The following is a 67,133-nucleotide window of genomic DNA, read 5'->3' as shown; positions in this document are numbered from 1 at the left end:
AAGCTACTAGTTAATTTGAATATTATTTTGTTTGAACTCTATTAACCTCAGAAAAATAAGTATTAATAAAATTTTTCAAAATTAATATTTTTATGATTATTTTATTTATATTATTGAAAAATATTAATTTTTATAAAAAATATTATTTAAAAATTTAATTTATATAATACATTAGAATAAAAATATTATATTCACTTTAATATATATATATATATGAAAAAACAATTATATCATTAATGCTAATTTTATATTTTAATAGCAATCACTACTAAAAATTTACCAAATACCAATATTTATCGACTACTTGCTATTAACCACCGGTCATTACATATTAGCAACCACTGTTAACTATTCGCTGGTATGAACAACTAAATCAAATAAGCTCTTTGTTAATAGTTCAAAATAAAAGACGGATTATTCATTCCTTGTGGTTGGAGACTTTAGATCTTCAAGTTCAGATAAGTTTTTTTTTATAAAAAAATTACTCTTCCATAATACTTTAGTGTAGAATTTTTTGCGGCTGCTAGGTAAAGCAAGTTCTCAAAAGGACAAAATTGCAAAAAAAATTTCTTGTCATCCTATTTGGAAAATAATCAGTTTTTACTTGAAGATTAACTTCCTTTACCAAGATAATCTCTAAACAAAAGATCATCTCCAACAAAAATCATAATCTTGGAATATTATGATGCACTCATATTATATTATTTAATAATTATCTACGAATTGTGGCTCAGTTAGCAACGCAGACTGGGCTTGTGGGAAGAGCTCTTGAGTTCGCTCCCCACTAATCGCACTTGCAGGGAGGGGTGAGGAACATTAACTGTGACTAACTCCTAAGCTGAATTAGGTAATCCCTGATAATGTGGTCTGGATAACGGTGGTTTATACCAAAAATAATTAATTGACAATATTCTAAAAGAAAAAAAAATATAGACATAATTTTAAGAATAAGTTTCCTTGTAGATAGATAAATACAAATAATACATCCTTTAATAGCATTACTATATAAGGAACTATCACTATATAGAAAAAATAGAAAAATATTCAAATAATATAGTGATCGTAGTATTTCAGTTTTTCAAAAAAAAATTTTATATTGAATTTGATAAGTCCAAGTTGTAGAGTCTGATTATTTACATTGAATTGGATAAGTCCAAGTTGTAGAGTCTGATTATTTTTTTAAATCACATAAACCTTAATCAGCTTTTGCATTGTTAGTTTCCATTCGACTTTTAGAGTTAACTGTTTCAAATTGCTTTTACGACAAATAAACGTCTCTCGTATGCCTAGTGCATAAGTTCTTCAGTTTGCGTTGTCTAGGGTTTCTGCCATGGAAACTATTTTGACCCAATTATCTCTATCTGATGAGGAGGATGAGGAATTCATCCCTCCACCAGTTCCAGAAACAGGACAATCGATTTATGAGAATTGTTTAGTTGGTATGTTTCTAACCTATAACCGAATCAATTTCACGTCTATGAGGGAAACGATTGCAGACTTATGGCACCCTCTTGCCGGTGTATCGATTATAGACATAGGTGCGAAACAAATACTGTTTCATTTTTACTCAGAGGTGGATGTTGATTGAGTGCTTAGTGGAATGCCATGGTTGTTTAATCCGCACCTTTTACTCCTTAGTCGAATACGACCGGGTGAGGACCCTTTGCATATGCCCCTTATTTTTACCGAAGTGTGGGTGGTGATCTGAAAGCTTAGGCCTGGGTATATGACGGAGGCGGTGGCCGAAGGTTTAGGGGATTTTATTTTTTCTAGATTACGACCCTATGGTACAGAAAGATGCGAACGATGAGATTTTGATGCGAATTAGGTTTCGGTTAGATACCACAAAACCTCTTCGTCAGAAGAAGAAGATTATTGATCGTGATGGGTCTGTTGATAGTGTTATTTTTATAGTATTTTTAATATAGTTCTTAATAGGATTTTTAGCATTTTTATTACTTATTTAGTTTTTATTTCCAGTTTTATCTATGTTTTTGAGTAAAGCTTCCTTGAATCATAATCCACTTGATCTTAAGGAAATTTATAGGGTTTTGGTATAGAAAAGAGCAAAATAAAGCAAAACACTCAGGCTCTAGCACGCACTGCCCGTGCACATTAGCACGCCAGTACTGGACTCAAGGAAAATCAAGCGGAGACTCAGACTCTAGCACGCCCAGACCGTGCTATCTGGCATGCCTGTGCCTAAAGAGGACATCAAGGCGTGCTTGCCTAAGCACGCCTGTGATGCATTTCATCTTGGAGACTCAGAGCCTAGCACGCCTTAGTCGTTCTATGGGGCACGCTCGCGTCATAGATTCTTCTCTAGATGTGCCACTGAGCACAGCCCGTGCTGAACCATCCTTAGAACTCAAGCTCTGGCACGCCCATACCGTGCAGCACAGCACGCCCGTGCTACGAATTAAGTGTTGTCTTAAGTCGAGAACGCTAGCTAGTCTCTATAACTTACATGGGCCCACCTCAGATACTTTCCTGACATACACATCAAGATCTAATCCTATTTAGGCAGATGAAAAAGTCCTAATTGAAAAGAAATCCAAAGCCTAAATAGTTCCTATCTCCAAAAAGATCTCTTACTTAACAAGGATTCTATTTTCTAAACGAAGTCGGATTTTCTCCCAGGAAGCCTATATAAAGAGAAGAGCCATTCATTGTAGAGCATTGCTAGTTTTGATATCTTTCGTTCTATTGTTTCTCTCTCTTTCCAAGACTTCAAGCGTTCAAGATTTGTGCAAGGATTCAAGAAAGCCATCCAGAATTAATTATTGACTAGTTTTTATCTCTAAACTCTTAATCTTGTATTACTTTTTATTATTCACATTGATTATGAAATTTTTATCAAGTATTATTGAGTTTTATTTAATTACTATGTCGAACTAAACTCTTATACTAGGGATTTGATGTAGCTTAATTTCTTTTCCAATTTATAATATTAGATTTGTTTTTCTTTGTTCAAAGTATAATTTGTTATTAAACTTAATGCTTCCAGGCAGAGTTTCTCCCCTGGATTGATTTATTTCATTAATCATTATCGGAAGAAGGGTTTTTGATATGAAAAAGGTAATAAATTACATGAGAATAATAACTTGATGCGAAAGCTATATGGTTTGGCTCATGGGGGGTTTTCATAAGTTAATGACCGTAGGTTATGAATTCACAAAATAGACCATGAAACTTATTGATTTAATTCATGTTTGATTGCGCTATTGGAAGATAGGTAATTAGACCGAGTTAAAATAGCTAACAATACATCGGGAGAGCTTGTTAGTGAATTTAGGGTTGTTTTCCCTACTTGAAAAATTAAAAATTGATTAACGAACTAATAAAATAAATTGGATAGAATTAAGTGAAGTCAAAATCCCTAGTAGTTTTTAATCCTTGATTCTTTTAATCAAAAATTGCCTTGCTTGATTTCTTCTTATTCTCTTTATTTTACTGAAGTTAGTTCTTAAATATAATTCCCCTTATTGCCGTTTAAATAATAATATTTTAACATAATTGTGGTACTTGGTATACAATTCCTGTGGATACGATACTCTTCTCATTCTATATTACTTGTTGCGATTTCGTATACTTGCGAAAATCACTATCATCTATCTTTCATGCATTTTTTGCATATGAACGGATCTATGTTTTATGTTTTCTCTGTGGAAAACTGGGTCATATAAACATCTTTTGTGATTTGCTTCTACAACATAAGAAAGGAGAATTGAAGCCAATGTCGGATGAGAACTTACGGGCGGCTGGACGGAGAACTCAACGTTTGACGCGTTTTTGGTTAAGATCAGAAACTATGGGGGACACCGTTGTGGGAAGTCTGAATTAGGGGGTTTAGTTGGCACGGAATCAGAATTGTTGCCATCCCAAATGTTTCAAAAGTCCTTCCTCGGCATGGATATGAGCTGTGCCGATACGGCTTCTTCTGCAGGTGACATGGAGACAGATGGGCGAAGCATTGGTCAGGATTATATTGGGCATGATAAGGAGGCTCCCATGACTAGACCAGATGATTTGAAAAAACGTCTTCGCACCCATAATAATGATCAGACTGCCACTTTTATTTCTGCATCCAAGGATTTAGGAGTGGGTACATCTAATAACATAACCATCGAACCTTCTAAGTTGAAGGTCGACCTACACCAATGAAGCTTCTAGTGTGGAACTGTCGAGGAGCAGGTAATCCTTGAGTAGTTATTGCATTGAAGGACTTGGTTTCATGGTATAGGCCAGCAGTGGTTTTTCTATCTGAAACAAAAGTTCATGGTGTCAGAATGGAAGTTGTACGTTCTTTATTACGGTTCGATTACTGCTTTTCAATTGACAGTATTGGAATTGGGGGGTGGACTTTCTATTTTGTGGAATAATTCTGTCCGATTGTCAATTCAGAACTATTCTCGTAATTTCATTGATTGGGAAATACAGGGTCAGAATGGTATGTGGAGATTCACGGGGTTTTATGGGTATCCTGAAAGTACAAGACGATGGGACTCGTGGAATTTATTACGTTCTCTTGCAGCTCGTAGTAGTTTGCCTTAGCTATGTGTAGGAGACTATAATGATGTTGCAGTAGATTCTGAGAAAGATGGTGGGCTGCCTCGTGCATCTGGTTTGATCAATGGGTTCCGGGAGGCTTTGATGGATGTTAACTTGTCTGATATCCTTAAAACTAGATCTTTGTTTACTTATGTGTACAGGGAGAACTTTACGGATCGTGTGCGAGAGAAGTTTGATAAGGCCTGTGCTATGCCATCATGGGTGGATATGTTCCAGAATGCGGTTTGTAATACTTTGGTGGCTCCTGTATCTGATCATTCCCCACTTTTGGTTGATACGGTTGGTTCATTGGGCTACACAAATCGTAACTTTAGGTTTGATAATGCTTGGTTGTTGGATGATTGACTTTATGGTGTGGTCTTACATTCTTGGCGAGGTTCGGCTAATGAGGATTTTGTGGTGCGGAGGGATAAATTAATTGAGTACATTCGGCTTTGGGTAAAGGAGAGAAATCGAACCAGGTGGGGACAGAAGCATTTTGTACAGTAGAAGCTTGAACGGGAGATTGACACATTGGATTCGCTAACTATTAAACGATTAAAGGCAGAGTGGAATCGATTGTTGGCAGAAGATTAAGTCCATCTGAAGCAGCAAGCTAAAGTGTTCTGGTTGAGAAATGGGGACAAGAATTCGAAATTTTTTCACAATAGTATCAGGCGTCAACGTCGTTGTAATCGCATTGAAAGGTTATAGGATGTTTCGGGTGCATGGGTCTGCAATGAGGATGGTATTCAAGCTCAGGTGAAGGATTACTTTGATGCTCTTTTCCAAGGAGCTGCCGCTCCAAATCGCCACCAAAGTATTAGACTGGTTCAGCCTTTGGTCGACCATAATGATAATGCAGAGCTTACTAAGCCTTTTCTAGATAAGGAATTTCAGACTGTTCTTTTTCAAATGAACCCAGATAAAGCGCCTGGACCGGATGGATTGAACCCGGCTTTCTTTCAGAAGAATTGGAGTTTATTGGGCGGGGATATCTTAAATAGCTATCGATCTTGGCTTGCCCAAGGTACTCTTCCTTAATCTTTAACTGAAACGTTAATTATTTTAATCCCGAAGTGTGAAAATCTAGTGTCAGTTAAAGATTTTCGACCAATAGCTCTTTGCAATGTGTTGTATAAAATTGTGTCGAAAACATTAGCTAACAGACTGAATCACATTCTGCATAAATTGATTTCTAAAAATCAGTCTGCTTTTATTCTGGGTCGTTTGATTACGGATAACTTTATAGTGGCTTATGAGACTATCCACAGTTTACGGGGTAGAGTTAGGGGTCAGAATGGTGCTTGTGCCCTTAAAATTGACATTGCAAAGGCTTATGATCAGGTTAATTGGGAATATTTGTGTGATATGATTACTGCTTTAGGGTTTAATGCTCTGTGTTTGAACTGGATGAAAATGTGTTTCATGGATATTGAGTACAAAGTGTGTGTGAATGATAAGCAAGTGGGCCCCATCATTCCTTCTAGGGGGCTGCGGCAAGGGGATCCAATTTCCCCATATCTGTTTTTGTTTGTAGCAGAAGGCTTCTCATTACTGCTTAAAGATGCGAAACATCGTGGTCTAATTCATGGGGTTCAGGCAGGATTTGGGTGTCCTAGGATATACCATTTATTCTTTGCATATGACTCTTTGCCTTTTTTTGGGGGTAATGTTCAGGAGGCTACGGAAATCAAGGCTATTCTGGGTACTTGTGAAGCTGCTTCAAGTCAATCTGTTAATCTTAATAAATCTGGCATTCTCTTTAGTCCTGTTGTTTTTGGAAATGTTAGTCGAGCTATTTCTTGGTTTCTGAATGATAGTAATTATATAAGGTTGCCATCGTTGATAGGGCGGAATAAAAAATAGATTTTTTCTTTTCTTAAGGATAGGGTGTGGAAGAGAATGAATAACTGGTATAGCTGTCACACCTTACCCTACTGTAAGACATGGCATGTCGCCCGTAATATAATTAATAAGCACTTAATTCTTATAAATGCTTACTAAGTATACTACAAGGGACTTAATCCTTTTAATTCCTTCATTTTTATATCTTGTAGCAAAATAATTTAGTTATTAAATATATATAACTTCTTTTGGTAGATATTAATCTCAATATAATTTCTTAAACATATTATAAAAAAAAACATAAAATAAAATGGTTCCATAACCCATAAGTCCATGGATGATTTAATTACATATTGGAGTCCTGTTCAAATCTTAGATACATAATAGAAATTAATTACTTTAATAGACTATAAATTTTCAAATTCATACAATCATAATTTACATGAATCTGCTCAAATATACATAAATGATCTGTTAATGTTTAATACATCATACATATTCCAAAAGAAGTCAAATATACAATAGCTACATCAGTAGCATACTATCTACATCAAATAAAAATGATCCTCTCTTGGTTCTTTTTCCTTTCCTTTACCTGCGATAGTACAAAAGCAACTATCGCTAAGCATATGGCTTAGTGGTGTACTAATAAAAATAATAAGGAATGACAATTCATAAATCCACCATGGTAAAGAAAATAAGAAACAAAATAAATCAATACCATTTAAATCATCAATTCATAATATAGTCTTTACAGCTTTTATAGAGTCAATTCTGAGGGCCATCAGTGTCTAATGTGCACATCTAGACCTGCTATCTACAACCTCAATCTGTGATATGATTTCAACAGAAGAGGGAGCAATCTACAACCTCAACATGGAGGGAGAATTTCATATCAATCATATATCATCTAGTGATGATATCCATGTTCAATCGATCGTAATATCAACTTCAACAAATGAAATGATATTCGGGGTAATAACCATATCTATATCAGCTGTAAGACTTTTAAACCATTCCATTTATGTACTAATATCAAAATCACAATGGACAACATTTCATTTCACAACCACTGCTAAAAACATTCAATCACGGCCACCCCTCATACTACAGATATCAATTGGCCAACGTCCTCCTCTTTCACAGTATAAGAATCATAAAATTCATTTACAAATATCATTCGGTCGTATGCTTTCAAAATAATCTTTTTCCTCTTTAAAAACTTATGAATATAATTATAATTCATAAAGCAAATCCATTGAAAATATTTTGCAAAATCAATTTCATTTTGTTTAAATAAAAGTAGGAAAGGAATAATATACACTAACCTGAACTAGATGGCTCCCCTAGCCCTTTTCCTCTAGTAATCACCCTCTCCTCAACTCCCTTTCTCTCAGCAGCTGTAGCATGATATTAATACTCACATTAAGATCATACTACACAATGTACACACATGCACTTCTATAAGAATGCAAATTAAGCATTAGAATGTAGTCTCATGCTTTTTCTTTCATTTTCACTATACTTGTCCAAGTGTTATATGATCTGAGTTTAAGCATGAAACACTTCATATCCAACACTTAACCACATCCTAGACACAAAATACTAACAATGAAAACAATAGAAGTGAATAGCATGCTAAATTCGTTCAAGGTTTATGAAATGCAGAATTTCAGCATTTGAGTAGCTGGCATTGCGTTGACTATATCTTGAATTCCCCATATTCAATTGCCCTGAAATTTTGACAGCATGTTCCAAACATCTTAGGGTACTGTTCTGGAAAATTTCATAATTTTTAAAGCTCATTTGCATTTTTAAATGACATAATTATAGAGTCTGAAGTTCAGTTTTTCTCATGCTGAGCAGCCTGCAGTGATTTACTTATAACTCCATTTCCTTTTATCCAATGGCCTTTAAATTTTAACACGACCTACCCAACATCTCAGCCTATCTCCATATCAAATTTCATAAATTTTGGAGTTCATTGGCTTAGTCAAATAGGTCAATTACAGAAGCTGAATGTCAGGCAGCATAACTGTAACATGTCCAACAATGATAAGTTTATTTAAGTATTCTCAACTCACTTCCAGCACAAATTCATGCAATCCAACTCTTCTATTACTGAAATAACATCATAATATAAGATATAGCAGAGTCCATAGTTCATAGAATATCAAAACCAAACTCAAAATCATCCATCTTGGTGACTTATGCAACTTAGACTTTGAATTCATGCATAACTACTTTCAATCATCTTAAATCACCTTAAATCACTTCTCATCACTTCATCTTCACCAAATCAGATTACACAAACAAGCACCTCACTTCAAAGTTCATGGAATTCAAAAAGTAATCCATAGAAATGAAGGAGGAAGTGAAAATAACTAACCTTTTCTTAAGAATTACTTGAAAATTCTTTGATTTTCACCTTCTTTTTGCTTGGTTTTGACTCAAAACCCTCCTCCTCTCTTCTTCAACGGTTTGGCCTGCAACAATGAGTGAAGTGTCGTGGTTCTTTCCTCTTCTTCAATAAAATTATATAATAAACTTTATTAAAAATTCCTTCCATGTCCTTTAAATGCAAATTGCACTATAATCCTCCCTTTTGTTTTCCCTTCATCCTTTGGCACTCTAATCTTTTTAATCATTTTACTTTAGTCCTATTAGGTATAAACCAAGTGTATTTAATATTCTAAACTCCACTTGGTAAAAATCGTACGGAAATTACCGTTTTTCAGGCTTTTCAGGTAAAATCGTGCTTTACCGAGAAGTCATTCATCTTTCAACTCATTTTTGATTTCCTTTAAGCTTTCACATGGATTTGTAAAGATCAATTAATGTTTCATTTAATTAATATTAATATCCTCAATCTATAGTGTTTCCCATTATTTTAAGTTTTCCTTTTATTCGGATAACCGAATTCATCGAAAAAGCTAAAATAGAAAGAACTACAAAATTGAGGATATTACAACTCTTCCCTCCTTAAAGAAATTTCGTCTCCAAATTTTACCTGTTATAGATCTCTGAATAATTGTGGATGTTGTCTTCTCATATCTTCTTCACGTTCCCAAGTAGCCTCTTCTCTGGAGTGGCTTCGCCATAACACCTTAACTAGGGGAATCTGTTTATTCCGAAGTTGCTTAATTTCCTTAGCTAGGATAGCCACTGGTTCTTCATCATATGTGACGTCTCGATTAACTTCAATTGATTCTAAAGGCAATATATGTGAAGGGTCCGATCTATATCGCCGAAGCATAGAAACATGGAAAACATTATGAATCTTATCGAGGTCTGGTGGTAAGGCTAACCTATATGCCAATGGACCAATCCTCTCAAGTATTTCATAAGGTCCTATGAAACGAGGACTTAATTTTCCCTTTCTACCAAATCTCATAACACGCTTCCAAGGGGAAACCTTAAGGAATACTTTATCACCCACCTTATACTCTATATCTCTTCTCTTTAGATCCACATATGACTTTTGTCGATCTGTCGCCGCCTTCAATCTTTCTTTAATTACTTTGATCTTTTCTTCTATTTGTTGAATAATTTCAGGACCTAGTAATTGCCTTTCACCAACTTCATCCCAACATAGAGGTGTCCTACATTTTCTACCATATAAAGCTTCATATGGAGGCATTCCGATACTGGTCTGGTAACTGTTATTATAAGCAAATTCTATCAAAGGCAAATAGTTATCCCAACTACCTTCAAACTCAAGAACACAAGCTCGAAGCATATCCTCCAATATTTGAATAATCCTCTCAGATTGACCATCTGTCTGAGGATGGAATGCAGTACTAAAATTCAATCTAGTCCCAGGGCTTTCTGTAAACTAGCCCAAAATCTAGATGTGAATCTTGGATCTCTATCAGAAACAATGGATACTGGCACTCCATGTAGTCTAACTATTTCACCAATATACATTTCTGCCAACTTCTCTAAACTATAGTCTGATCTTACAGGTAGGAAATGAGCACTCTTCGTCAATCTATCTACAATAACCCAAACTGCATCATGTTTCTTCTGGGTAAGTGGAAGTCCCATTAGAAAATCCATAGTCACTCTTTCCCATTTCCATTCTGGAATCTGAAGTGGATGATGTAATCCTGCTGGTACTTGATGTTCTGCCTTGACTTGTTGACACGTTAGGCATTTAGCTACAAATTCAGCAATATCTTTCTTCATACCAGTCCACCAATAGTTCCTCTTCAAATCCCTATACATCTTGGTCCCGCCCGGATGCATAGAAAATGGAGAATTATGTGCTTCCTTCAAGATGAGATGTCTCAAATCTAAATCTGACGGAACATATAACCGGTCCCGAAATAGTAATAACCCATCTCTACTGACAGAAAAATCTGGTCGTTTACCATCTTGTGCCTCTGAAAGAATCTTTTGATAGTCATCATCCGTCAATATTGCTGTTCGAATCTGATCAATCAATAAAGGCTTCACCTGAAGATTAGCTAACACCCAATTGTCAGAAATCTTCTCAAACTTATCATTAATAGACCGTAGATCATGGACTAGAGATAACGCTGTCGTCCTGAGGTTAGCAATAATCTTACGGCTCAATGCATCTGCTACCACATTAGCTTTCCCTGGCTGATAATCGATAATACAGTCATAATCTTTTATCAACTCAAGCCATCGTCTCTGTCGCAAATTCAACTCCCTTTGAGTACCCAGATACTTTAAACTTTTATGATCTGTGAAGATATAGCATTTCTCACCATAAAGATAATGTCTCCATATCTTCAATGCAAATACAATGGCTGCAAGTTCCAAATCATGTGTAGGATAATTCCTCTCATGTGGTTTAAGTTGGCGTGATGCGTGTGTAATCTGATTTGGTGAAGATGAAGTGATGAGAAGTGATTTAAGGTGATTTAAGATGATTGAAAGTAGTTATGCATGAATTCAAAGTCTAAGTTGCATAAGTCACCAAGATGGATGATTTTGAGTTTGGTTTTGATATTCTATGAACTATGGACTCTGCTATATCTTATATTATGATGTTATTTCAGTAATAGAAGAGTTGGATTGCATGAATTTGTGCTGGAAGTGAGTTGAGAATACTTAAATAAACTTATCATTGTTGGACATGTTACAGTTATGCTGCCTGACATTCAGCTTCTGTAATTGACCTATTTGACTAAGCAAATGAACTCCAAAATTTATGAAATTTGATATGGAGATAGGATGAGATGTTGGGTAGGTCGTGTTAAAATTTAAAGGCCATTGGATAAAAGGAAATGGAGTTATAAGTAAATCACTGCAGGCTGCTCAGCATGAGAAAAACTGAACTTCAGACTCTATAATTATGTCATTTAAAAATGCAAATGAGCTTTAAAAATTATGAAATTTTCCAGAACAGTACCCTAAGATGTTTGGAACATGCTGTCAAAATTTCAGGGCAATTGAATATGGGGAATTCAAGATATAGTCAACGCAATGCCAGCTACTCAAATGCTGAAATTCTGCATTTCATAAACCTTGAACGAATTTAGCATGCTATTCACTTCTATTGTTTTCATTGTTAGTATTTTGTGTCTAGGATGTGGTTAAGTGTTGGATATGAAGTGTTTCATGCTTAAACTCAGATCATATAACACTTGGACAAGTATAGTGAAAATGAAAGAAAAAGCATGAGACTACATTCTAATGCTTAATTTGCATTCTTATAGAAGTGCATGTGTGTACATTGTGTAGTATGATCTTAATGTGAGTATTAATATCATGCTACAGCTGCTGAGAGAAAGGGAGTTGAGGAGAGGGTGATTACTAGAGGAAAAGGGCTAGGGGAGCCATCTAGTTCAGGTTAGTGTATATTATTCCTTTCCTACTTTTATTTAAACAAAATGAAATTGATTTTGCAAAATATTTTCAATGGATTTGCTTTATGAATTATAATTATATTCATAAGTTTTTAAAGAGGAAAAAGATTATTTTGAAAGCATACGACCGAATGATATTTGTAAATGAATTTTATGATTCTTATACTGTGAAAGAGGAGGACGTTGGCCAATTGATATCTGTAGTATGAGGGGTGGCCGTGATTGAATGTTTTTAGCAGTGGTTGTGAAATGAAATGTTGTCCATTGTGATTTTGATATTAGTACATAAATGGAATGGTTTAAAAGTCTTACAGCTGATATAGATATGGTTATTACCCCGAATATCATTTCATTTGTTGAAGTTGATATTACGATCGATTGAACATGGATATCATCACTAGATGATATATGATTGATATGAAATTCTCCCTCCATGTTGAGGTTGTAGATTGCTCCCTCTTCTGTTGAAATCATATCACAGATTGAGGTTGTAGATAGCAGGTCTAGATGTGCACATTAGACACTGATGGCCCTCAGAATTGACTCTATAAAAGCTGTAAAGACTATATTATGAATTGATGATTTAAATGGTATTGATTTATTTTGTTTCTTATTTTCTTTACCATGGTGGATTTATGAATTGTCATTCCTTATTATTTTTATTAGTACACCACTAAGCCATATGCTTAGCGATAGTTGCTTTTGTACTATCGCAGGTAAAGGAAAGGAAAAAGAACCAAGAGAGGATCATTTTTATTTGATGTAGATAGTATGCTACTGATGTAGCTATTGTATATTTGACTTCTTTTGGAATATGTATGATGTATTAAACATTAACAGATCATTTATGTGTATTTGAGCAGATTCATGTAAATTATGATTGTATGAATTTGAAAATTTATAGTCTATTAAAGTAATTAATTTCTATTATGTATCTAAGATTTGAACAGGACTCCAATATGTAATTATCATCCATGGACTTATGGGTTATGGAACCATTTTATTTTATGTTTTTTTTTTATAATATGTTTAAGAAATTATATTGAGATTAATATCTACCAAAAGAAGTTATATATATTTAATAACTAAATTATTTTGCTCCAAGATATAAAAATGAAGGAATTAAAAGGATTAAGTCCCTTGTAGTATACTTAGTAAGCATTTATAAGAATTAAGTGCTTATTAATTATATTACGGGCGACATGCCATGTCTTACAGTAGGGTAAGGTGTGACATGTTTATTTTGGTATCAGAGCAGTTTTAATTGCATATTGGATCATATTTTTACTGCATATAAATGTGTGAAATGTAATCTGCTCAAATATGACATGCCTGTTAATTGTTGGATATCTACATCATACAATATTCTAATACGATGCATGGTTTTCTGTGATAATATACAGAGAGCGTGTTATTTTTGATCGATAGTATGGAGGGTGTTAGTCGGGGAGATAATTTTAATCCGCTTGAGGAGCAGTCTGAAGCGAGACAGGAAGAGCGTGGTAATGCTCCCGAGCATGCTGATGTCCCTGTTGCACCAGCTGCTGACCCTATAGCCCAGCAGATGGCTGCGTTATTGAGACAAATGGCGGGTAACTTACAGCAACAGCAGCAGCCAGTTAGACAGTATGATAAGTTGGTTAAGTATGGGGCCACAGAGTTTTCAGGCACCACTGACCCGATGGTAGCTGAGCAGTGGCTAGAGAGGATTGATAGGGTTTTCCTAAAACTCCAGTGTGATGATGCTCAGAAGTACGATTATGCAGTCTCTTTACTTCAGGAAGATGCATATGAGTGGTGGAAGACAGTTCCTAGGAGCAGAGTGCAACCACCAGTTCTGACTTGGACAGACTTCCTGAGGGAGTTTAAGAAAAAGTATGTTCCATCTAGCTATGTGGATGCCAGAATAGAGGAGTTTCTGCAGCTCAAACAGGATCATAGGACTGTAGTTGAGTATGAGAGGGAGTTTACTCGGTTGAGTTATTATGCTGGGAGGATGTTAGTTACAGGTAGGGACAGGTGCAAGAGATTTGAACAGGGATTGAAGCCCAGTATTAAGAGCCATGTGATCGGCTTTGAACATGAGAATTTTTCTGCATTGGTATCACAAGCTCTGAATCAAGAGAAGGTTGATCAAGAAAAGGCTACAGAGGAGAAGAGTGTCAGGAGGACTTTCCCAGTGGCTAGTAGCTCTAGTAATAAAAAGAGGAGATTCTTCAGTCCATTTCCTCCTAGATCTAGCAGTGTGAGGCCACAGAGCCAGAGACAGTTCAGACTACCATTGCCACCTCCACGAGCTCCTCCAGTTACTCGTAGTTGTGTTCATTGTGGTAGATATCATGGCGGAGTGTGTAAGTTGACCACAGGAGCATGTTTTAACTGTGGTGAGGTTGGACACTTTGTGAGGGATTGCCCTAAACCGAGAACGACTACGGCATATACAGCCACAGGGGGATCGATTCAAAGACCAGCTGCTAGTTATGGCTCTTCTCAGTCTTCAGGCAGAGGTAGGGGCAGCGGTAGAGGTAGCATGTCGGGTAGCCAGGGGACAGTGAATCAACCAGAGCCTATTGGTGTGCCAGCTAGAGTTTATGCTATGAGGCAGAGGCAGGATGCTGATGCAGCTGATGTGGTGACTGGTATATTGCCTTTAGTTAATCATGATATAGGTAAACTCTTTAATCATAACATTTCTATCTTGCATCAACACACAACCTAAGCCATTATGAGAAGCATCACTATAAACAGTAAACTCTTTACCTGGAATAGGTAAAGTCAAAACTGGCACTTCAGTCAAGCACTTCTTCAGCTTATCAAAGCTCTCCTGACATTTATCTGTCCATTCAAACCTAACGTTCTTCCGCAATAGTTGAGTTAAGGGCAAAGCAATGATAGAAAATCCCTTAACAAACTTGCGATAATAGCCAGCCAAACCCAAGAAACTACGAATCTCGGAAACATTCTTTGGTGGCTTCCAACTGGAAATAGCCTCAATCTTACCAGGATCCACTGCAATACCCTCTGCAGATACAATATGACCAAGAAAAGCAACTTGTGCTAACCAGAATTCACATTTAGAAAACTTAGCATAAAGTTGTTTTTCTCGAAGAGTTTGAAAAATGATTCTTAGGTGCTTATCATGCTCTTCTATATCTTTGGAATATACCAGAATGTCATCAATAAAAACCACAACAAACTGGTCAAGGTAAGGTCTGAAGATCGTGTTCATCAAAGCCATGAATGCTGCTGGAGCATTAGTTAATCCGAATGGCATAACTAGAAACTCACACAAACAAGCACCTCACTTCAAAGTTCATGGAATTCAAAAAGTAATCCATAGAAATGAAGGAGGAAGTGAAAATAACTAACCTTTTCTTAAGAATTACTTGAAAATTCTTTGATTTTCACCTTCTTTTTGCTTGGTTTTGACTCAAAACCCTCCTCCTCTCTTCTTGAACGGTTTGGCCTGCAACAATGAGTGAAGTGTCGTGGTTCTTTCCTCTTCTTCAATAAAATTATATAATAAACTTTATTAAAAATTCCTTCCATGTCCTTTAAATGCAAATTGCACTATAATCCTCCCTTTTGTTTTCCCTTCATCCTTTGGCACTCTAATCTTTTTAATCATTTTACTTTAGTCCTATTAGGTATAAACCAAGTGTATTTAATATTCTAAACGCCACTTGGTAAAAATCGTACGGAAATTACCGTTTTTCAGGCTTTTCAGGTAAAATCGTGCTTTACCGAGAAGTCATTCATCTTTCAACTCATTTTTGATTTCCTTTAAGCTTTCACATGGATTTGTAAAGATCAATTAATGTTTCATTTAATTAATATTAATATCCTCAATCTATAGTGTTTCCCATTATTTTAAGTTTTCCTTTTATTCGGATAACCGAATTCATCGAAAAAGCTAAAATAGAAAGAACTACAAAATTGAGGATATTACAATAGCTGTTGTCTTTCTAGAGCTGGACATGAAGTTTTAATTAAATCTGTAGCGCAAGCAATACCAGCTTATTGTATGAATGTATTTTTGCTTCCGATATCTATGAGCAATGAGATGCAGGTGATGTTTACTAAATATTGGTGGAATGGTAAGGGGGAACATAGGGGTATTAAGTGGATTGCTTGGGATCGCATGTGTAGTAAGAACTTAGTTGATGGGATGGGGTTCAAGGATTTAAGATGTTTCAACACTGCTTTGCTATGGAAACAATGATGGAGGTTATTAACTGACACCAACACTCTCATGTATAGTGTTTTCAAAGCTAAATATTTCCCTATAGGGGATTTTCTATCTGTTACTCCTAGATCGGGTTGTAGCTTTGTCTGGAAGAGTGTCTTGTTCTCTAAACAGGTGTTGCAGCAGGGAGTGAGATGGAGGGTAGAAGATGGGAGGAGTATATATGTGAATCGAGATCCATGGATTCCCCGTGAGAACAATGCCTTTGTGGAGGATGGTGCTCCTTTTATTCCTGATGCTTTAAGGGTGTGTGATCTCTTTGTTGCAGGCGAGAGGAGATGGGATATCTCAAAGATTATTCATCTTTTTACTGTTAATGATATGAGGAAAATTTTGAGTATCTCATTTAGCCTTTATCCCCATCATGACAAACTCATATGGCATTTTGATCGGAAAGGCTTTTATACGGTCAAAACTGCTTATCATGTAGCTTATCGTTTGGTTAGAAATGGTGGTGGTGGTGAAGATGCATTATAGAAGCAGATATGGAAGCTTGATGTTCCCCCCCAAAGTCTGGGATTTTATATGGCATATGGGTCGTAATGTGCTCCCCACTAGAGAAAATTTATCACAAAGGGGTGTTAATACTTCACTTCAATGTTTATTTTGCCAAGAATATGAGAATGGGGATCATGTGCTAGTCAAGTGTTCTGTTGTAAAAGAGGTGTGGAGGCAGGCTAGTTTTATTTTTGCTAATATAAATTTGTCCTTTCAGGAATTGTTCCTTCATATCATCTCTTCGAAGGGAAACCAACGTGCCGAGTTGATGGCTACAGTTGCATGGAGTTTATGGGCTACTCGGAACGCTATGTTGTGGTCCAATGCCTGGCCGAATCCTTGGCAAATTTCTCATGCGGCTCGCCTGCTTCTAGATGATTATTGGGCTTCATTCGCTTCATCATAAGAAGCAACAGCGGTCCTACATGCTGCATCTGCTCCTTCTTAACCAGCCCATATCGAGCATCAAGCTACTTGGCTCGCCTATGTTGATAGTGCAGTGTTACGGGCAATGGATTTTGTGGGCTTTGTCTTGGCTATTAAGGATGATGAAGGTCATTTTTCGTTAGCTATTTCGAGTTTTGAGGAAGGTGGTGATGATCCGTTGATTGCGGAAGCTCTTACTTTGAGGCGATGTTTGCATTATGCCTCTGTTTCTTTACTTGATCCTGGTTGCATTTTTACTGATTGCCAATCTTTATGTTTGTCTTTGGAATCCATGAGTGAGGATAATTCTGATTTTGGGTTGATTGTGTCTGATTGTAAGGCCTTGCTTCTTACTAGACCAGATATTAAAGTTTTTTGGATTAGATGACAAGAGAATGAGTGGGCCCATCTACTGGCGCGTAATTCTATTCGCCATAGTAGGTTTCAACTATGGGTTGATATTCAGGATGTACTGATTAAGTTTTATTCTCAAAGATAATATATGAGTTCTCTTGTTTTCAAAAAAAAAAAATTTTTGCTTTTAGGACTTTAAAATTTGGATCGGTTGACCATATCTATTAAAATGATTGGCAAAATTAATAATCAAATTGCAGATCAATTCATTTTGACCCAAATCTTCATTAGATTCAATTTACAATGTTTTTTTTTATTACACAGTTCTCTTAAAATTTTTAATTTTTTTTGAGTATTAGAGAAAGGGATTTAAAACTAAATCTATTGTCAGGTTGTATATACACTTATCACTAGACTATGCTTTTATGTGCAAAAAAAAATTAAGTTTTAAAGAAAGAAAAATGAAATTATAATAGCCACCATATTAAGTTTCAAATTATTTTAAAAAATAATTGATTCAATTCATCATTATAAAAGGAAAATAAACAAACATATACTAACAATATAGGAAGGAGGAGGAATTCTACAGATACTGGCTATGATGAGAAGTAAATTTTATAAAATGGGCATGAGACCTACAATATTATACAAGAATGAAAATTGGGACCAAAAGCTTAATATATGTTCACAAAATTAAAATGCAAAAATCACTATGGGCTTGATTTACGGCCATAAGATTACAAATAATTACATTCAATTAAAAGGGTGTAAGATGCACAAGTTGGGATCTTAAAAAAATTGAAAGATTTCTGATATAGTTTGATCATGTCTTATATAGCTTATATGATCTGGTATATAAATGAGATACATTAATTATAAAGGGCCTTAAAAGGAAAAGAGATAATAATAATATTATTGTGTAATGTAGTCTTGCCCTACTACATGTGAGTGTTTTGCCCAGTGTATGTGAAGTTTTCTTGTGAATCATGGTTGTCGCTAACAACGTTTCTGGTAACGATATGAGGATGGTTGTCTTAGACCTGTCAAATGATGAGGATTCGGAGTGGGATTTACAGCAACATAATGGAGTGAATGCCTCCAAGTCGAATTATTCCTTGTGCCTGGTTAGGAGATTGTTGACTGATCATAAGATTAACTATGAGGTGATGAAGTCTTTATTAGCTAAGTTATAGCGGGAAGGATGTGGTATTTATATTAGTGAGGTGCTCCTTAAGGTTTTTTTGTTTCAGTTTTTACATGTTGTCGATTTGAATTGTGTATCGAATGGTGGCCTTGGTCTTTCAATAATCACTTACTTGTCCTTAAGGTGCCTACTTGTGTTGTAAGATGCACAAGTTGGGGATTTTAAAAAAAAATTGAAAGATTTCTGATATAGTTTGATCATGTCTTATATAGCTTATATGATCTGGTATATAAATGCGATACATTAATTATAGAGGGCCTTAAAAGGAAAAGAGATAATAATAATATTATTGTGTAATGTAGTCTTGCCCTACTACATGTGAGTGTTTTGCCCAGTGTATGTGAAGTTTTCTTGTGAATCATGGTTGTCGCTAACAACATTTTTGGTAACGATGTGAGGATGGTTGGCTTAGACCTATCGAATGATGAGGATTCGGAGTGGGATTTACAGCAACATAATGGAGTGAGTGCCTCCAAGTTGAATTATTCCTTGTGCTTGGTTAGGAGATTGTTGACTGATCATAAGATTAACTATGAGGTGATGAAGTCTTTATTAGCTAAGTTATATCGGCAAGGATGTGGTATTTATATTAGTGAGGTGCTCCTTAAGGTGTTTTTATTTCAGTTTTTTCATGTTGTCGATTTGAATCGTGTATGGGATGGTGGCCTTGGTCTTTCAATAACCACCTACTTGTCCTTAATGTCCAAAGTGATTGCAAAGCAATTTAGAAACTTCATTGGGGAGTACATAGAGCATGATACGAGGAACAATAGTAGTAATTTGTGGCACTTCTATATGCAGTGCGGATTGATGTTCGTGGACCCTTGAAGCACCGGGAAAAAGTGCGTAGTAGTGGTGGTGAGGTTAAGACTGTGAATTTTCGATATGAGCAGTTGTTGGTGTTTTGTTTCATTTGTGGCTATCTTGTACATAATGATAGTTACTATGATAGGCTTTTTGACCTACCGGAGGGGCCAGTTAAGCAAGGCTTCGTATGGCAACGCGGCAAAGTCAACCACAGTGCAGTCCATCATGGTGGTTCTAGGTAGTCAATGGTAATTGGTTATGTGAGGAAGCAAATGTCTATGGGCAATCTCCTGCTAGGTGTTTGGCGAGGTAGAGATTGTCTAATGTGAATCTCGGTGTCCATATGGAAACAAACTCCTCTAATGGTTCTATTAGTGGGCGGGAGGATAATTTGAAAAATATTATTGTGGGCCAAATGGGTATTGGAGATACTAAGCCTGTTGAGGTGGATTCTGAGGATATAGAAAGGCTTTGCAAGAAGGGAAGAAAAGGGTACATCGAGACCAAAAACAGGAAACCCAACTTAATGTTTCGGAACAACTTGATGTAAGTCCTAAGGGGGATTCTCAAATTGGCCAAGAAGATGACGTACCTTAGTTGGAACTACAGGGGTCTTGGCAATACCCGTGCAATTCTTGCTTTAAAGTAGCTTGTACGCTCTTATAAGCCGAGTATGATTTTCTTGTGTGAAACGCTTGTGAATGCAAATAAAATGGACGAGGTTCGGAGGAAGGTGAGTTTTTATCATTGTTTATTTGTTGATGCTACTAGGCATTCTAGGGGTTTTGCACTTTCATGGAAAGAAGGCCTGGATGTGCGAGTAGTGAACTATAACACTCACTTTATTGATTCTCATATCTATAAAAATAATGTTGCAGTCTATCGAGTTACAGGTTTTTATGGGCATGCTCAACATATTCACCGTCATGATTCTTGGACTGCTCTTCGATGACTAGCGAGTCTCTCTCCTCTTGCTTGGGTGTGTATAGGGAACTTTAATCAGATTTTGTATGAAGCTGATAAGAAAGGTGGTGTAGTGGTTTCTAGCTCTCCTCTTACTAAGTTTCGTGACACACTGGCAGCTTTTCATCTTTTGGAAATGCCTATGGCGGGTTGCTGCTTTATTTTGTGTAACGCAAGGAAAGTGGGGTGGATTAAGAAAAGGTTGGATTATGTTTTTGTGAACGAGGGATGGCTGGAGAAGTTTTTGAGTACTTGGCTTCAGAACGTTATGGCTGCTATGTCTGATCATGCTCGTATCATTCTTTGGATATCTGATATTTGCAGGAATCAGCGGCAATATATTTTTTGGTTTGAAAACGCTTGGTTGTGTGACCCAAGTATTATTGATGTTGTTTCATAAGGTTGGCAGGATAATGGCAATGTTGATCTGTTGCAGAAAATAAACTTTTATGGTAAAACTCTTACAAGTTGGGGTAGACAATTGAAACACAAATTTCGTAAGGATATTGTAGTCACGAGAAAAGATGTCCCTGATTCGATTTCCAAGTGTTCGCAATTGAAGTTGGACCTTAATTATTTATTACAGCAAGAGGAGATTTTTTGGCAACAGCGAGCGGAACTTTTTTGGCTCTAAAGTGATGATGAAAACACTCAATTCTTTCATGCTGCAACATCGACTCAAAGTTGTATAAATAATATGTCTGGGTTATTTAATCATGATGGCATTTTTTGTGAAGACCAGCAGGAGATGAGTGTTATTATTACTTCTTACTTTTCTAACTTGTTTACTGCCTTTATTACTTATCATGATCCAGTAGTAAATCTTATGAATCCAGCCCTCTCGGCTGAAGATAACTTGCTATTATTAGCCCCCTATTCGGATGAGGAGATTAAGGATGCTCTCTTTCAAATGCATCCTGACAAGGCACAGGTTCTGACGGTATGAATCTATGCTTTTACTAAAAATTTTAGGGTATAGTTAGTGGTGATATTATCAGAAGTTGTAAGGAATGGCTTGTTACTTGTGTTTTTCTGGAATATCTTAATAATACTTCCATTGTTCTTATTCCTAAGATTTCAGGCCTATATCTCTCTGAAATGTTGTCTACAAAATTGTTGTGAAGGTCTTGGCTAATAGGCTCAAAAAAGTTCTTGATAAAATTATTTTTGTTTCACAGTCTGCTTTTGTTCTTGGCAGACTCATCACATATAATATTCTTGTTGCTTTTGTGCTTATTCATTTTATGAAGAGAAAGACCACAGGAAGCAGGGCTTGGCAGCGTTAAAGGTTGATATTAGCAAGGCCTACTATAGAGTTGATTGAGTTTTCTAAATGCAGTTATGTTGAAATTGGATTTTGATAGGCGATGGGTTGATTTGATTATGCTATGCATTTCTTCGAATAGTGATAAGGGTATTTTTAGAGTAATTTTTATATAGTTTTTATTAGGATTTTTTGGTAGTTTTAATTACTTTTATTAGTTTTTATTTAGTATTATTCATGTTTTTGTTCAGAACTTGATCTTAAGGAAATTTGTAGGATTTTGGCAAGAAAAGAGCAAAATAAGGCAAAACACTCAGGCTCTAGCACGCCTGTGCTAGATTCAAGGAAAATCAAGTAGAGACTTAGAGCCGAGCATGCCCCAGCCGTGCTATCTAGCACACCCATGCCAAAAGAGGACATCAATCCAAAGGTGTGCTTGCCTGAGCACAGTCCATGCTGCATTCTATCTTGGAGACTCAGAGCCTAGCACGCCCTAGCCGTGCTATATCGCACGCCCGTGCCACAGATTTCTCTCTAAACGTGCCCCTGAGCACGACTCGTGCTGAACCATCCTTAGAATCAAGCCCCAGCACGCCCATGCCAAAAATCAAGTGCTGTTTTGAGTCGAAAATGCCAGTTAGTCCCCACCACTTGCATAGGCCTACCTGAGATATTTTCCTAATGTACAAATCAAGTTTTAATCCTATTTAGGCACATGAGAGAATCCTAATTGAGAAGAAATCCAAAGCCTAAATGTTTTCCTATTTCCAAAAGATTTCTTACTTAATGAAGACTCTATTTCCTAAACGAAGTTGGATTTTCTCCCAGGAGGTCTATATAAAGAGGGAACAAATTCATTGTAGAGAGATCTCTGGTTCTACCATCTTTTATTCTATTATTTTCTCTCTCTCTAAGACTTCAAGCATTCAAGATTTGTGTGAAGATTCAAGGAAGCCATCCACATTATTTGTTGACTAGTTTTTATCTCTAAATTCTTAATCTTGTTTTTACTTTTCATTATTCACATTGATTATGGAGTTATTTTCAACTTCAATTGAGTTTTATTTCATTACTATGTCAAACTAAACTCTCATACTAGGGTTTTGATGTAGCTTAATTTCTTTTCCAATTTATAATATTAGATTTGTTTTTCTTTGTTCAAGGTATAATTTCTTATTGAACTTAATGCTTTTAGGCAGAATTTCCCTCATGGATTGATTTATTTCATTAATCACTATCGGGAGAGGGTTTTTGATATGAAAAAGGTAATAAATTGCATGATAATAATAACTTGATGCGGAAGCTATATGGTTTTACTTATGGGGGGTTTTCATAAGTTAATGACCTTAGGTTATGAATTCACAAAACAAACCATAAAACTTAATGATTTAATTCATGTTTGATTGCGCTATTGGAAGATAGGTAATTAGACCGGGTTAAAATAACAATACATTGGGAGAGCTTGTTAGTGATGTTAGGGTCGTTTCCCCTACTTGAACAATTAAAATTGATTAACGAACTAATAAAATAAATTGGATAGAATTAAGTGAAGTCAAAATCCCTAATAGTTTTTAATCCTTGATTCTTATAAAAAATTGCCTTGCTTGATTTCTTCTTATTCTCTTTTATTTATTAAAGTTAGTTCTTAAATATAATTCCCTTTATTTCCGTCTAAATAATAGTAGGTTAACATAATTTTGGTACTTGGTATACAATCCCTGTGGAAACGATACTCTTTTCATTTTATATTCCTTGTTGAAATTTCGTACACTTGCGAAAATCACTGTCAAGTTTTTGGCGCCGTTGCTGGGGATTGACGTTACTAATATTAATACTAATTACCCTATTATTAATTTAGACATTTGTTCTTTTTTTTTTAATTTTTCTAGAAAATTATTTCAGGTGTTTATGCAAAGAAGATAAAGTAGAACTGAGCCCTTAATTTTTTATCTAGAAATCGAAAAGACTTGTCGTAGGAACAACGGTGCTAGAAGAGCATGTGAAAGCAAACTTGGATAGCAAGCAAACATGGCTGATGAAGTCAACCTAGAGGACGGACCTCAATCTCATGTCCGCACCTTGCGAGACTACACAACCCCTTCTCTCAATGGAGCTACCTCAAGTATCACTAGGCCTAGGGTGGAGGCTAACAATTTTGAGATTAAACCTGCTATTATCCAAATGCTTTCCACCTCAATTCAATATGGAGGTCTGCCCAGCGAAGATCCTAATGCCCATATTACAAATTTCCTAGAGATTTGTGATACTTTCAAACAAAATGAAGTTTCTGAAGATGCCATAAAATTAAGACTCTTTCCTTTCACTCTAAGGGATAAAGCACATTCTTGGTTACAATCATGCCCTACTGGAAGTTTTACAACATGGGAGGAATTAGCTCAGAAATTTTTGGCAAAATTTTTTCCATCTTTAAAGACCACAAAGTTGCGCAATGAGATAATGACCTTTGTCCACCATGCCTAAGAGAGTTTGTATTAAGCTTGGGAGAGATTCAATGACTTACTTAGAAAGTGCCCACATCATAGTTTGCCCAAGTGGTTACAAGTACAAACTTTTTATAAGGCATTGTCTCCTAACATAAAGATTACTCTAGACGCAGCTGCAGGGGGATCTTTTGAAAGAAAAGAAATTGACGAGGCATATGACTTGATAGAAGAGATGGCAAGCAATACCCATTATCAAAGCAACTTCGAAAGAAAGAAGACTGCAGGAGTTTATGAGACTCAATGCCAAGGTAGATAATATGGTAAGGAAGTTGGACTTATTGACTACTAACCCGGTTAATTCTATTATGCAAGCATGTGATACGTGTAATGGGCAATATAGGATTGGAGAATGCATGTTAGATTCGTTAAATTCGCAAACCTTGGAGCAAGTAAACTATTTGATGAATCAAGGAAGGAAGAATTACCCATATTCTAACTCTCCTTACTGCCCTCTCTAAATCTCATATGGACTTCATGAATGAAACTCGAGAAAACAATAAAATCCAATACGCTGCAATAAGGAACTTGGAGATTCAATTAGGACAGTTTGCAAATATGATGGCTTCCCAACCCCAAGGTACGTTACCTAGTAATACTAAGAAAAATCCTAAGAACAGGTACAAGCTATAACCTTGAGGAGTGGCAAACAATTCGAAGATTCAACCAGAAAGGAGAAAGAGAAGGAAGAGCAGAAAAAGATCCCCATCATTAACCTTGAAGAGATGGAGGAAGTAAAATCGTATGTTCCACCAGTTCCTTTTCCTCAAAGGTTAAAGAAAACAAAAGATGACAAGAGTTTCCTCAAGTTTCTTGATGTCTTCAAAAAGCTTCAAATCAACATCCCTTTTGCTGAAGCCCTTGCTCAAATGCCCAGTTATGCAAAGTTCTTGAAGGAGATCCTGAGCAAGAAAAGGAAGATCGATGATCAAGGAACGGTAATGTTAATAGAGGAGTGTAGTGCAATCATTCAAAATAAATTGCCTCCAAAATTAAAAGATCCAGGAAGTTTTTCTAATCCCTTGTAACATTGGAAATCTTGATTTTGAAAAAGCTTTAGCAGATTTAGGAGCTAGCATTAATCTTATGTATGAAGTTTTTAAGATGCTAGGGATAGGAGAGCTAAAACCAAAAAGAATGTCTCTACAGTCGGCAGATCGATCAATAAAATACCCAAGAGGGATTGTAGAAGATGTGCTCGTCAAGGTAGGTAAATTTATCATTCTTGTTGATTTTGTTATTCTTGACATTGATGAAGATAAAGAAGGATCCTTAATCCTTAGAAGACCTTTCCTTGCAACTGCAAGAGCATTGATTGATGTGTATGAAGTTAAATTAACTTTGAGGGTAGGTCAAGGGGAAGTTGTTTTTGATGTTCTTAAATATTGCACGCTTCCTATGGATTATAATGACTGCTTTAGGATTGATATTATTGATGAATGTGTGAAGGACATTGACAGCTTGAATGTAAAAAATAAATTGGACTCTAACAAAGGTGACATTAACAATCAAAACATCAAAGATGAGAAAGCGAGTGAAGTGCCAAAGCGAGAGTTAAAACAACTTCCATCTCATTTGAAATATGCATTTTTAGGTGAAAATAATTCTTTTCATATTATTATTTCTTCTCACTTAACACTTGATCAAGAGGAAAGGTTGTTACAGGTTCTAGGAAAGCATAAAAAAGCCATAGGATGGTCAATTTCAGATTTGCAGGGAATAAGTCCAAGTGTGTGCATGCACAAGAAGGAAGACTACAAACCTTCAATTGAGCATAAAAAAAGGTTGAACCCAAACATGAAAGAAGTAGTCAAGGCTGAGATCATAAAGCTTTTGGATGCTGGCTTTATCTATCCAATTTCTAATAACAGTTAGGTAAGTCCCGTTCAAGTTATTCCAAAGAAAGGAGGTATGACAATTATTTCTAACAAAAATAATGAGTTAATTCCTACTAGAACTGTCACAGGTTGGTGCGTGTATATTGATTATAGAAAATTGAACAAAGTAATATGCAAATATCACTTCCCTTTACCTTTTATTGATCAAATGCTTGAGAGACTTGCAGGTTACCCATACTATTGCTTTTTAGATGGTTATTCAGGGTATTTTCAAATACCTATAGCTCCTGAGGATCAAGAGAAGACCACTTTCACTTGCCCTTATGACACTTTTGCTTATAGAACAATGCCTTTTGGATTGTGCAATGCTCCTGCGACTTTTCAAAGGTGCATGATGTCCATATTTTCTGACATGGTTGAGAAGTTCATTGAAATATTTATGGATGATTTTTCAATGTTTGGTTCTTCTTTTGATTCTTGTCTATATAACCTCTCTTTAGTAATGCAGCGATGTGAGGACACTAACCTTGTTTTGAATTGGGAAAAATGTCATTTTATGGTTGGTGAAGGTATTGTTTTAGGGCACAAAATCTCAGAAAAGGGGATTGAAGTAGACAAGGCCAAGATAGAGGTGATTGAAAAGCTACCACCTCTAAATACAATAAAGGGAGTAAGGAGTTTTCTTGATCATTCAGTGTTCTATAAGAGATTTATCAAGGATTTCTCCTAAATCACAAAACCTCTTTGTAATTTATTAATTAAGGATGTTCCTTTTGATTTTAACGAAGACTGTTTGAATGCTTTTAACAGATTGAAGAAAGAATTGATTTCAGCTCCTATTATTACCACACCAGATTGGAGCCTACCTTTTGAACTCATGTGTGATGCAAGTGATCATGCTATATGAGCCTGTTCTTAGGCAGAGAAAAGAAAAGAAGTTGCATGTCATTTATTATGCTAGTCGCACATTGAATGATGCACAATTGAATTATGCCACCACTGAAAAAGAGCTTCTAGCTATTGTTTTTGCTTTTGATAAATTTAGAGCATATTTGATTAGAGTTAAAACAATAGTTTACACTGATCACTCAGCTATTAAATATTTGTTAGAAAAGAAAGATGTAAAGCCTAGATTAATTCATTGGATTGTTCTTTTGCAGGAGTTTGATTGGAGATTCGTGACAAAAAGGGGACCAAGAACCTTGTAGCTGATCACTTATCCAGGCTTGAGTTGGGGGAAGAAGAGTAAGTAGAGTTGCAAATTAATGAAGACTTCCCCCATGAACATCTTCTTCTTCTAGCAAATCTCCAAGCTCCATAGTATGCCCACATAGTTAACTACCTTGCTTGCAAGACTAATCCTCCCAATCTTTCTTATCAATAAAAGAAAAATTTTTCCATGATCTTAAATATTACTATTGGGAGGAGCCTTTCTTGTTTAAGTATTGTAGTGACCAACTCTTCAGACAATGTGTGCCGGAAGAAGAGATGCAAAGCATCCTTAGTTTCTGTCATTCAATGGAATGTAGAGGATATTTTGGAGCAAGCAAGACAACAGCACTTATTTTAAAAAGCGATTTGTATTGGCCTAACTTATTCAAAGATGCTTTTAACTTTGTTCGTCTTTGTGATCGTTGTCAAAGGTTAGATAATATTTCTAAGAGACATGAGATGCCATTAAACAATATCTTGAAGTGGAGATCTTTGATGTTTGGGGCTTGGATTTCATGGGACCATTCCCATCTTCTTATTCCAACCAATACATTCTAGTAGCGATGGATTATGTCTCGAAATGGGTGGAAGCTGTTGCCCTTCCCAACAATGATGCCAAAAGTGTGATGAACTTCATCAAGAAATATATTTTCACTCATCATAGTACTCCTAGAGCAATAATCACTGAAAGAGGTAAGCACTTTTGCAACAAATACTTAGATTCTCTTCTTTCGAAATATGGTGTTACGCATCGTGTAGGTACCCCATATCACCCTTAAACAAGTGGACAAGTGGAGGTCACAAATAGGGAAATCAAGAAGATATTGGAGACCACAGTTGGCCAATCAAGGAAGGACTGGTCTAGGAAACTCGATGATGCTCTTTGAGCCTATAGAACTGCATTTAAAACACCAATTGGTATGTCTACATATCGAATGGTCTATGGTAAGGCTTGTCACCTCCCTATTAAGTTAGAACACAAGGCATATTGGGCAATCTAGTTTCTTAACTTTAATGCTAAAGAGGTTGGTCAAAAGAGGTTGCTTCAATTGAATATGATGGATGAAATGAGGATCCATGCTGATGAGAATGCCAAAATCTATAAAGACCGCACCCAACAGTGGCATGATAAGCATATTATTCTGAGGGATCTGAAGGTAGGCCAACAGGTATTACTCTATAACTCTAGACTCCATCTTTTTCCAGGTAAATTGAGATCTAGGTGGTCTGGACCATTCACGATCAAGGAAATCTTTCCATATGGAGCAGTTGAAATAGTGGATGGAAACCGAAGTTTCAAGGTCAATGCTCAATGGTTAAAAGTTTACCAAAGTGGAGATTTTAATCCAATCAAAACCGTTATAAGCCTTGCTTAATCTTGCCTGAATTGGGTCTAGTGCGTCGAGCTTAACGATGTTAAACAAAAGCGCTTATTGGAGACAACCCATATTCTTTTCCTTCACTCTTCTTTTTTGATGTATTTTTGTTATTTTTCTTATCATTCTCCAAAAATTTTCCTCATGTTTGTTCTCCTATTTTCAGTTAAGTTCTTTCAGGTAAAAATTGAGGCACAAGCTCTAGGACGCCCAAGTCGTGCCATTTAGCACGCCCGTGTTTCAAAAAGGTGAAAATTGCTTTGAAGGTTAGAGCCGAGCACGCCCTTCCCATGCTCCTCAATATGTCGACCAGGTAAGACCATTTTATTCTTGTAGGTCAGAGCCTAGCATGCCCAAGCCGTGCCATTTAGCATGCCTGTGTTTCAAAAAGGTGAAAACTACTTTGAAGGTCAGAGCCTAGCACGCCCTTCCCATGCTCATTAGCACACCCGTGCCAGGTAAGACCATTTTATTCTTGCAGGTCAGAGCCTAGCATGCCCAAGCTGTAACATCCTAGTGAGTTGAGTTGAGTCATTTCATAGAGGTAAGTTGAGTTGGGTTGAATCAAACCTTATTGGGGTAGAATGAGAGTATAAGTGGACTTATGTGAATGTAAAGTTAGGACTTGCTTGCATTAAAACATACAGCTTGGGTATGAAGTTGTAGCCTTTGTACACTTGAGGTACCAATTAGATATGTTACACAGCCAACTCACTTCTTCTAGAGACTACCCGTTCTTATCAATTTACTTTCCTATTTTCATGTTTATCATTCTCTTCTTACTTGTCCCGCCCTTTTCCTTTCAATTTTCAACGTAGTTAAGCATTAAGTCAACTCCAAGTAAGTAGAATTCCTTGAAGTTTTATGTTATTCACTCTTTAATTCTGTTATATTGGAGATGAATTATGAGAATTCTTGTGTATAGGAGAAGAAAGTTCAAAAGTAGCAGAAAAGAGAAGCTAAAACAGAGTCCCAGCTTTTTGAAAACAAGGTTTGATATCTCTTGTTATTTCCCATGTTCTTTGCATGAAAAATTGTATGGAGTGTTGTTCATGAGATCATGTGTTGATTATTGTTGAATGAAAGAAGTGGGAAGGATGTGAAAACAGGGGATGAATATATGAAGTGGAAACAGAGTTTGCTGGAAATTTTATCAGCAACTTCATCTTGATTTTGACCTTATTAAATGATGGAATTAGGAAGTGTCATAGAAGAGTTATTTGCTCCTCTATGTGTTAGCTTTACGTGGGCTTTTGAATCACTCAATTTGGAGTTGTATATTGTGAGATATGGCCAAAAGAGTACAGACTGTGCAGGCTGGAAACCGCGCGCGCGCGAATTGCATGAATGAGGTCGCGACTTGTCACTGACTCTCATTTTGCACTCTACGCGGTCGCGACTTTCACATGCGCGGTCATGACTTTGGCCAGAAGCTCTCTAACTCTCAGTTTGCGCATTTCGCGCTCGCGAACTCCACAAGCGCGCTCACGACTTCATCTCGCGCTCGCGACTTGTGTTGCGCGGTCGCGACTTGAGCCAGAAACCTCTCTGACTCTCATTTGACATTCTCGCGCTCGCGACTTTCAAAAGCGCGCTCGCGACTTACCTCTTCAGTGTAACTCGCGCTCGCGACTTGGCATGTCGCGCTCGCGACTGATGCTTTGACATTCTTTTTGTCTTCATTTCCTATGCAATTAACTTCCTTTGCTCATCATGCATGCATCCAATCATTGTAAAGCAAAAATACAACATAAGAACATGGATTAAAACAACATGTAAGCATTTATATGGTGTGAAATCAAATCAACATGATGAACTATGAAGTTATGCAACCATTTATGTATTATGGTGTTATATTATTGACATGTACATAATAAGCTCCATTGAGGTTAGGGAGAAACCATGTAGATAAGGCTATGTCGCGACATAGAATAGCATATCTGCGCCTCATACAGTTTGGAACTCCGGCTACAGGCCGTTGAGTGGATATGATTAAACCGTGCGGTGCAAATCCGGTTAGGGGCACCAAAGCGGACAGTATCTCACTAGATCATACAGTGGCATAGGCGAATCCGGTTCGGGGCCTATAGCCTACAGTATTCATACAGTTTATCTTATCACTTCGGTTTCACTATAACCTTATGGAGCCATACAGATATCTTGACATAACATTGCATGAATCATACAGTATACTATACAGCAAGAAAGATCATCAAGTGAAACATGACAGTATCATGATATGTGTGCTTACATTCCATATGCGAGTAAATGTGTATTTATTTCCACATATGTATGTGCTTATACGTTTCTTCATTCATTGTGATATTCACTGAGTTTAATCAAAGTTGCAGAGTTCATACAGCATAAAGAACATCAGGTAAGATCATGAAAGTATAATGTTATATATGCTCACAAGTTTATTTATTTAATTCTTAAGAAGCCATACAGTCATGAGTTGTTATTAATCATAACTTATATGATGTGACTAAAAGGGCATAAGTCATACAGCATAATGAATAGCAAGTAAGACAATGAACATATACTGTTATGTATTCTTACATATTTATTGATTTCATGCAGACAACACAATGAACAGCAGGTAAGACCATGATGGTACCATAATGTGTAATATAAGGTTCATGTAAAGGAGTTATGAGAGAAGTAGATTAATTATGTTTATGAGTTAGACGTTCATTCGTTGCTATAAAGAGACATTCATGTTAAAATTTACTGATTCTATGAGTATCAATGCTTTATGAAATTGGTATTTGAAGTTAGTTGCCATCGCACTTTGTTTAGTATGTGACGTATAAGAACCACTGAGTTTTATACTCAGCGCGTTGATTTTTATCACGCGCAGGTTGAAGATCGTGGTTGTTACTTGAAGACTTGAGGAGTACTATCAAAGCAGAAGTGCTTAATTTGGTCATAGTAGATTGAGAGATGTAGAATTAAGATTTATGGCATGTATTAAGAGTTATGGCATGTATAATTCTTTTATTGTTAGAGCTTATGTGATTGTAAAGATAAGTGAAACATGTAATTATTTTGGTGTAAGTAGTTGGTGATAAGAATAATATTTATGAAATGATTGAAGATGAAATAGTTTACTATAGTTGATATGATTAGGTCATGAAAACTTGATATAGATTCTGAATGAAATTAATTGCTAGATATTAAATGCTTTTGAGGATTTATATAATTATGTAAAGATATTTATATAAAGGGTTATTGTGTTATGATGATTCTTGGAGATGTTGGAAGTTTAGAGTGTAATTGGGAGTGTTTATATTCATATTTTGCATACAGTATGCTATCAGCATGACAAGATATAAGTGCAACCAGATTGTAGCGTCTCGGCTCGGTTCATTCGGGTTAACGGGTGGACCGGGAAGGGGTGTTACACAAGCCATGCAATTTAGCACGCCCGTGCCAGCCGCCGCCTCAAAAGACTCAGAGGCTAGCACACCTTGACCGTGCTATGTAGCACAGCCGTGCCACGTTTCAGATCTGCGATTTTAAAGGGCGCCTTTTCGGTTACCGCGCATCCCTATCTACTTAAAGCGCACGCCCAAGCCATCCTTCTCATTTTTTTTCGCTTCATCTCAAGCACGCCCCCTCCTCTCTCCTTCTTTTTCATCTTTTTTACACTTTTTCTCTCAACCCACAAGCTTAGCAAAACCCATTTTTCTTCTCTTTTCTCCTTCTTTCCCCATGCCTCCAAGGTACAAATGCAGCAGGTCTGCCTCTTCAGTGGCTGCAAGAACTCAGCCAATCGCCCGTCCTCCAACCACTCCTCCTCCAATTGCTCCTCCTCCAATCGTTCCTCCTCCTGCGCCTCCTCCGTTTGAGATCGACTCACCAGAACAACAGGAAAGGTACAATAAACTCTCTCTTCGCCCTATTTTGCCAAATCATTTTATTGATGAATCTGCGTTAGCACAAGTAAGGCTTAGAGATGCTATTTTAGAACCTCTTAAGCGTATTGGGTGGGAACAGTTTATTGTCATGAAAGACCTTATTTATGCCCCTATGATCTTAGAATTTTTAAGTTCATATTCTACTCTTATTCGTCTGTTGCCTGTTGAATTCCCTAACAAAATTACATTCAGGCTTTTTGGGAGAAATTATGAGCTTTTGGTAAATGAGGTTAATCACATCTTTGGTTTCCACACTGAAAATGCCCTTAATCAAATACCCACAGATTTTATAGATCGAAGCACATGGTACACTCTGACTGGTGATGTTCACTATAATCATAGATTTTCAAAAGCTTCTAAATTGAGAAACCTAGCCTATAGATATATTTATAAATTTTTTGTCAACACTATTTTTGGGCGAAGTGAGAGTGATGGAGTGTTGAGTCAAAATGAATTATATTTTATCTGGGCAATAGATCAGGATATATTACTTAATGTTGGCTATTGGTTGTGCTTACGATGGGCTAGAGTTGCAAGGGTAGATAAAGAAGCTATTATGATGGGATGTTCTGTGACCCGAATTGCATCTTATTTAGAGTTTGGAACCCTACTTGGCCAGTTTATGATAGTGTGGGAGGAGGAAAGGGCACTAGGCTAGACTTAGATGTCATTGTGCATATGAAGTTGGTAGAAAAGACAGGGGATTCATTCCGTATTGTGGGGTCCCGAGAAGAAAGTTCTGATGATGAGGAGGCTAAGGATGATGGTGACACTAATATGGAGGAGGGTAATCTGAATCCTTTCCATGACTTTGGTACTTCTTCTGGTGCATGTACCTCTAGATCTGATCCTTCTTTTTAAAGAGCGTCTGACTTGTCCAACAATGAAGTTCTTGCACGTATGATGTCCCGAATGGACATGTTTGATGCCCGCCTTAATGGAATGGAGACCATGATTGCTGATCGGTTCCAGTCAAAAGAGTTTATGCATGGGAGCCACGACTCTCGTATAGACACCATGCAAGGCCACTATGAGGGAATTGCTAGCCAACTCCAAACAGTGATTCAATTGCTACAGCCACATCCACCTCCACCACCTGAAGATTAATTATTTTTTTTGGTTCTTTTTTCGTCCGCTTTTTATTTTTATTTTTCATACCTTTATATTAAATTTGTACTCAGTATTTTGGATATTATGTTTTTTTGTTTTTAGTGTTTTCTTTCTCAATAGTTTTGGTAATTTCCAACACCCGGCTCTTATTGTATTTTTCCTTCAATCTTATTGTATTTTTCAATACAATGATGGTAATGGTTTCTACACTCTCATACTCTTTTATTACATAATTGATAATATGATAAGTTTGGAGATTTGATTTTAAGCTCATTGGGGACATTGTGCTAGATTAAGTTGGGGGAAGGGAAATTTTAGTTAAAATTTTAATTTTTCTTTTGTTTCATCAGTTTAATATGGTTGGAATAATTGTGAGCAAGCTTGAAAATTATCATAATTCATTAAACTGCGATGAATTAGTTGTTCTTCGAAGCTAGTTGTTATTTAGCTTAAATTTTAATTTTTGACATAACATAATTCTTTGATTTAACCATTTGTTTTTAAGATTATGAACACTGATTTTTATGAATTTTATGATATATAGATATGTTTTAATCAAAATTTTATTTAACCTTGACATTCTTAGAACAAATTAGAATTCCCTTTGAAACAATATTTTTAAATGCTTACATTTAGAAAGAGATGATTTAGGCATTCTTTGTTGAACTTCATACTTAGCCTAGGCCACCTAAGTTAAAGTATGATCTTTGCAACCAATTTGAAGCCTATAGTTAAATTTTATTGTTCACCCTTATTAATCCTAGCCATTAACCCAATTTAATTTCCTACCCTAAGTGCAATGATGTATAATCAAAGGATTTGATTTTTATCAAAACATAGCAACAAAAGGGAGAAAATTTCATTAAATACTAGCAAGTGAAGAAAGTAGAAAACTCAAGGAGAAACACCCCATAAAAGAAGTAATCAATTAAGAATTCAAGTTTGAGGAATTAAAGTAAGGAAGAAATTATGAAAGTATTATGAAAAATACCTTGCCAAAGTAACTCTAATTTTTGAGCTAGTGAAGGACCTTCAAGATTAATCTCCCTTTACAAATGAAAATTTGTTTTGATATAAATGAAAAATCTTGATATTATGCATTCTATGTGCTTTTTGTCTATCTTTTTATCATTTTCCTTTGTTTGGCTAAAATTATTCGTCTAAAACCCCATTACAACCAAAAGTAAAGACCTTTTGATCTTTTTTTAAATGTATGCATTTCAATTATGGAGAAGGGATGAGTAGTTCTGCCTATGGGAATGTTAAACTTATATTAAAACATCTTATTGAAAGGTTAAATAATTTTTTGTGAAAAATCATATTTTATTTGTCATAGGTTGAGTAATTATTGGTGTTGAAAATCTCATTAACTTATGTTTAAATTAAGGAATGTGTTTTATTTAAAATTGAATTTTTGCTAGAATATAATTAGCATAGGAAACACTTGATTTATTCTCATGTTAATGATTTTTGATACTTTTGAAATTGTGAATAATTATCCCCAACCATATTAAACTAGCTTTGTTAGTTTGTGCTTTTCTTTTTAGTTTCTTTTAGTTTTGTTGCTTGAGGACAAGCAATGGTTTAAGTTTGGGGAATTTTGATAAGGGTATTTTTAGAGTAATTTTTATACAGATTAGGATTTTTTAGTAGTTTTAATTACTTTTATTAGTTTTATTTAGTTTTATTTATGTTTTTGTTCAAAGCTTCCTTGAAACATAATTTGCTTGATCTTAAGGAAATTTGTAGGATTTTGGCACAGAAAAGAGCAAAATAAGGCAAAACACTCAGGCTCTAGCACGCTCTGCCCGTGCATATCAAACACGCCCGTGTTGAATTCAAGGAAAATCAAGTAGAGACTCAGAGCCTAGCACGCCCCAGCCATGCTATTTGGCACACCCGTGCCAAAAGAGGACATCAATGCAAAGGCGTGCTTGCTTGAGCAATTAGCTATATGGTACAACTAAATAGTGTAGATGTTGGGCCGATGGTTCCTAGTAGAGGTCTGCGGCAGGGGGACCCTCTTTCCCATAAATTTATTTCTTATTTGTGTAGAGGGGTTGTCAGCCTTATTTCGTCTTGCAGAAGCTGTAGGGGATATCCATGGTTGCAAAATTAATTAAGGCACCCCGAGTATATCACACCTCCTTTTCGCGGATGATAGATTTTTATTTTTTTGCGCCAATGGTAGAGAAGTAGATTGTGTGCAAAATATCTTACAAGTCTATGAACAGGCAGTTAATCTGCAAAAGTCAGGTATTTTCTTTAGTCCGAATGTTTCTGTTGATTTGCGTACTGCTATTTCTGATGTTCTTCTTGTGCATGCTCCCCTAAATCATGGTAGATATCTAGGCCTTCCTTCACTTGTTGCTAGGAATAAAAATGCAATGTTTGGTTTTATTCGAGATAGGTTGTGGAAAAAATTGCAATGTTGGGAGGGGCGTTTTTTATCTAAAGCTGGCAAGGAAGCTCTTCTTAAGTCGGTAGCCCAGTCTTTGCCTGCTTTTTGCATGAGTGTGTTTTTAGTCCCTCTTTAAACTTGTGTGGAATTAGAGAGAATGATGAATTCGTTTTGGCGGGGTGTAAAGAGGGATGCAAGACATAGTTTTCATTGGCTATCATAGGAATGAATTTTGTGCTAGTAAAAAAGAAGGTCATATGGGTTTTCGACATCTCCATAGTTTTAATTTGGCACTCTTGGGCAAACAAGGTTGGCATTTGTTAACTAAACCGTGTACCCTTCTTCACCGGATTCTCAAAGCTAAATATTTTACTAATAATGATTTTTATAATGTTGTTTTAGGGAATAACCCAAGTTTTACATGAAGGAGTCTTTTGTCGGCTCATAGTGTGCTGAAGGAAGGACTTAAATGGAGAATAGGGAATGGTGTGCACATTAATATTTGGTCCCAGCCATGGTTGAATCATGATAACTCTTTTTTTGTCCAATCTCCTACTCTGGTTGGTTTTGAGGATTGTAGAGTCTCTGATTTAATTAATCATGAGTCTAGGAGATGGAATAAGGATCTTGTTAGAGGTTTGTTTCATCCTGGTAAGGCTGAATTAGGTCTCCAGTACCCATTGAGTTTAAGGAATATGGACGACCGCTATGTCTGGCACCTATCTTAAAAAGGTGTTTATAAGTCAGCTTATTTTTGTGCTTTGAGATTGGCTAATATTAATACAAGTGCGTTTTTTAGTGTGTTTTGGCAGACTCTTTGGCAGCTCAAGATTCCACTGAAGGTTCGCAACTTTGTCTAGCGTGTTGTTGGGTCTGGGTTCCCTTCCTATGTGGTAAAAGCCCATATTTTGAAGTCCATTAAACTAATTACTGTTTTACAATTTTGCCCCTCAACTAACAGCCATATTTATGATATTTTTGGGTGCTATTTGATTAATTCACACATCCAAAACCGTGTGAGAAAAACAGAAAAGAAGAGGAGAGGAGAGGGATTTTTTCTGCACAGCCCCATCCAGCACCAGCCATTGTGTTCTGGAGATTGCCGGAGTTCAAACCGTTGGATCTTTGTGATATTTTGGTATGTTGTTCTTTACTCTCTGTTCTTGATTCTCACCGAAGGGATTTTCATTTGGAGGTTCAGAGATTGAGTCATGGCTCTGAATCCGAAGCTGTCCTGTTCTACTTCCAGCTCTACATAGCTTCATCTTCTTCAGCGTTTCGGCAGTCACCCTTTGTCGGATTGAGCTGATTTTTGGTGAGCATGTTCCTAACATCCAATTCTTGATTCTGGCTGATTAGTTTAATTTTTTGATGAGTAGAACATTTTTAAATGTATTTAAAACAACAGCTGTGTTTTGTGATCACTCCATTTTGTTGCTACACATTTGTTTGCGGTATAGCTACATTTTTTGTGGTTGTAGCTTGCTGTAATTTGTAAGACAATATTTGTGATAGTGAACTTTATTTCCTTGGACCGGAGGAGAGGTCCCGCGGTTTTTATCCTTCACACCGGAGGATAAAAACCAGAGAAGAGGTCCCGCGGTTTTTATCCTTCACACCGGAGGAATTTTCCACGTAAAAAGATTTGTGTTCGTGTGGTGAGTGTTATTTTTGATTATGCATGATTCTTGGCAGCTTGTGTTACTTGAATTTGTTACTCATTGTTACTCCTAATAGATTCATTCAAAGTGGGGAAGTTTTTTTTTATTCTGAAGTTATTGTTGTGTTACTTCCCATCATGTGTGTGTCAGAATATTCTGTCCACAAAAGCTGAATTGGTGGAGAGAGGTGTTCCTATGTCAACGACATGCTTGTACTGTCATGGGGTTGATGACATTAGTCATGTCTTGTTTTTGTGTCCCCATGCTATGGTTTGTTGGCAATCTGTTGGGGTTGATACTTCGGAGTTACCAGTGCAAGGTTTACTTCCCTGGTTTGTGAATCTGTTACAACTACATGGGAAGGACCGTTTTTGTCGTTGTGTCATAATTTGGTATATTTGGGCTCATCGTAATGCACTGTTGTGGAGTGGGGAGCATTTTGCTGCTGCTACTACAGTTCTTCTTGCTAAATGTTATCTGCAGGACTGGACATGTGCGAGAGAAGGCGATGCTGGGTTGTTTCGACAGTCTCAGCACGTGGTGCAACATGTTGAACGTTGGTGTCACCCCCCTCTTGGCTAGGTAAAGTGTAACTTGGATGCAGCTCTTTTCCCTAACAGTAACAGGGTTGTCTATGGGGCAATCTTTTGAGATTCTGCTGGTTCTTTGCTTTATGGCATGTCGGGCACGTTTATGGGCAACTGTGATCCTTAGATGGCAGAACTAATGGGATTGCGAGAGATTGTTACATGGATTAAGGCTCATCAGCTTTCTAATGTGCAAGTTGAGATTGATGCTCAGCTGGTTTATAAAGAAATGCAACAGCCCTCTTGTGATTTGTTGGAATGACATGTTATTGTAGCTGATTGTGTTGATTTATGTCATAACAGTAATAATGTTACTGTTAGTTGAGTTAGGAGGTCAGCGAACAAGGCTGCACATGCTTTGGCTAGAGTATCTTATCTAGAACCACATAAGAAGTTGTCCTAAAAAACCTACTATTTTTTGCCATTAGTACCAAAACATAATGAAATGATTCATATGTTACTCCATCTAATTTAGGATTAAAGTTTAGGTATTATGGTTGTACTAATAGATATTCTCTCCGTCCTTAATTTCTGTCTTACTTTTTTGCAATAAAATTTTTTTTAAGTTTTTAATGTGTATTTCCGTCTTTAATTATCGTTGTACCATATTTCTATTACAAAGATATTATTGTTTCTATAAATATAGCGATTCCATAATATGATTTTTTTTTTATTTCAAGAATAATTTAGTATGAGTAATTTATTCATAATAGAAATAAATTAAATTTAAAAAAATTAACTTGAACTTTTTATAATAGAAACAAAACTAAATAAAAATTATAATTTAACTATGTTAACTGAATTTTCTTAACATGTGTAAAAAAGCTAAATTTAAAACCAAAATTATGGAAAGAAGGGAGCACAATATCAAAATTACAACTAGGCTGAAATAAAGAAATCTCCAATCTATACTTAATTTTTTTTTTTTTCAAGCAAAATTGAAACAATAATAACATTGCCAATGTTGATAGCTCAGAACAAGAATCCAACATGGGATATTTGCCCAAAAAGCGAGTGCATTCACCATCCCATTTCTATACATCGCTTAAATGGCTAAGACCAGGAGAGATGCGATGTGGCCAACAATTATGACTGGTGAGTCAAAAGGTACCCATAAATAACGCTAAGTTATGATATATACTACACACTTGATTGTGCTTAAAAAGTCATTATTATGGACAAGACAACACAGAGAATTGATTTATAGGTCGGCAGGGAACCAACAAACATGGCTGTGATCTCCATGATATGGTTCTGTCTTGGTGGCTTCTTGGTTCTATGGCATGGCAATTTGCATCTATGACCATCTTCCTTTAAGAAGCTAATTAGTTTTTCCTTCCCACGCTAAGCTTTGCAATTATCAACATTAAATCATATACTCCATAGTTTTGTTTTTTTTTTTTTTTTTTTTTTTGAAATTGTAACTCATTAATGATAATATGAAGAATTATAAAATATTCATATAGACCAAATATAGAATTTTAATATTTAATAGCTAGTAAAGTCTGCGGATCTTTTAACGAAACAAAGCAATTCATATCCTTTTGAATAATGAAACTAAAACTAAAAAAATATAATATTAATTCTTTTCACTTGGAGTTAATCTTGACAAAAGATATAAATTTTCATAGCAACAACTAGTCTGTTAATTGATTTGGATGACAAAATAATAACTTTTGTAGATTTTCTATACTTGAATTGCTTTTACAAGAATTTGTAACATATGATGAACACATATGAGTTTCAGCCACTATGCATCAATAGTGGAACAAGACACACTTCCACACCTACAAATAAAGATCTAAAGTCTCCTACCAAATGAAGTCAATATCATATTTTTATTTAGTAATAACCCTCACAAAGAATGGACAAACCTCACAAAGAAAGGACAATCCTCAAAAAGAAGGGACAAAAAAAAATTTTCAATTATGGAGACAAAACAATAATAACAAAGACAAATAAAAAAACAAATTTATTATAGAAAAAAATATCTGAGTTTATTAAGGTAACCAAAAGAAAGAGCAAAAGAAAGAGTAGAAGGTAAAGGGCTATCGCTAATAAACAATGGTAACTCCAAACTAAAACTAGAATTAGAAGACTAGAGAGAAAAGAGAAAAATGAGAGCAATTAAAGGTGTGTTCACTTGTAGAAAATTGGAGTAGTTTTATAGAAAAATTTTTCAATAAATCTGAAAAATAAAATTTTGTATTCAAATCAGTCAATTTTCTATTTAAAAAACTAGAAAACAGTTTTTCAACTTTCCAAAATTTAGCTAAAGTTTGGAAAATAGCTTTAAATTATTTTCCACCATTTTCCATTATAACAAAAACATGTTTTCCAACTGTTTTCCATTTTTATAAAATGATATTTTCTTAATTGAGCCTTCTCAGAATTATATCAATTAGAAGCGATAATATCTATAAATAACTTTTTCTATAAAATATTTTTATTGAATAAATAAAAATATTTAAATAACATAAAAATTATATTATGCTTTAATATATAATTAATTTTGTTATTATAATATATTATATTCTTTATTTTGAAAAAATTTTACAAAATGATAAAATGGATATTATTATTATAAATAATCGATAATAAAAATTCAAAAAATTTTAAATAAAAAATTTCTAAAGTTATTTTATAATACTTTATTTTAACTATAAACATTATGAATAATGTTTTGAAGTTTATAAAATAAAATATAATTTTTCATTATTATCAAGTGAACACATTTTTCATTTTCTGTTTTTTAATTTTTATTTTCTAAGAAAACTGTTTTCATAGAAAACAGAAAATAGAAAACAGGTAATTGTTTTCTATAAATAAACGCACCCTAAGGTTTGTCCTCTAGAATTTTAATCCCATAGTGTTTTTAATCTCATTTCTGTCCCTTGAATACCATAATATATTTATTGTTAAACTTATATGTGAACTGTAAAATTTCAATTTTTCTTAAAAGATTTAAATGGGATATTCAAATCACAGAAACAGTCTCTCAATACAAATGAGAAAAGAGTATATACTTCAATTCTCCGAGATATTTGGTGCACTGGGTTAACTTCTTTTTTTTTTTTTTTTTTTTTTTTTTTTTTTTTTTTTTTTTTTTTTTTTGAAACTAGACTTTATGTAGCTCATAATAAAACTTTTACATACGTGATTTAATTGTGTGCACGCCCTGTAGACATTTGAAAGGCAGCAGCCAAAGTGATGTTTGGTGGGTTGGTTATATGCAAACAACAATTTAATGGTGGCATCTTAAAGCATTTTCATCTTTCTTCTTGAATTGTCGTTTTCTTTTCTTTTTTTCCATATCCAAAATCTGGAAAAGAAAGGATATATCGAGATTTAAATTCTTAAATATTATTAAATAATGCAAGAGAAAAAAAATATTGAAAGTAATTAATTTCTATATATTCCAGGGAATTTATATATGAAATTTTTGATTTAAAGAAGAGAAAAGGAAACAAATAGACATATGTTGGAAAGAAAGGAGGACCGGACGCAACATTACTTTGGTAAACAAAAGTGTGCGTCGGCAAACACTGCATGCCAAAATTAATTTTGCATGTTCAACCCTTCACTTTCTAACTATATAACACAATGCTTCTTCTCCTCTAATCAAGGACTTACTTCTACTTCTACTCTCTCTATTCTCTCTTGTGCTTTTGAATTAACATTAATGGCATTACCTGCTCTCAAAGCACAACTCAACAACTTCGTAAAATCCATGTTTGATGAGGTACATTTACAATTTTACATATTTTTATTTTTTTTTTTTACTAATTAGTATTTTCCGTACTTTATTATATCTTAGAATTTTCCGTAGCATATTTGAAAGTATAATTTTATGCATAGTCATATATTTGTCTCATGAGGAAGAGAGTTTATTTTTTATTTTGTTACTTATACTATGACCACCGAAGTCAGTGTGAAGTATATAATTTTAAAATACACAAACTGAACAACGAGAGTTTGTATTTGAGGACTTGCTTAAGGAAGAGACTTATATTAGTTTCAATTGATGGATACTCAATGATAACTTCAATTCTCCAAATAAAAATAATTACATATTTAGAAATCCCAAGTGCTGTGTATGCTACAAAATTTAATAGTATTTTGCTTATTTTTAAGATTTTCTCTTCTGATTTATATTATTACAAGAGAGTATTGATATTTGTGGAAAGGCCAAATCAATCATTATAGTTGATTCAATAATTTAATTTGGTCATATGGGTTTTAATCATTTTATATATATATATATATATGTAGGAAGTGTTAGACAGGCAATTTACTCAAATTCAAGCCTTGCAAGATGAAAGCAATCCAAATTTTGTAGCTGAAGTGATCACTTCATTTTGCAATGATGCTGAAAGGATCATAACAGAACTGAACACATACCTGTAATTACCATGTATTAGGTTTTTTTTATTGATAATAGTAATAATAATATATACATATAAACCATTTAATTTTCAGGGCTCAACCAAATGTGGACTTCTCCAATATGGAATCTTGCGTTCATCAGCTAAAAGGAAGTAGCTCAAGGTAATTAATTAACTAACTAACTAATTCTTAAGAAAAAAAACTGATTAATCAAATAATAAATACATTAATTCGGTTCTTAAATAAATATTATTATTTCTTTTGTGTTTGATATGACAGCATTGGTGCCCAAAGATTGAAACTTGCTTGTGCTGACCTTCAACAAGCTTTTCATGACAAGAATAAGGGAGGGTGAGAATTAAGAACTGATTAGAAGAGTGATTCATATTAAAATTGTTGTAATTATCCATTTAATTAATAGATTTTGATGTTTTTAATTATAGGTGTTTGCAAGCTTTGAATACCATCACGCATGAATATTGCCTTCTAGGAAGCAAATTTGAGACCTTAATCCAGGTACTAAAAAAGCACTTAATTCTTATTTTATATTAATTATATTTTGAATTTTTACACCACAAGCAAACACTCTACTATCGGACTATATTAATTTATAAAAAATATATTCGACTCAATTTGAACCTGACACAATTTTCACTGTAATAAGTTGAAATGTTAAAACGCCCCGTATATAGTAAAATCTGCCAATTAAATTTATTAAAGGTATTATGGACATTTCGACTTGCTACTATGAAAATTGTGGCAGATCTAAGTTGAGTCATTTACTCTTTTGAATTTTTTTTTTTTTTTCTTAAGATGATGATTGAAACTTATTTGGATTAATTAAATGCATGTTCAATCTATAAAATTCTAATATTTTTCTTTTTTGAGGGAAGAACATGAATTTTTCATTCGTAATGAAAAAAGTACATTGTCATGTAAAATAAAAAATTATAAAAACATGCTTCAAAAAATATGCAATTGAAACAATTAACTTGAACTTCTTTCAATAATCTCGAATATTGTTGATGCAATACAACACACACATACACACAAAGTGTGTGCTCTACTTAATTAGTGGCTACTCTTAGCCATAAATTCTAATTTTATTAAAACTGTAAAGTATAAAATTATAGTATTTGACTTATCAGGAAGACTAATTGTGAACGCTCTTCCTTTTATTAGTTCAAATAAATCAATTACTTTTCAAAATAATTTATCTCCCGTTAAAATAGTCAATCAATTAATTTAAATAGAATTAAAAAAAAAAAAGTTATGTATGTCAAGCTACTCTCTCAAAAGGTATTTTTACAATGTTCAAACATTAAAGAGGCAAATAATTTTTTTTTTTTCAATTTTTTTACAAAATAAAATTTTAAAAATTTTGGACGTTGCCCGTTGTTGTAAATAGGAATGTTCGTTTCGACGTAACTAGATCTGATCCACAATTCACTTTATAAAACTTAATCTATATTATATATAAATGTAGGAATATGGGTAATAATGAGATTTCTGATAGTACCCTTAATGAAATTTGAATATCTTAACTAACTTTAGTTATGAACAATTAAAAAATTATATTTCATTAATTAATTTTATATAATTGATTAAAATTATTTTTAAATAAATATATATATAGATAACCAAGCATTTCGAAATTTTAAATTTTATCCTTTTTCAATTTTTTAATAAATATATATGATAATGGGACATTTTAAAATTTTTTTATATTTTATTTTTCAAATTTATTTTTTAAAATTTTGATTTTATTTTTATTATAATTTGAAATATTTTATTTAGGAGAGAAATAGAAAAGAAAAAAAAAGTATATTTTTGTAATATTCTTTTTCTTCTTTGTGTTTGTATAATTTGATTGGATATATTTTTAAAAATAACTTTTCAAATAGAATACACATAATTATTCCTTTCAAAATTTTTAAACTTTTACTTTTTAAATTTTATTTAAAAAAATGAACATATGTATATGTTGGACGATGAACAGTTAAAATTTTTAATTTTAAAATACATATAAGATTTTATTATTATATCAATATATCTCTATATATTAAAACGTATTTTTTTAGGTGATATTATAGAATTGTATATATACTATTAAAATAAAGTTTAGATAAATAACTATATAAATTAAACTGAAATAAGTGTGTATATACATACAACTGTTTTATTAATTAAAAGTTATATTCACGTTAGTTTTATATGAAATTTTATTTTAACATTAAACAAATCTAAATAATATAAGACAAAAGTTATAATAAATATTTAATATTAAAAAATAAAAAATGAGTAATAAATAACAAGTAAAAATGGTAATAACATAAAAAATTAAACGAGTAGGAATAATTAAGGGTGAGCAAACTTTGGAAAAAATCAAAAACCGAATTGAACCAAATTGTTTTCGTTTTTTAGTTCGGTTATTCGCTTTTTGGATTCGGTTTCGGTTAAAAATTTCCATAATTTCGATTTTCAATCTTTGGATCGTTTATTCTAAAATATTTATTTTTTGAGTAAAAACTGACAGTTTGACCGAAACAATGCCTACCGAACCGAACCGACCAGTTTGATTTGATTTTTTCGAAATTATTTCGTTTTGGTTCGGGTTTCAAAAAAAATCTATTTTCGGTTTTCGATTTATGCAGTTTAAACCGAACCATCTATTTGCACACCTCTACGCATAACGAGTAAAGTCAATGTACAACACACACTATAAAAAGACTAAATGGAGCAAATATGGATAGATAGTAATCCAACCTGAGCCAATTAATTTTTTTCTCTTTTTTTGTATAAAAAGTAAACTCTTTGATTTTATGTATATTATCTAGACATGAACAGATCCGAACCCGACCTAATGTAATACTGGATGGGTATCCGATAAATATTATTTTATATTACCGAATTGGATATGAATATTGCAAATTCCAATCCGAAGCCGATGCAGGATAATTCCCGATTGCAGATGGTCAACATTGGCATAGAAACTTTGTGCGGTATATGGTACAGTTGCGAATTTGGATATCTTATGCTTAACCCACGTATCGATAATAAAGCTCTAAAACATAAGAAATTATTATACTAGGTGCATACTCCTGGTGATTAAAGAGCATGAACCCTACCTATGGGTTCCGCTGGGATCCATTAGTATGAACCTTAGGGAACACCTAATGAACTTCCCTAAAAGAAACCTATCAATCTGCTTTTATGTAAATAATCTGTTTCAAACCTTTTGTTCTTTTCTCTTTTCTTAAAAATACTATTTTAAATGCAATTAAGAAAATAATTACAGTGTTATTTAACTGCTTAAAATTTGGGTAAATAATATCTAAATTAACACTTTTATCTCTCTGCTTTCAAAAAATTACTATGAAGTGAGTTTCATCTGTTATTTTTTAGACGGAAAGTGTTCACGTTTTAAACGGAAAAGCCCAATAATGAATGAAAAATTTAGAGATGTTATAATAATTTCTCGAAAACAAAGAATAAAAGTGTGTTAATTAGAATATAATTCAGACATCAATGTGTATTTTAACCTTAAAATTTTATAACTAAATTATGCTACGTTTGTTTTTTTATTTATTTAATGTTATTCCAAGAAAGTGTTCCTAACAGCAACTCAAATAAAGGATGCTAAATACAACCTTAGAAATTGGTTGCAGATTCAAACTTGCACCCTAAAAATTAGCTCAGAAGCTAATTGATTTTCCTATTCTGTTTACCTGGAATTAAAGTGGCCAATGCCATTTCATAATATCCTGTTGTCTTTGGTTTTGGTCCTACAGCTAGAGAAGAGCATTCAACATGAACAGGAAAGCTACCACGTCGAATGATGTTGACATATATAAGGGTTTTATCAGTTTAATGCAGCTATTGTACTTAATTCTTATAGTTCATATGTAATTCAATTAAACACCTTCTGATTTGATGCATACGTGTGTTTTTTATTGTAAGATAAACATAGCAAGGAACTGATGAGTGGCGCCTGTAAAGAGTTCCTTCTTTTTATTTTCTTTTGGAGTGGATTGTATAAATTATTAGGGAGTAATGTTTTTCTTCTGTCGTATAAATTGATAGGTTTTATTTTTTTAACTATTTTTATTAAGTTTTTTCTAGGATTTCTTTTAATTTTTATTTATTTTGTTTTATTTTAGTTAAAATATTTATATTTTTCAAATAGCTTCCTTGAATCATATTTCACTTAATCTTGAGAAATTTTATAAGATTTTTACGGGAAAACAGCCAAAAATATAAAAGAGGATTAAAGCAATCATTTGGCCATCAAATTCAGCAAGAAGCACGCTCAGGCCATGCTACTCAGCACCCTAGTGCTACAGAGTTCAACTTAGGCCGAGATTTCATATTAAGCTCGTTTTGCTTATATGAATATGTATGAAGATATTGTGTGACGTACCTTATTAAAGCTGAAGTCCTATTTAGATGTTAGGAGTCCTAATTGGAAAGAAATACAAAAGCTAAATAGTTTCCTATCTCCAAAAAATTTCTCTCTCAATATAAATTCACTTTTCTAAACGAATCTAAAGATATTCCAAAAGGTCTATATAAAGAAAGAGACTAGACATAATTTACGGTCATCCATTATATATTAAATCTTCTATTATTCTCTACTCTGTATAGTTTTCTCTTTTTAAGACTTCAAGTATTCAAATTAGTATCAAGATTTAAGGAAGCCGTTCAATCCTATCGTCGACGAGTTTTTATTTCTAAACTCTATTCTTATTTATCATTCATTATGGGATTTACAAGTTTATTTGAGTTTAATTTAATTGCTCTATTGAATTAAATCTTTTTACTAGAGATGTGATATAACTTAAATTCAACTCCAATTTATAATATTAGATTTGATTTTCTTTATTCAAGTAAAATTTATTATTGATTTTAATACTTACAGACAGAGTTTCTTTCATGGATTAATCTATTTCATTAATCACTTAAGAGGATTTTTTAATATGAACAGGATAATAAACTTCATGGAAATAATAACTTGATGCAAGAACTAGATGATTTGATTTGTGAGAGAATTTCATAAAATTAAGGGTCTTAATTTGTGGATTATGAAATAATCACAAGAACTTAATGATTTAATCTATATTTGATTGCTCCATTAAAAGATAAATAATTGAATTATTTGAAAATAGCTAATAAAAACATCGAGAAAGCTTATTAGCGATTTTAGGATTAGTCTTCCTTCTTAAATAATTAATTAAAATTGATTATCAAACTAATAAAATAAATTGAATAGAATTAAGTGAAGTCAAAATCTCTAGTAGTCTTTAATCCTTGATTTTTTTTACTTATTACTGATCTTATTGTCGCCTAGATAATATAATTTTAGTATTTGATATACAATCCTCATGGGAACGATACTTTTCTCATTCTTTATTATTTATTTGCCATTTCGTATACCTAGTAAATTTAGCCCGTCATAAATTTCAAGAAAATCTTAAAGTTCAGTGCAGAATTAATCTACAATCTTTCAAGTTCAGAGCAGAATTAATCTACGAGTGGTACTGGAATCACCTATGCAAATTAAATTCCAATTGTTCTGGAATCATCTATGCAATTTAAATTCCAATCAGAGCCACTGAAGAAAAAGTACATGTATACACCGTATGATATTCTAGTAGGGAGAGACTAAGTTTAAAAAATTTAAAATCCTCACACGTGGCACTTCTTTGGACAGATTCATGAACTTAATACAGTGTGTTTTGACCTTCTCGATATACAAATTCTTGATGCAAGAACGTTGACATTGTAGAAATGGACGTTGTCTACTTAAGCACTTAGATGTTGGTTCTTGACAACCATGATAGATGTGACTTAACTCCAATTCTTTCCAGGTAGTGGATTGAAAAACAAACTAGACATTATGGAAAGCAATCCGATACAAAAAAAAAAAAGATGATAATATTAGCATTCAAGAAAGACTGACGTGACATGTATGACAAACTAGCTATTTACATTCACTCTTAAGTATCCACTAGGTAAAAAGCATTAGAAAGAAATTTAGTTGTGAGAAGCCACATCGCCATTAGAGATGTCCGATGTGGTGGGTTCAGCTGTAGGTGATGCGAGACTGGCTGTAGGTGATGTGAGACCGGCCATCCGCCTATGGTAAGATGGAGTAGGAGGAGTTCTTGGAGATAGGTTAACAAATTCCAAAGCTTGTACTCTTAGTTCAACCGGATAGTCGGCTACGCACCCGATCCTTGGACCAGCTCCAGTTGACCATTTGCGTGAGAGTTGATGCCCCAGTTGATATGATTTGGCCGCCTTCTTAGAATTGATTCTTTGCAAGATAGCATTCTTTGGGACATCAGCTCTTGGGCTTTGAAGACCTCCGGACAATGTCCTTTTGTATTCACCTCTGCTCTCACTCTCTGCAACTTTGGATGGTTGAGAGGTTGAATCCTTTTCTTCGACAGGCATTTCAAGTTTGGTAGGTCCTAATGTGCTAGGAACTTCAAGTCTCATCTCACTCGCATTGAATTTTCCATCATCATAGTTATCAGAATCTTCACTGGCCTTGTTTATCTGAAAACACCAGATGTGAAGGATAATAATCAAGCTACGGACACAAAAATGTTGCTGATTGCATTTCTAAGATGGATAACCAGGCCACTATCAAGAAGATGTAACTGAGATAATAAAAATCAAAATCATACAGTCCAAACCCACCAATCACTTTTATGAGTGGATTATAATTGAGTTCCACAAGGCACTAGCCATAAATTTTCCCTGGTTATTTTAAGCCTCCAGGTTTTTGAAACTATGGTGAGAAATGATGAATACCTGGACTTCATCAAGGTTCACGCCATCATCCTGGAGAAAGGACAAAAAGCTGTCGAAGCTATCTTCTGTAGGTCGGTAATGTCCACTATATGGAGAAATGGACTGCAAAATCAAAACATTGATTATCAGAAAACACAGGTCATGACAATTTACAGAATTTTTTATTGCAATTGCCAACAAAGCATATGTGGATGAGCAGAAAAACTATTTCCACTATCATATCATCCCAGTGCACTTAGCATGGTAATGAAATGAATATGTTTTCCTAAACGCTTGCCTAAACATTCAACACTCGAGGAAAGCATCTTATCCATTTTGAAAAGGGAATATAATCATTTGGTAATTTCTTTCTGTTGGATGCCCAAGGCCCCATAGTACAGAAAGATTATAGCTATTTTGTTGCTTTTATCTTGATACATTAACCGTTCAATTCCTAAGAAGATGCAAGGCCTGTACACATTAGGAGGGGATACAATCACTGTAGCAGCAGCTAATAAAATTAATTTACTCCATATGTTCAAAAGAGTGCAAAAGCATGACAAAAAAAGCCATGAGCCAGGCATGGTAGTCAACTTTGTCATTAACCAAATGGGCGACAGCTTACCGATATGTATCAGTTTTGCTGAGCAGGGAATGAAGCCAAGGTGAAGTCACACAAGTACTATCTGAAAACTACCCATATATTCTAAACGCTCATCATGAATTTTGGATTCCATAAGGATTCACTTGACATTCAAGAAATAAAATTCTGAAAGTTGGTCTAAATGAAAGGATTGATTCACAACAGGCCTTTTCTCCCTCTTGGGAACTTGTTTACCCTTTTTTATCTGTGAACTGAAGGCTGGAGTAGGTCGGGATTGGAGGATCATATAGTCTGAGAAAAGTAATAAGTCCCATGTCAACTGTATTAACCTTTTAGAACATAACTTGGATAGTGGGTCTTTAGGGTATTCTTCAGGTAGAAAACAGTAGTAATCCATGTGATGGCAGAAATCAAGTTTGATCCATCCAAACAGTATCACTACTTCACTTGCCAATAATAATCCCTTAAAACACATACCTTAAGAATTCCATCCTCTGCCACTAGCCTTCCAGCAGCTAATGTAGCACCACCAGCCAAGAAGCTTGAATGATGGAAAATCCCTTTCTTTTTCTGGGAGAAATTCACAATGCATAAGTTTTTTCTGGAATAAGTAGGAGCAAATAAACAAGTAGAGAACTAAATACTAAAGTGTAATCCTGTTTAATTAATCTCATACCTCACCAGCATACAGCCTCTTAAAGGTGCTCATAACAAATATCCACTTGGCTCCTTTTGATCCTTCAGATGTATCAAGGAGATTACCAGTTTGTTTATGTATAATTTTTCCTTCAACAACAATATACTCATAGTGTTCTCTCTCTTGCTGATTTGTGATAAAGTGGAAATGAACCAAAATGCAGCATATCAGGATCTAGATTCACCGACAATAAGAAACGTGTTTCAATTTATACCAATGTTGAAGTTGACTGGCAATACTTACAGGCCCTAGATACTTAATGCATTGCTTTCGAAGCTTTGATCTTGGACATTCCTCGAGATCAAGCTCTTTACCATCTCCTATGTCCAACCTACCGAGAGTAGTGGGAACAAATACTTTCAGAAACTACAAGTTACCATTAAAATAAGTTACAATTATGCATCAGCATGTCTTAATACAACCTGAAATAGAGCAAAAAAGAAAAAACTAGCAACAACAATAAATAACACTGATTGAAGAATTTATCAGGGTACAATGGTAATTTAACCACAATCAGTTTCAGTCCTTGAAAGCAGCTGTAAGCCTTCAATACCTTGAAGGCTACCTTACCGGCCACAGAAATAATAATAAATCAATAATAAACAAAAATTCCTCCTGTAAACAGGAAATTAAAAGAAAAGATAAAGAAAAATGGAAATTTGACTTTCAAAGGAAAAGAAGCAGAATTTGCCTACCAGTAAAAGAAGGGTTGACCAGAATTTGTCTTGCACCACTCTTCATAATAAAAATGCAAGTTATGCCCATATCGATGCCTTGGATCAATCTACGCATCACATATTAAGGAGAAAAAGAAATAAATAAATAAAAATATCAGAAAAAATATGGCAGATACAAAATCTATAATCCCAGTTAAATTAAACAATAAACTTATTAACAACTACAAATTTAAATAAAATATAATAATTACAGCTTCAATCCAATGTTGAAAAGCCAATTTTTGTGCTTTGGCGTCTTTGGATAATCCCTTCCCCACCTGCCAAAATCAAGAATTTGCCTATTAAAAATTCTTCAAAGGTAAAAAAATTGTGTATTTAAAAAGACAAAATAGTCAGTGACACAACCCTGTTCATGTTTCACCAAATTAAAAAAATACAGAAAGAAAAAGAAAAAAAAAATAGTGATTTCAGCTGACCTTAGAAGCATTTAAGCTAATACGATTCCATCTAGAAGCTGCAGTTTCTGGTTTTAAGAAATTGAAGAAAGAAATAGTACTGTGATTCAGTCTCGCGAAGTCTATCAATTGCCACCTTTCAATTCACCATAAAAATAAAACCAATGATTAATTATCTTTAACAAAAAAAAGCAAATTAAAAAGAGAAAAATAGATAATAGTTAGTGGACCTACCACAGCTCTTCAGCCACAACGGCGGAGTCAGCTAACCTACGCCGAGTACGATAACTCCGGTACACCTTCTGCAGCTTCAACGCGGCGGCACTTCCATAACTCGCGCCTTCTTGCTCTTTCACCACTGGCGAATCCTGACCGGTCAACGCCGGCATTTCAAATCCCTCACATTTCCGATCAACGGTCTCGTCAGAATAAAGACCATCGGAGTTCGAAATACTCACCGGCGACGGGCCACGAGGTCGGGATACTCGAGAAATGTCCATTTTATCAAGGGAGAAAGTGAAAGGAGATAAAGCTTGGGTCTCAAGTCTCTCCACCTCCATGTTCTTTCTCTGGTTTTGCAAAGAAAGCGAAGCTGCAGGGAAGGAAATGACACAAAGCCCAAGAATTTGAAACAAAATTAATTACCTACTGCGAAACTATAAAAGAAAACACAACAACAAAGAGAGTTTGGTACAGAGAGAGGAAGAAGAAGAGAGTAGAGAGTTCCTGTGGGCAAGTATGCGAATCAGAGAGTTATAGAGCAACGAGAAAGAACACTGGTGTTTATTATTCGTGTTTGCCGGGAACTATATATGCATACCTTTTATTATTAATTCGACGAAGTTAGTGATATGTGGCACGCGCTTTTACAGGGAATGAGACGCACGCTCGTATGTGAAAATAAAAATTGAAAAGGAAAAAGAAAGGGAATAAGAATAATGGGTTAGCCTTTGCCTCCGAAGGGGACAGTCGGTGCTCGGAATCCATTTATGACTTGCGAGTACGGCTTTGAAAGGTGGTTCACTCGTTCCTGTTACAGATTAGGCCTCAACCGTTCCCAACTTAATTTGCCCCGACACTAATTATTTTTCCATAGCAAAAACAATTCTATACTATTAAAGTTGTGTTTAAAGCTTCTATAATTTATAATTTATTTTTAATAAATAAGTTTATCATTTTATAAAGATATATTGAAATAAAAAGAAAAAAATCATTATCAAAATAATTACTTCTACTCTCAATTTTGGTCGCAACTCACTTCGTTATCATCTCTATTTTTATATAAAAATATTAGCTATTAAAATTTAATTTAATTTTAATAAAATTATAGTAGATAAGAAATGATTACTATTAATATATTTTTTTTATTATTAATAAGTGTAATTTTAAATTTAATAGTTGATAAACTTATCTTTATATAATTACAATTTTATAATAACTAATTCTACGACTTTAATAAATAAATTTATTATTTTATAAAAATATATTGAAATAAAAAGGAAAAATCATTGGAAAATCGTCATGCCCCACTCTCAATCTTGTCCCGACCCGCTTCACCACCATCCCTATTCTTGTATAAAAATATACATTTTTAAAAATTAAATTATTTTAATTAAATTATATTAGATAAGTAATGACTATTATTAATATAGATTTTTATTATGCATTGGTGGAATTTTAAATCTAACAATTGATAAGCTAATGTTTATATAATTACAATTTTATAATCACCAATTCTACTACTTTATATCCTCCAAACAAACAAAAAAAAAAAAAAAAATCCACCACTTTAAAAATTTTCTCTTTTTTTAATAATTTTCAATTATTAATTATTAATATGAATTAAAAATTGAATAGTGAATATTTTTATTTTTCTTAATGTTCTTCATATTTAAGAAAATTATATTAAGTTTAAATTCTTTATAATCAAATTTTGACTTTTTCAGATATAATTCATGGCTATGTCCTACCAAATAATTTTTTTACTTTCATTCATCTGTAGCAACTGAAAAGGTTTGAAAAATAAAATATACAAAAAATGTCAAATTGTTTTAAGTATTCATTTACTTCAGAAGTTATAAATTTAAATTTTGATAACTTCAATTTTTAATTTAGTAAATAATTAGTTTAAGGCGTAACTGTTGAAATCGAAAAATATAGAAATTCTCATTAGAGTTTTAGAAAATCAAAATCAATTAATTGTTGGAATTTTATTCAATTAATTTATTCCACATGCTTTATTTTATTATTTTTATACAATTTTCTTTTTTTTTTTTTTTCATCATTACAATTTAATTGAATAATAAAGAATGGCGGTTGGTTGTGCTTTTGTCAATGAAACAGGTTTTATTGTTTGGCTGATTTGGATATAAAATAAAATAATAATTAAATATATAGATGGCAACAACAGATGAATAATTTAAAGGCTTGGAAATCTGTGAAAGTCTGAATCACGTGGACAGATTTTCTTCTCTTTTCTTTTACAGCCGACTTTTCATTCCTTTAGTGTTTGGTTGCGAGTTTTCGCTCCAACTTGCCTTTGTAATGGGACAGTGAGACTGAGAGTAGTAGAAACGAAACACAGTTGAAATACCCAAAACGACCTCGCTCGAAATCTACGAAACTAAATTGATTTTAGTTTAATATAGATTTAATTGATATATAACAAAAATTGCTTATATGTAAATAGATAACTTCAGAAAAAATCTAGTGGTATTTATTTTATATTTTTTTGAAAATATAATTTATTAATAATAACATCAAGGATTATAAATATTCATATAGACCAAGCGTAATTAAAACTTTACTATTAATTGCTAATATAATTTATTGATCCTTTAATGAAAGAAAAGAGTTTATATTTTTTTGAATAATGAAACTAAATTTTAATAAATATAATATTAGATCTTTTCACTTGGAGTTGATATTGACAAGAAATATAAATCTTTATAGCAGCAACTAATTCATTAATTGATTTGGATAACAACAAAATAATAACTTCTCTAAATTTTCCATACCTAGATTGCTTTTTCAATGCTTTACAACATATGTCGAACACAAATGAGTTCCACCACTATGTGTCTGAAATAATCCAAAAATTGATTTTCATAGATTTTCCATTTAAAGATTAATTTTTAATTTCAACCAATGGCATTATACAATGAAATTTAAAAGAAAATATTTTATTGTTAAACTGGACCCATAAACCGATTTAAATCTTCAAGTTAATTAGATGAAAACCTGTTATAAACGGTTGAGTCAGACCAAACTGGTTCGAACCGAAATGATTTAGAAAACCCTTGGAATTTCTTTATCTTTCTATTCTTTCTCTTCTTCTTCTTCTTCGTCCAGCTGCATGCAGCCTTCTCTCTCTCTCTCTCTCTCTCTCTCTCTCTCTCTCTCTCTCTCTCTCTCTCTCTCTATTTCTTTTGTTTTTCTGACCATTGAAGCCAGTCAATGACACCACTGCCCGCCCTCATGCCGCCAACCTTTCTCTTTCTCCTTCTGCGTTCGTTTCAGGTGAACACAGTAGCGCTATAGACGCTCAATGTTTGCCTCTAAATGGCTCAGTGATGACAACCTTTTTTACATAAAATGGAATCAGGACTTCCGATCGCTTTGATCTTTGGACAAATCGTCCGTGGTTAAGATAATTGAATTATTTAACTATATTTACTTTTTCAGGCGTTTTACAGTGAAATTGGGCTTAAGAAGCGCTCTGAATCAGCTCGATATGCTTTCCAGTACACCGTCTCATTTTGCGTGCCACCCAGTCCGACTTGGTAAAAATAGGCCCGGCCCATTTTTGGGACCCACTAGTAGCACTTCCACCTAAGCCCTAAAATTAGAGCAACATTCCCTATTTGCTTATAAATAGGGCATTAGGAAGTATGCAAAGGGAGGTTTTTTGGATCAATTAAGGGAAACTCTTTTAAATTGAAAACTTAACCTTAATCCAAGAAAAACTTGTGTTTCTTACTTGGATTCAAGGCTCTATCCAATCATTTTTGGATAAAAATTTCCTGATTTGTGATAAAAAAAAATGCACAAATACTCACATTAAACTTAAACTCGGATTTGTTAATTGAAAATCAAAGGTTTTGAGTTTCTTGGTTCGTTTTTCCCAAAATCTTTAGAATTTCTCAAGCAAGGTAATCTCTGAGAGCCCTGAACTTATTCCTCGTCTTTTTCTTTTCATTTTGGTGTTAAAACACCTTTTCCATATTGGTTGGGAGAGAAATAAGTGAACAACCAGAAAGTTTTCGACTGTGTCAAAAGTGGCTCACGCTACAAGTTAAGGGCCTAGTGCCATTACATGTGGCGTGCGCCACTTCTTCTTCGGCCAGAAAGCTCCAAATAATGTTCTACATCTTCTTATCAGGGCAAGTCTGAGCACCACTCGTAATGGGGTAGGCCACTTCTCTTATAGTGCACAGACCTTCATTTCAGAAGTCCAGAAATATAAAATCAATAAAATAAAGGCATAAATATTGGTTTTATGACACCTGATATGGGTAAGGTCTGCACGCCACTTCATGTGGCGTACGGACCTTTGTTTTAGATGTGCAGAACACTAAAAATAATAAAATGGTCTCGAGTCGAAGTTTCATTAGTCAAGCACTAGACTTTATTGTTCTGGATCGCGATTTTGACCTATCATGGATTGAATAAACATACAACAAGAAATAGATAGTGACAAGTGCATTTGTTTATCAACCATGATGAACATCAAGGCTTTGAACCCAAATCTTGTTTAAACCCTTAAAATTATTGCTTTTAATTTATTGTTTTTTACTTTTATACACCTTTAAGATTCTATCTTTTACATTTATGCTTTATTATTCATTGCTTTGTGATTATCGCTGGGCCAACCCATTAAATACTAGCTTATGAACATAAACATGCACCATGTTATCATTATTGAATGAATGTACATTTTTATGGTTCTATGGATGTTTATTAAATTCTGTGATTATTGTTATTCATTAGTGATTGATTGTACTTATTGCTTCTATTATATTGAGCTTGATGTAAAGGGTCCATAATGGATTCTTATTAATTAATGTGTTGTAATAGATAGTCGGTTGAAAAAATTTTAATGGGATAAATGGGTAGAATATAAACTAGGAAGATGTTGTAATTCTTTTCTCCTTCCTCCCCTTCTTTGGATGTTTAATTTGCATATATGTAGTTGTGTGTTTGTGTGACATGTTTTCTAAAAATACATTAAAACGTATTTTGCATCTCAATTAGAGTTAATTCTATTATTAATCATTGTGAATTAGTGGACAACGAAGGAGGCCGATTTAATCAAGCAGTTCAGGTGCCTAACACCTTTTCCATACCGTACCAAACTTCCTTATCCAGTCTGTAGTTTAAAACCGAATTAGTCGATTCCAAAGAATCGATTAATTCGAGATTTTTTTCTAAAAAGGGTGGCAACTCCAAAATAAAACTCTTAACAAAGTAAAAGATATTTTTCGAGGGTTAATGAATGCTTCTAATAAAAAAAACTACTTTTTCAAAATGAAATGAACCAAGCCCATTCTATTTTCCTTCGCTGGAAAATAAAGCATCCTCAAAAGCCATCACTTCGTGTGACCTCAGCCTCCGGTCATCGCTGCTCTAGTCGCAACTTTCTTTACTCGCGTTTCTAGTGAGCATAGCAACGGCACAACACCTCTCCTCTTCCGTCAATAAAGCAGAGAGCCACTGCGATTCCTTTATCGCCAACATGGTTCTGTTGCTTTCTAGTGAGACTCGTTAAAAGCTAGTCAACTTGGCCCTTTCCCCAATGCTAACGGCTTCGCCAACCACCATTCCTGGCACGTCCGGCCACCATCTCCATAATCTCCAACCAAATAATTTCCGGTTGTGCTATGTTTTGGGTATTGAAATTATTTCTGGTTATTTTCCAGAAAATTAATTATTTTCTAGCATTTCGTGGTTTAGTTACTTTCATTTAATTTTGGGTATTATCCAATATATATTTTATAAGTGTGGATTTGATTTAGAAGCTTTAATAAATTAAAGCAAATTTCAATTATAATCACATAAATTTAATTGACGGATTTTGATAATAATATTGATGGAAATTATAGTATAGGTCTAAGATGTGTCAGACTATATATATGTATTATATATTAAATAGTAAAAGAGGAATTTGACTGTGTAATTTAGTGTAAATTAAAAGCTAAGGTTGGACCATAAAATAAGTAAGAATGTATGTAATTAAAAGAAAAAGGGGTAGAAGTATAATTAAATCATTTTGGACCTTAAGGAATTAATTTGTCCTTAAAGAACGAAAATATATATATATATATATATATATATATATATATATATATATATATATATATTCAATAGAAGTCAAAGCTCTAGGTATACAGGATCTACATCTTCTGTTGTTACAGACGATGATAAGCCAAAGATACCTTCAGTTAAACACTAGTATAGGTATCATACGACTTAGTATTATTTTCTGAATACATATAAAGACTTCGTTTTACTATATATCCTAAGCAGTCTTGACTTTGCCTACTGAACCTATTCCTACTGAACCCGTTGTAAGTCCCGTTTGAGTTGAGGGCAGTAAAGGGTATAACCAGGTAGTCATCAAAGCTTTTGGTATATAATAAAATGGATCCTCTATTATGTAGATCAGTTAGTAGTGTTAAGTCTGATGACTCAGATAACTCAGAGATTAAACGGATAATAAATCGTAATGAATTAATTCTGCAAGATTTTAGTAAAGCTATTGATGAATGGGAAATACTTAAAGTTGATAAAGAACAAATATATAAAGTTAGTAAATTTCCTTTATGGAATACGGATTATGTAATTAAAACTGAAGAACGAGATTTTCAACTAAGTAAACCATTTGAACGCATAACTCTTTTGTCATCTAAAACGTTACAACAACATAAGCATAAAAAATATAAGTATATACATATAGGATTAATACAAGTAGGTATAAAACCTTTAACTAGAGAAGGATTAAACACTAGTATATTGGCAGTGGTCCGAGATGCTAAATTTCTAAATTTTCAGGACTCTTTATTAGGATCTGTTGAAACAAGCTTAAGTGAAGGACCGATCTCTTTTGAGGTCTATCCAGATATGACTGTTTCTTTAAATGATCTAAATATTTTAGAAAGTATAGTCTTAGAAATTAAAACTCATAATTATAAGATGAAGCAAGGATCAATTCCTATTGCTTTAATTTATAAAATTCATTATAAAGCTATGAATTCTGCTTTTAGTACCAAATATAAGTTACAACCAAAATTTGGAGAAACGCGATTTCTTCAAACTGATCTAACTAAAACTAATACTGTTATACCTAAAACCATCCAATGGAAGGATATCACCTTACCAGAGGAATGGATTTTGGAAGGGATTGTCCCTCCACCTGAACCAGAAAAGGTAAAACCAAATGTCAATTTGCAGAAAATTGAACAATTTGAAGATGGTAAAGTAACATTAAAATTCAATAGAAGTCAAAGCTCTAGGTATACAGGATCTACATCTTCTGTTGTTACAGACGATGATAAGCCAAAGATACCTTCAGTTATTTATGCAAGATATAAGGAATCTGAACCTAAACCAATTATTCAAACATTAGTCAAACCTAGGTATTCTACATCAGATATACCTGCATCTAGTCAATCATTTAAAATGAAAGGAGTTGATTATAGTAATTCAGTCCCACAGGCAGTCTATAATCCTATTGACAATTATTTAAATCAACAATCTAATTTAGTAAATACTTCACCAGAATCACCAACAGCTTCAGCTATCACTGAAAATGTTAGTGAAATAAATAGGGAATTAAATGTTTTAACTAAAGAAGATATGACTAAAGATTTGGTAAAAGAAATCACCAAAACTAAAAATTTAATGAAGATTAATAAAATATTAAAAACTCATGTTTTTGAAGATTTAAAAGAAGAATATTTTAATTATCAACCTCAAACCCAAACTAAAATTAAATTTTTAGATTGGTTTTCATTAACTCAAGATAGTTCTGATAAAAGTCTCAACCCTATAACAATTCGTGATAAAAGGCCAGAATGGATAGTAAATGATAGGATAATTCAAAGTGATTTTCCACCTAAAGCAATAAGTAAATTTAAATATCAAGATAATGATATCATATGTGCACCATATAAAGTAGCTAGAGAAAATGATTCAGATAAAAAATTGGTTGAACAAAATAATTTTAGTAATGCTAGTTTAATTTGTTTAAATACACAATTAAAAAAGATAGAACAATTATTACAGGATAAACCAGTAGTAGTTGAACCATCTAAAGGTAAAGAAATAGTAAAACCACCTATGTTTAAACCATTTCAAATATCTAAAACTAGTCAGAAGGAATTAAATTCAAAATTTTTAGGAACTTTAAAACAACAACTTAGCCAACTTGAGGGCAGTTCAGAATCTACTAATCATGTAGTTCAGGATACCTCTCAAGGTACTAGAGATATAAACATGTTAGAAGAAACTTCTACCTCAGAAGATAGTGAACTTGATTTAGAAGATGCTAAGCAATTTGTCAATAATATAACCCATAGAGAGTTAGTCTCTAAAGCTCCAGATTTAGGTCATATTGATAAACCTCCATACATATCCCAGTTTCATTATAATGCTAACACATTATATGAATGGAATATTGATGGATTATCTGAATATAAAATATTAAGTATTTTGCAACAAATGACAATGGCTGCAAATGCTTATAAAACCCAGTCACCTATATTTGATAAAGCGGTTGCTGAAATCCTCATTGCAGGATTTACAGGCCAATTAAAAGGTTGGTGGGATTATCATCTCACTGAACAGGATCAATTGGATATTTTAAATTCAGTTCAAGTAACTGACCAGGATGAACCCTTATATGATGAACGTGGTGAACCTATTCAGGATGCAGTTGCAACCTTAATATTAACCATTTCATTACATTTTATAGGAGACCCATCCCATATAAAAGATAAAAATGCGGAACTTTTAAGTAATTTAAAATGTAAACAATTAGGTCATTTTCAAATATATAAAACCACTTTTCTTACTAGATTAATGTTAAGAGAAGATTCAAACCAAGCTTTTTGGAAAAAAAAATTCTTAGCTGGTTTACCTTATTTCTTAGGTGAAAGAGTTAGGAATTACATCAAACAACAACATGGTAATCCAATCCCATATAATAAATTAACTTATGGCCAATTAATTAGTATAATTCAGAAAGAAGGACTACAGATTTGTCAAGACTTAAAACTTCAAAGAACTTTAAAATATGAATTAAAAAAGACTAAACAGGAATTAGGAAGTTTTTGTAAACAATTTGATTATAGTATAACCCCTACACAGCAATGTAATGGTTCATGTTCTAAACCATCAAGCTCTAGGAAACACTATAAAAAACATTATAGGTCTAAACCTAGTAAAGATAATTATTATCATAAAGAAAAACCTAAATATTATAAAAAATCTAAAAGTAAAAAACCATATAAAACTCCAACTAAACCTTCGTATAAGGATTTAACCTGTTTTAAATGTGGTAAAAAAGGACACACATCTGAATTTTGCAAATTCAATAAAAAATTACATGAATTAAATTTAGATGAGGAAGTGATAAATAAAATTCATGAATTGTATCTTAATTCTGATACATCAGATTCTGAAATACAAGAGAATGATTATCAAGTTGATGAACTTGGCTCAACAACCAGTTCTTCAGATAAATCTATAAACATGCTCACTAAAAATCAAAGTACACTATTAGAAGTCGTAAATAGTATTACAGATAATGATCTTAAAAGTCAACTTCTTAAAAAACTTATTAGAAGTTTTGAAGAAGAGCAAGAAGTAAAAACTATACTACCTAAGATTCAAACTAACACTTATGATTTAACAACTATATTAAATAGAAATAAAAAGGTAGATACAGATATGTCACTTAAGGATTTGTATAAAGAAATTAGGATTTTAAAACATGAAGTAAAAGAATTAAAAAATCAAGCACAAATAAATGCAACAAAAATAAAACGTTTAGAAGAACATTTAATATCTAGTTCCTCTTCGGAAGAACCAGATAGTGAAATAAAAGATGAAATAAATGAATTAAATGACGAAGATAAAGAACTAAACCCTAATTTTCTCTTTCTTTTACAAGAAATAACATCTCGAAAATATTTAGTAAAAATAACTCTGCAAATTGCAAATGATTTTATTATAAATGGTATCGCCTTGTTTGATACAGGAGCAGATTTAAATTGTATAAAATCTGATTTAGTACCACATAGGTTTTGGTCAAAAACCCATGAAAAACTAACTATAGCTAATAAATCTAGATTAGATATTGTAGGTAAAGTTGATGCAGATATTGTAAATAATGAGTTAGAAATTAAAACAATTTTTCTACTTTCACCACAGATAAATTATATGGTCATATTAGGAACATCATTTATTAACCTAATCACACCATATTCAGTAAAAGAAGAATGTATTAAATTTAAGGTAAAAGGTAATAAGGCTAGGTTAGAATTCACCGAAAAACCTAGGAGAAAGAATTTAAATTTATTAAAAGCTCATTCTATTAAAACTTTAGAAATTAATTCTTTGATAAATTCTAAGGAAGAAGATTTAAACAATTTAAGAAATCATGCATATTTTAAAAGGATAAAAAACCAATTGGAAGATGAAGATATTCAAACTAAAATTACTAAATTAAGAATATTTATGGAAGAAAGACTATGTGCAGATCATCCACATGCATTTTGGAACCGTAAACAGCATATAGTAGATTTACCATATGAAAAGGACTTTAATGAAAAGTCCATTACAACTAAAGCTAGGCCCATTCAAATGAGTCCTGAGCTTATAGAGCACTGTAAAAAAGAAATTAAAGATTTGGAAAATAAAAAATTAATTAGCAAATCTAGAAGTCCTTGGTCTTGTGCAGCTTTTTATGTCAATAAAAATGCTGAAATAGAAAGAGGAGTACCTAGATTAGTAATTAATTATAAACCATTAAATACAGCTTTGAAATGGATTCGATATCCATTACCTAATAAAAAAGATCTTTTAAAACAATTATATAATGCAAACATTTTTAGTAAATTTGACATGAAATCTGGTTATTGGCAAATTCAGATTCATCCTAATGATAGATATAAAACAGCATTCACAGTTCCATTTGGACAATATGAATGGAATGTCATGCCTTTTGGATTAAAAAATGCTCCTTCTGAATTTCAGAGAATCATGAATGATATTTTTAACCCTCTCAGTGCATTTTGTATTGTATATATAGATGATGTTCTAGTTTTTAGTCAAACGATAGAAGATCATTTTAGACATTTAAAATCATTTTGCATGATAATTGAGAAAAATGGGTTAGCTCTTAGTAAATCTAAAATGGATTTGTTCAAAACCAAAGTTAGGTTTTTGGGTCACTATATAGAACAGGGTGTTATCCAACCCATAGAACGAGCTATGGTTTTTGGGTCCAAATTCCCTGATGAATTAACTAATAAAACCCAACTCCAACGTTTTCTTGGATGTTTAAATTATGTTATAGATTTTTATCCCAATCTAAATTGCATGATAAAACCATTGCATGATAGGCTTAAGAAAAATGCTGGCCCATGGGAAGCCCAGCATACCCAGTTGGTACAAAAGATAAAAACCTTAGTCACAGAAATTCCGTATTTTTATATTCCTAATCCAATAGCCTTTAAAATTGTTGAAACCGATGCTTCAAATGTTGGATATGGTGGTATATTAAAACAAGTAATTAATGGTAAAGAGCGTATTATTCAGTATACGTCTGGTCATTGGAACCAAACGCAATTAAATTACTCTACCATTAAAAAGGAGATTTTGAGTATTGTAATTTGCATAAATAAATTCCAATCTGATTTATTAAATAAAAAATTTTTACTTCGGATTGATTGTAAATCTGCAAAAGATGTTTTGCAAAAGGATGTTAAGAATCTTGCTTCTAAACAAATTTTTGCTAGATGGCAAGCTATTTTTAGTATTTTTGAATTTGATATAGAATTTATTAAAGGCAACAACAATAACATTCCAGACTTTCTGACTCGAGAATTCTTACAGAACAATGGGCAGGAAAAAGGATAAGGGCAAAGCCCCTAAAGAGGAACCTGAATCACCTACTAAAGCTCTCTCTGAGCACTCCGAAGATTTACCTAAAACCCTTGCCTTAATCACTAAAACCCCTTCAGATCTTCATAAATGGATTGCACAACTAAGTCAATACCCTGAAGTAATCAAGGCGTTACAGAATATAGCTTCCTCTTCCACAGAGGAGCCAGGTATGTCTTCTAAACCTAAAACGATCGTACCCGTTCATGGTACGGCTAGTCTGTCTCAAACGGTAGACAGTAAAGACTTATCAAATCCGTTAATGGCTGTGGATTTGCCAAAAATCCAGTATACTCAAGGTATACATAAATGGTTTGTTAAAAATATTTTTGATTATGAAATTGAGATTGAGGATGGCTATAATAATCTTAATCCTTGGTCCATTTTAAAACAATATTATCCTGAGGATTGGTTTTTTCTTCCAACCGATCTTTCTAAACCTCAGGAATATTACCATAATATTTTACTGGATACCGGATCCGTAACAATTAAACACAATTATGATTCCAAACATAAATCTATTATTTTATATTCTTCTCTTAAAATCAAAAGGGTTCTCCATCCCAAAGAATGGCCTGCACCCTCTCTTTACACACCTGTAAAATTTAAAAGTTTTATATAAGCATGTACACAGTACTGCTTACAATTATTTTGACTATCGCGATGCATGGGATAAAGTTTTTTCTATTCAAAATCCCACTACTACGCATTCATGGTTAATCTATTTTGATACTTCTTTTCGTACTGATTGTAAGGTGCCAAACTGGTTTAAAAAATGGTGGCAAACCAGGGGTATTTCCAATGAAATTATCCCTCCTCCAATTCAGGCCCTATATCAGTATTTTAAAGCCCATTAGAAACCCCGTCCTGAAGAAGCCCATATTCCATCACTTATGTATTATTGTATGGCCTTCTTTACGCCATGGGTATATCAATGGTATATGGACACTCAGTATGCCGTAGGAACTTATCAAATTCCTATGATAGTAAAAAGACACAAGATTAAATGGTGGGGATCGTTCAAGAACTCAACCACTGAACTTAAAATTGATCAATGGATCCGAAATAAACTGTCACAAGCTTCTCCATTAACCTATGCAACTACTCTTGCTTTAAAGGATCAACCTACATTTGGAATCCAAAAGGCACAGTGTCAAGCTAGGTTAGCAGCGGCTAAAACTCCTGATGAGTATAAAAGAATCTGCCAGGAAATGTTTCAACAACTTTCTACAGGATCAGATTCTCCAGTAAAACCCTCATCAAGTAAACAGCCAGCAGTTTGTTCAGATAAATCATCTAAATCCAGCCATAAAAGCAAACCCCGATGGGCTGATATGGCGTCTTCTTCTTCATCATCTTCATCATCGCTTTCCTCCAAGGAAGATAGTAATGATGATATTCTTCAATCGATAATAGTCAAAAGTAAAGCTGCCAAGAAAGAAAAAGAAAAATTAAAGCAAAAAAGTAAAAAGAAAAAAGAAAAGAAAAAGAAGGACACTTCGTCCTCATCTGAGTAAAAGGCAGGTGAAACCTTATTTCACCATCATTCAAATAGTAAAGGCCAAGCTACTGTTTCAACAGGAAAAGCCAAAGCATAATGTCCACAGTAAAGGTCAAGACACAGTGGCAGACATACCACTGTTCATAAATAGTAAAAGTTAAACAGTAAAGATTCCACTTCTATGTTATTTAAAGGGAGCCTTTCCTCTTGTGAAGGCATAAGTTTTATTTTGATAAGTTTATCTTAGAGAACCCTAAACCTTTCTCATCCTTCTCTCCAAGATTGTTGTAAGAATTCAACGCTCGGAGTCTGGATTGTAAAAACATTAAACTTGTAAGTTAAATTTGTATTTCATATTTGTATTTCAATAAAGTTCTTTATTTTAATTTATAAATTGTTATTATTAAGCCCTGTTAAAGGCTTTCTTCTCTTCTCCCTCCACATTCTGACTTAGTTCTGGGGATCCCAGGCTAAGGTTGCAGGAACCCTCAACCTTAAAATCAATTAAAATTGGTTGAGTTGATTGCTAAATATCATTTGCTTATTGTATAAGTATGCTCTGTGGATGCAGCTTAGTCTGATCTTCCACATCAGAAATATTGTTTGATTTAAACAGTAAGTGTTTGTTCATGCTAAAAACGATAAACAGTAACTATTTCTTAAAAGTAATCTAAACAGTACCTGTTTAAGTATTGGTATATAGGCTGGAAACCCAGAAGTGCGGGCTACTGGTCCAAAGGACTATTTAAATAGTCATCTTCTTGGTATAACAAAGCCACGTATCATACTTAATTTGTATGTTGATTCTGAGGTAAATGAATTTTATAAGTGTTCATATAAATCCAATCAATCATAGTATTTTAATTTATAATTATGATTTATCTTTAAATGTTTGTATTTGTATGTATTTAGATCCCATCAATAATCTAAGCTCTTTACATATATATGATTTCATATGAAATCTCAAATTAATATTTACTAAGTCGGGCGATCATGGGTATATATATATATATATATATTCGTTCTTTAAGGAGAAATTAATTCCTTAAATTAGTCTAAGCTAATGACTATTAAGGATTAAGAATTAAATAAAGAAATAAATTAAGTACCTAAGAAATTATTTCGAAGACGAAAAGTAATTTAAGTAAGAGGAAACTTACTGCTGGATAGGTATAAATTACTTTGAAATTAGAAGTATGATATATGAACTAAGATGGTGGTGAATTAGGTTATTTAATGGATA

At 33.7% G+C, this 67,133-nt stretch overlaps 3 protein-coding genes, 1 long non-coding RNA gene and 1 other non-coding gene across 5 annotated transcripts; 2 read left to right on the top strand and 3 right to left on the bottom strand.

The window, feature by feature from the left end:
- Positions 1 to 6,783: 6,783 nt before the first annotated feature.
- LOC149498185 (uncharacterized) lies at positions 6,784 to 8,885 on the bottom strand. The gene is made up of 3 exons (XR_016319685.1): positions 8,789 to 8,885; positions 7,728 to 7,799; positions 6,784 to 6,994 (listed from the first exon to the last, which is right to left on the bottom strand). It is a non-coding gene; the product is annotated as an uncharacterized LOC149498185 (long non-coding RNA).
- A 4,764-nt stretch (positions 8,886 to 13,649) lies between these two features.
- On the top strand, positions 13,650 to 14,912 carry LOC149498184 (uncharacterized). Its single transcript, XM_089717978.1, has 2 exons — positions 13,650 to 14,846; positions 14,909 to 14,912. Exons 1-2 carry the CDS (start codon positions 13,669 to 13,671, stop codon positions 14,910 to 14,912), a joined length of 1,182 nt encoding a protein of 393 aa, XP_089574104.1. The 5' UTR covers positions 13,650 to 13,668.
- A 9,528-nt stretch (positions 14,913 to 24,440) lies between these two features.
- Positions 24,441 to 24,547, bottom strand: LOC119369143 (small nucleolar RNA R71). Its single transcript, XR_005176828.1, has one exon. It is a non-coding gene; the product is annotated as a small nucleolar RNA R71 (small nucleolar RNA).
- Positions 24,548 to 42,087: 17,540 nt separating this feature from the next.
- Positions 42,088 to 47,091, top strand: LOC105629519 (histidine-containing phosphotransfer protein 2). The gene is made up of 6 exons (XM_012211127.4): positions 42,088 to 42,349; positions 42,880 to 43,010; positions 43,087 to 43,155; positions 43,273 to 43,344; positions 43,437 to 43,509; positions 46,785 to 47,091. The coding sequence occupies exons 1-6, from the start codon at positions 42,176 to 42,178 to the stop codon at positions 46,830 to 46,832; spliced, it is 567 nt and encodes a 188-aa protein (XP_012066517.2). The 5' UTR covers positions 42,088 to 42,175; the 3' UTR covers positions 46,833 to 47,091.
- Positions 47,092 to 48,905: 1,814 nt separating this feature from the next.
- LOC105629472 (IQ calmodulin-binding motif family protein) lies at positions 48,906 to 53,021 on the bottom strand. Its single transcript, XM_012211071.4, has 9 exons — positions 52,459 to 53,021; positions 52,246 to 52,360; positions 52,021 to 52,086; positions 51,788 to 51,876; positions 51,336 to 51,423; positions 51,072 to 51,218; positions 50,873 to 50,965; positions 49,813 to 49,914; positions 48,906 to 49,554 (listed from the first exon to the last, which is right to left on the bottom strand). Exons 1-9 carry the CDS (start codon positions 52,782 to 52,784, stop codon positions 49,027 to 49,029), a joined length of 1,554 nt encoding a protein of 517 aa, XP_012066461.1. The 5' UTR covers positions 52,785 to 53,021; the 3' UTR covers positions 48,906 to 49,026.
- Between the last annotated feature and the right edge of the window lie 14,112 nt (positions 53,022 to 67,133).

The sequence above is a fragment of the Jatropha curcas genome, chromosome 2 (assembly GCF_041381405.1).
Source record: "Jatropha curcas cultivar XTBG-Jc1 chromosome 2, XTBG_Jcur_1.0, whole genome shotgun sequence".
In the NCBI taxonomy this organism is placed as follows: Eukaryota; Viridiplantae; Streptophyta; class Magnoliopsida; order Malpighiales; family Euphorbiaceae; genus Jatropha; species Jatropha curcas.
The sequence above is the reverse complement of the archived record's forward strand: the minus strand, read 5'-3'. Positions and strand labels throughout refer to the sequence as shown.

Bases quoted from the DNA above. Each gene is read 5' to 3' on its own strand.
- LOC149498184 (XM_089717978.1), top strand. From the start codon at position 13,669: ATGGAGGGTGTTAGTCGGGGAGATAATTTTAATCCGCTTGAGGAGCAG.
- LOC105629519 (XM_012211127.4), top strand. From the start codon at position 42,176: ATGTTCAACCCTTCACTTTCTAACTATATAACACAATGCTTCTTCTCC. The intron at 42,350-42,879 runs GTACATTTACAA...ATATATATGTAG, and splicing joins TAAAATCCATGTTTGATGAG to GAAGTGTTAGACAGGCAATT. The intron at 43,510-46,784 runs GTACTAAAAAAG...TTGGTCCTACAG, and splicing joins AATTTGAGACCTTAATCCAG to CTAGAGAAGAGCATTCAACA.
- LOC105629472 (XM_012211071.4), bottom strand. From the start codon at position 52,784: ATGGAGGTGGAGAGACTTGAGACCCAAGCTTTATCTCCTTTCACTTTC. The intron at 52,087-52,245 runs GTCAGCTGAAAT...TGATTTTGGCAG, and splicing joins TTAGCTTAAATGCTTCTAAG to GTGGGGAAGGGATTATCCAA. The intron at 49,915-50,872 runs GTATGTGTTTTA...TTGATTTTGCAG, and splicing joins CAGAGGATGGAATTCTTAAG to TCCATTTCTCCATATAGTGG.